Genomic DNA, 72,089 nt, shown 5'->3' on the forward strand with positions numbered 1-72,089 from the left:
TTCTGCAGCCTGCTTGAATTTCTCCTCAGAAAGTTGGATTTTCTTCTCTATTGCACTGTCAGGCTGTAATTTTTTTGAACTTTCATGCTCTGCTTCCCTTATAAAACTCACTGCATTTAACAGCACCCAAGTCACCTCTTGAATATTTTGCTGCTTAGAAATTTCTTCTGACAGATACCCTAAATCACCTCTCTCAAGTTCAAAGTTCTACAGTTCTCTAGGGCAGGGGCAAAATGCTGCCAGTCTTTTTACTAAAACATAATAAAAGTCACCTTAGCTCCAGTTCCCAACAAGCTCCTCATCTCCATGTGAGACCACCTCTATCTGGATTTCATTGTCCATATCGCTATCAGCCTTTTCAGCAAAGCCATTCAACAAGTCTCTGGAAGTTTCAAACTTTCCCACATTTTCCTGTCTTCTTCTGAGCCCTCCAAACCGTCCCAACCTCTGTCTGCTACCGAGTTCCAAAGTCGCTTCCACATTTTTGTGTATCTTTTCAGCAATGCCCCACTCTACTGGTACCAATTTACTGTATTAGCCCATTTCCACACTTTTGATAAAGACATACCTGAGACTGGGCAATTTACAGAAGAAAAAGGTTTAATTGGACTTACAGTTCCACGTGGCTGGGGAAACCTCACAATCATGGCAGAAGGCAAGGAGGAGTAAGTCACGTCTTACGTGAATGGCAGCACGCAAAGAGAGAATGAGAGCCAGGCGAAATGGGTTTCCCCTTATCAAACCATCAGATCTCGTGAGACTCATTCACTATCAGGAGAACAGCACAGAAAGACCTGCCCCATAATTCAATTACCTCCCACCAGGTCCCTCCCACAACACATGGGAATTCAAGATGAGATTTGGGTGGGGAAACAGCCAAACCATATCACATGTGTATTTTACCATTATGCTATTCAAAAGAAATATAATTTAAACATATTTGCAAAGGGGCAAAATAAAAGCTGTACCAAACAGCTACTAACCTAAAGAAAGTTGGGGTAGAAATAAAAATATTAGACAAAAACTTGATTAAGGAAATGACTAGTATAAATATTATTCTTTAATGATATAAGGGAAATTCATTGAAAAGTTATAAATATTGAGCTCATATGCACATAGCAACACAACTTTATAATATATAAAGCAAAAACTAACAATATTACATGGAATATTTGATAATTCTACAATTACTGGAAATTTTAATTCTCAGAAATCATGTGTCAAATAAATCAAAAAGAAAGGATATAGAATTTTTTTTGTTTTTAAGAGGGAGTCTTGCTCCATCACCAGGCTGGAATGCAGTGGTGCGATCTCAGCTCACCGCAACCTTCACTTCCCAGGTTCAAGCAATTCTCCTGCCTCTGCCTCCCGAGTACCTGGGATTACAGGCATGCACCACCACGCCCAGCTAATTTTTGTATTTTTAGTAGAGACGGAGTTTCACCGTGTTGGTCAGGCTGGTCTCGATCTCGTGACCTCGTGATCCGTCTGCCTCAGCCTCCCAAAGTGCTGGGATTACGGGCATGAGCCACCGCCCCTGACCAGGATATAGAATGTTTGAAGCACACAATTTAGAAGCTGTGTGAACGGGCATATTTTTTGTAGAAACTTAATGGTCTCAGAATACATGTTCTTTACTCACGAAACATTTATACAAATTGAACGTGAATAAAACACAAAGCAAATCTTAATAACTATAACTCCTATAGAATTAATTGCATACAGACCACCTTCTCTGACCATAATAAAATTGTCTATATAAATAACCAAAAGAAAATAATACTCCAATTCTTGAATAATAGAATAAATCATTGTGAGGATTATGAATGTCTTATCACCTAACAAAACATTTTATATAAAAACAAATAGAACACTATTTGAGTTATACTCAAACGGAATGTTATTGTGGCACCCAGAAGGAAATGTAGGGTTGGAAAACCATATATTAGAAAGTAAAAACATAAAAATAAGTAAGCTAAATGATTAACTCAGGCAATTAGAAAAACAGTAAAAATGCAAAGAAAGCAGAAGAAAGACAATAATAACAGTAAGACTAGAAATCAACAAAACATAAGACAAAGAAACAATTTAGAAGATTAACAAAACTAGAAGCTGCTGCTTCTGAAAAAATACAGCAATAGGTAAGCTCTTGGGAAGATTTATTTTACCATTATAATAAAGAAAATGATAAGACACAATTTAAAACATAATAAAGGAAACAATGCTATAAATAGGTAAAATATTTAAAGACCATAACATAATACTATGAACAACTTGAGGGCAATAAATTTGAAAGTTTAAGTCAAATGGCAAATTTTAAAGAAAAATATAAATTAAAATTTTGGCTCAAAAAGAAATAGAAAACTTGAATAGAATATAATCAGTAATGAAGTAGAATAATAAAGCAGTCATAACACCCCAAATGATAATAAAATATGATAAAACACAGCTGTGTTTTTTCAAATATTCAAGAAAACAATAATTCCTAATATTATACAAAATTTTTCTTAGATAGAGAAGGAATGCCTCCCAATTAGTTTTGTGAGGCAAGGATAATGTTTATAAGGAAACCAGACAAAGGAAGTATGAGAAGGAAAAATTAAAAATTAAAAGGCATTCTCATTCTGGAACATGAAAACATAAATCTAAGTCTAAGTATGTAAATCTAAATCTAAGTATGTAATGGTTAATATATGCCATATATAGTTTTTATACATAACCTTATATCCTCTGTTTATTCATATGAAACACACATACATTCCTGTAAATACACATAAAATCAGGACATATACAACAAACCAGATGTTAGCATTAACTGTGTATTTTATCATACCTCAAATGCAGATGCAATAAAAATTTTTACTATATACTCCTTAAACATACTTTTCAAGTCTTAGTCCTCTGTGGATCCCTTGAGAGTAGTTTCAGTTTACTTTTTTATTGTCACTTCACTTAACCAGAATTTGGAATGAGCATGCAATGGAAACTTTAAAGTATCTTTGCTCAAGTTCTTTACAGAGACAACTGTCGTGACATTTAATTCCCAGAGAGCAGAGACACTGAACCGGCATCTCTGTCTTCTTTTGTGCCTGCCACGTGTCAGTCTTCTGCCTGAACATTCCAAAGAGCAGCATGCAAAGGAGAAAGCAGCCGGATAGCTTGAAGATGTTTATCTTTTTCACCCATGCCAGAATTATTTGGCAGTAATAGATGAAAAGGTAAGAGTCTTTCTCTTCCCACTACCTGCTACCCAACCAAGAAACTATCAAACCCTTCAGAATATTTAATTGTGATTCAAAAATACATATAAAGATTTCCTTTGAAAGGGCATGTTATGACACCAAAAGCGCAGGCAACAAAATAAAAATAAACAACTGGGATTATATTGAACTGAAAAGCTGCTGCACAGCAAAGGAAATGATCAACAGAGTGAGAAGGCTATGGTTCTGTGGAACCCACGGGAGAAAATATTTGTAAATCATATATCTGGTAAACAGTTAATCTTCAAAACATATTTTAAAACTCCTATAACTCAGTAGGAAACAACTAATAACTAGGCAGTGGGAAGTGGGGGATATGAAGAGATTAGTCAACGGGTACAAAGTTACGGTTAGATAAGAGGGAAAAGTTCTGGTGTTCTGTTGCACAACAGGATGATATGATTAACAATGTTATATATTACAAAATAGCTAGAAGAGAGGATTTTGGATGTTCTTGCCAAAAATGATAAATGTTTGAGGTGATGAATATTCTAAATATCCTAATTTTATCATTACACAATGTATACATGTATCAAAATGTTGCACTACATCTCATAAATATGGCCAATTATTATGTGTCTATTAAAAATGACATTTTAAAAATGGGCTAAGGACATAAATAGACATTTCTCCAAAGAAGACATACAAATGGCCAACAAGTTTATGAAAAAAATGCTTAACATAGCTAATTATCAGGGAAATGCAAATTTCAACCACAATAAGATATCACCTCACACCTGATAGGAGGTCATTATTAAAAGAAAGAAAGAAAAAAAAGACAAATGTTGATGAGGATGGGGAGAAATTGAAACCCCTGAAAACTATTGGTAGGAATGCAAAATGGTGAAGCTACTGTGGAAAACAATATGGAAGTTTCCCCCAACTTAAGCTCTATATTAAAAATAGAGCTACCAAATGATCCAGGAATTCCACTTTTGGATATTTATTCAAAGAATTGAAATCAGGATATTGAAAAGATATTAGCATTCCCATGTTCATTGTAGCACTATTCACAGTAGCTGAGATATGGAAACAATCTAAACGTCCATTAACAGATGAATGGATAAACAAAATGTGGCAAATACATACATTGGACTACTATTCAACCTTAAAAAAGAAGTAAATTCTGCAATATGCAACAACATGCATGAAACTTGAGGATATTATGCTGAGTGAAATGATCCAGTTGCAGAAAGACAAACACTGCATTATTCCACTTATATGATGCATCTATCATAGTCAGATTCATAGAGTGAAAGTATGGAAGGCTGAGTGTGGTGGCTCACACCTGTAAATCACAGCATTTTGAGAGGCTGAGGTAGGTGGGTTGTTTGAGGTCAGGAGTTTGGGACCAGCCTGGGCAACATGGGGAAACTGCCTCTCTACAAAAAATTCAAAAATTAACTAGATGTGGTGGCACACACCTGTAGTCCTAACGACTTGGGAGGCTGAGGTGGGAGGATCACCTGAGCCTGGGGAGGTTAAGGCTGCAGTTAACTGTGATCGTACCACTGCACTCCAGCAGTTAAGTGACAGAGCAAGATTCTGTCTTACAAAGAAAAAGAAAAAGAAAAAGAATGGAATGGTGATTGTCAGAGGCTGAAGGAAGAAGACATAGGGAGTTACTAACCTATGGGCACAAAGTTTCAGTCAAGCAGATGAGTAAGCTCTAGAGATCTGTTATGCACATTGTACCTATAGTCAACAATACTGTATCATACACTTAAACTTTTTTATTAAGTAGACTTCATGTTAGGTGTTTTTACCACAACAAAATAAACTTTTTTAAAAAAGAAAATACTTGATTCCTTGCTTTGATTAGATCAAGTGGTTGGGGGGTAGAGGTTTGTGGGGAGATAGTAAAAGAGAAACCAGGTGATGACCTGCTTTTTAAAATTTATTATTTATTATTATTATTATTTTTGTTTCTGATCCCACTTCCCCAGGATGGATGACCTGCTTTTAACCCAATCTCTTTGTCACATGTACTCAGGAAAAATTTCTATACAGAATGTCATCTTTACTTTCCAAATATCAACTTGATTAGTGTGAGACAGAAACATTATTCAGTAAAATTGTAATATAAAAAACACTTAGTTGGGCTTTAAGAACATTTTATTTGAACTTACATTTAAATATATTTGTCTGATTCTTAGAATAATGTGTCCATGAACCCTTAAGCGATATCCCATATTGTCTGGGAGACACCCCCACAAAGACACTGATGAGTCTAAAGATGAAGACAAGTTCTAGAATATGTTACTTGTTGGGAGAGGAAGCTCATATGCAACAGTGAACATAGAAGAGGTAGGTGATGGTTCAGCATTAAATTTGAGGATGATTTAATATGTGTGTTCATAAGACACACACCTTCACAAATCATTGGAGAATGTCTGGGAAGAATTGATTTTTTTAAAGGTCAAGTTGGCAGGGAATGTAACTCAAAATATCAAATTCACTGAAAAAAGCAAAACTGTGTATTCAGTATAATTCCATATTTGATAAAAATGAAAGATAAATATTTTATGAACAGGAAACAAAAAGTATTGGAATGCAAGTAGAATTGTTAAAAATAGTTTTCTTTGGGGAAAATAATAAGGGCGAATGTTCAAGTTTCATGTCATGTGTTTCAATAATTTGTAGTTTATATATATCTGTAATATTACTTTAGCAATTAGAAAAAATATTTTCAAGTTGGAGGAGGACCCAGAGAATCAACACGGCCATCATTCCTCCCTAGCACTGTCCAGGATGGAGTCCAACCAAACAAGCCCTGATGACGCTACCTGAATCCTGTCATCAGCTGGCTCCTTTCCCATGCAGGACATGAAGTTCACTAGCTCTCAGCCTGGGACTCTGGAAGCGGCTGTGTGAACTCCTTCACTATGAAGTAGATGAGGAAAAATTTATATAGAAACAAAAGTGTAATAGCGCAAATCACAAGAATGTCAATAGTAAGTATCTCATGAGCCATCAAAACAAGTGCTTTGTAGAACGAACACAAGTCTAACAAATTTTAAAAGTAGATTTGTGCCAATGAGTTCCTTGAAAAGCAGTCAGAGGATCTTTCCCAAAGGCAGTAAATAAGTATCATCCCTTCCTGCACTGGCATTATCTAAAACCCTGAATTGGACACAGAACTGCACCCCATATTTGCTGCATGAAATTGGGGAAGTTACTTAACTTCTCTGACCCTCGGTTTATTCATCAGTAAAATGTGGAAAATAGTAATGTCTACTTCATAAGGTTGTTATGTGGGTTAAAGAGATGCCTCAGCTCGGTCTATAACTCTCATTTTAGGATGTGGCATCTAATGAAAGCCCAGTAAACATTTGCTGTTAAATAATGATACAGAAGTCAAACATGTGCAAAGGCAAAGCAGGAACAAAAACAAAGACAAGCATAGACAACTCTTGATATGCTAAAACACAAAAGCATTAAATAAAGGTTTATTAACATCATATTAAAGACACATTGTATCATATGTAAGCATTACATCAAACTCTATATTATAAGATGCAAAGAAATACCAAGCAAAGTTGTTATGGTAGTATGAGTCCCCATTAAAACGGGAAAGTTCTACACAATAACAGCAACTTAGCAATATTTTGTCAATTATTCATCTTCTGTCCCTAATGCTTGATTTGTACCTATGTCAGAGAAAACTTGTTTATAAATATGCAGGCCAAGCTTTAATACACTTTAACTTTCCCCAGTTTTAGTAAGGAACTCGTCATGTATTCTATTCTGGTGAGATTCACTAAGTAGCACTGGAACTCACAAGCATACAGGTGGATGTGGAAAAATGCATTCATTTGGTACCAGATGTATCTGCGTTTAAATTCCAGCTCCATCTTGTATTAACTTTGTGACCTTGAGCACATTATATAATTTCTTTGTTCTTTGGGTTTCTCCTCTGCTTAATGAGAATACAATAATGTTTTCATCTCAGGGTTGTTATAAGGATTAAATAACCGTATTTCAAATGCTTGGCACTCAGTGTATGCTTAAAGGTTGTTAGTTTCCCTGCTTCTCCAAAAAGGAATCTAGGAGATCATCACCCTTCTCATTTTACAAATGAGAAAGCTCAAGTCCACAGAAGTTTAAGAAAATGCCCAAAGTCCCACTTCTGCACTTTTTCCTCTGCTGTCCTCTTATTAGCTTGCTTAACTTCAATAGAGAAGAGAAAACTCAGTGGAATCAAAAAGAATTCTTTTCCTCTTTTTAATATAGGTAAGCCACCAAGAGACTTTTAAAGTAGGAGTGAGTTTTATGAAAGGTAATAAGTAGTCTAAGAACTGTTTTAAATCCTCAGAGATATTAAAAACAGAAGTTCCGTTCTTCCCAGATTTCCATAGCAGAAAGTCAGTATTCTGTATGCTTTGGCACCAAAAAACTCCAGAACTGAGTATTTATCTGCACATTTTAACTCGGGCCTCCTGGAATGCTTGCCCATGGAATTGGCAAAGGAACTGGCATTCAGTATTTAGAGCAGCCAAGTTTGCTCAGTCCACAGCTGTATTTGAAGCACAGCTCTCTGCCATTAGTCAATGGAACTTGCACAAAATTCAATTTAGATGTAAATGTTGTGATTCTTACCCTGCTTTCATATCTCTTTCATCTTTTTCCATACCTGAAGATCACCCCAGGACAACCCAACAGAACTTGGGATCCTGTGCATAATAGAAGGCAAAATTCTGCAATCTGTAACTTAGAGCTTGACCTCTTTATTTGAAGAATGACAAGCTTTATTCAGCAGGAATGAGATATTCAATATTACTCTTTTAAAATAGCCATAAAATAGAAATAGAGTCTGCTATTTCTTTAAAAAATGTTTTTGAAGTTATATTTTACCATAATAAAACTGGTTGAATTTTATTTGATTATTTAAAACATATATGTATGCTTGTTTGTCTCTCTCACTTAAAGTTCTTACCATATCCAGAAGAGCTGGAAACATCAAATGTTACTAAAACTCAACCATTGGAAATGGGCCATATTTGTGACTAGATCAGTTACTCTTACCAAATTGCTCATGTAGCAATCTATGTCTACGGTTATAACTATGACATTGGTTAAGCCACAATCTTGTTACGTCAGCCATATGGACCCACAGAGCACAAACCAGGTTGGACAAATGCAGATGCCTATGAGACATTTACCAGTGGTTCTTGAGTGTGACATGCTTCTTCCAAAAACTGTTTGTTGGTCTGGCAATGTGGAAATTATCAGGCCTGTATGATGAAATGAACTAATATATTAATCCTATTTAAATAGGTCTGAGTTCATTTTACAGGAAGTGATGAGAACGAACAGTCAGACTTCTATGCCTGTAATGTATTCATATACTTGGTTCTGTTTATTATAAACAATTTTTCTCAGAAACACACTACTGTCAGAGTTATATGGGCATTTTGGGGTTTTCAGTCTATCTTGAAATAACTATTGGTGTTATTCTGTTATATCTTATTTACACAAGTTGAAAGGATTATCCCAAAAGGTAATTATAGACAAGAAATGAATATTTGTTTATTTCCCAGTCATGGCATTCGATTGGGTATTAATCTTGGCAGGTGTTTACAAGAAAAGAGAGACACAAACAACATTTTGAAGTTGCACCTAAAAACTGACCAGTTTCAGACAGTAATACTACTAGACTCAAAAAAACAAAATAACACATCCATCATACCCCCTCGTTGGAAGAGTTACTTTTTTCAAGACTGTTCTGTCTGGATCTCATCACCCATAACCAGTACTAATCTGCTCTGACCTCTCTGTTTTACACCTCTGTTTCAATTCAAAACATTATGCCCAGTTCTGAAGAGGCTTGGGGCCTGGCTATTCCCTGAGAGGTTGCTTGATTGTGTTCCTGGCTCAACGTCTAGACGACATTTCTAACAAGTTCCAGGGAAACCTTACACTGTCTTGCAAGTTCTCCTCTGTAGCATAAAGGGATGATAAATTACATTCTGGTACTTCATTCTTATTTCTGTTTTTTAATGGATCTTTTACTAGGAATCAATGTCCTTCCCTGCTATACTGTGGGATAGCCAATCTCACCCTGTCCTTTTGGGGATCTAAATAATGACAGTGTAAGATGAAACTGTGCCTAAGACCTTGAGCTATTCAATCTTGAGCTAATGGTTTTTCCGTAATGAAGATCTACAGCCTTTTATTTCTATTACACTTAGAGTGAATATTTACAAATATCTTTGAAAGAGTTCTAAGGGTCCATCTGGAAAGACATTTTAAAAGACTTTATTTCTATACTTTGATGACTGTTTCTCAAAGGTCAGGAATGGGGAATGTAAAGAGAAATGAAGGAAATCTTGCTCAGATGCATGATCAGCCACCCCTGGGAAATGAAAATGTCCATCAGTGAGATGCAATTCTGACAGAGAGGATGGTGATCCAGGTACAATGCTCCAGCATAAGGTTACATGAAGGACAGAATGCAAACATTAATAAAATCAAATTACACTAGATCTCTTGCTTCTCTTGACTTCTTAGATCTCTTAGAGAAAGAAATGAGATAAAATTATACTTCTCTCCACACCCCACTTCTCTCCCTGTTCTCCTTTCTCCTACTTCCCACTTTCAAAACAACAAAGGCCCAAATCCCCAAAGACTCTCTATTTTTCTGGCTAAAACTCTCTGGGCAAACACAATTGTGAGTGCACCTTGGTGCTTCCCAGGTCATTTGGCTGACTACATATAAAGACCAGCTAAAGTCTGGCAGTGGTCACTCTACTTGGTCATAGGGAGAGGGCCAGAAGGCAGGTTCCCAGCCTATTGTATCTGGGGGAAGGAAGTGGCTGGAGATGCTCCAGATGACATTGTCCTCCAAGTTAGATGCTTGTTTTTGTGTTGTTTTGAAGCTAGCCAGTGAATAGAGACAAAGAAGTATACTCTGGGTGAGTTGTCCCATGCTTTCTATAGTGAAGAAGTGCTTAAGATGAAGTCCTGAGTGAACATTAAACTGGGAGTAAGACAGTCTGGATTCTAGTCTTCATTGGGCCTCAATTTCCTCATCTGTAAAATGAGATGGTATAACTAGATCATCTCTAGAAGGGATTGGTAAAATATTGGAAAGGATACTGGATTGGTTTCAGCTACAACGGATTCCTTGAATACATACAAAAGTATGGGTGTGTGCGTGCGTGTGCACATGTGTGGTTTCATTCAGAGTCAAACCGTTAAGAATTATTAAGCCTTTTTCAAACTCTGAAGTTCATCTTTGTCATTTTTTAAGTCTCTTCATCATATCAAAATCATAATTTTTCAAATGTGTTCTGAGTAATTATAATAAGTGCTTTTCAGCACTAATCCTTAAATGCATGTTTAAACATTTAATCTAGAACTTGATTATAAAGTAATTTAACAAAGAAAATAATCTGTTATAATTCTTATAGATTTTTTATTAGTTTTAGATTTTAAAAAACAGGGCTTATAATTAAAGCAATTGACTAATTATTTCAGAGCCTCAAGGTCGTATGTGCATGCAAACCTAGATTAGAAATACTTTGTGTCTCTAAAAATAACAAAATGACCATAAAATTTTTTTCTTACAAGTTTGAAATGGTCGATTATGGGTAACACATACATTCCTAAGGAGATCTGAAATGGTCTTGAAGAATAAGTTTCTTTGAAATGGTAAGTAACACAAAAAGTGTACTTCTTTTTTTTGGAAAATGATTCACAAATAACCCCTTTAAACCAAGAATTGGTGATTTATATTCTGGTCAGGATTTTGGAGTCTGGGCAATGCCATTACTCAGCTGTTTTGACTATGAGAACTTTTACAAATTTATTCTGACTTCTATGATCTTTAATCTCTTTTCTACACCTGAAAAATAATAAAGATTGTAAACTCAGTGTCCTCAAAGATTCTTCCCTCCCCAATGATACATGACTATACTTGGGACTCTAAATGTCCTGCTGTCAACAGAGCTATCCTGAAGCTTACTGAACACAAGGTGGTGCTTTCATATGAGCTTCTTTCTAGTTCTTTTGTTAATTAAGAACAAGTTTTTGTTTTTTGTCCCCAGTTTAGCCAAATGCTCCTGAAATAGAAATGCATTAGTAAATAAGAGAGCTTCATTTTTAATAGGTTTTCCCCTTTCTTTAGGAATGACAGAAGTTTCACAACGTGTATTTCGTTTTCCTAATAATTTCCAAAAGGCAAATTTCACTGGGGCCATGAAATAATTCTTGGATTTATCCAAACTATGTAGAAACCACCATCACAGCTGGCTAAAAAGCAAAAGCTTGGTTAAATTGACTTGGCCTGGTTCCCAGGGTTTCCCAGGCATTAAGCAATATCTGAAAGTTAAGTCTGTCACCTTCAGAAGCTGCAACAACTCTTTGATTCACTGTAGTCCCATTTAACGCATTTTTATGTAATAATATATATATGTCAGTAATATGAGAAAGCTGATTTTTCTTCAACGGCAGCACATTCATAACTTAGGATACAGCATCTCTGGGATGCTGTCAATTTTAAAGTCTCTCTTTCCAAGTTGGTTGGTTACATAACCATGGGGGTACTGTTCTTTATCTGTTAAAAATCAGGTGTCATTACTGTTGGGTACAGATGTGGTCACTTTTGTTTAGATATCTTAACACTGAGGAGTTGGATGATAACGTTTTTAGGAACTATCTTTTCCTAAGGCAAGCAGAGCACAGTTTATAAGGACCACCACGCACACTACCTTGGTCATAGTCATCTATACTCCACAGGAATGTTGCTGTTGAATGCCCACCATATGAACGGCAAGGTCAGCATGCAGGGGGCAGTAGAGGTAAAGGGATTATACCTGTCCACACTTGTAGTCACAGTACTTTAGAATCATAGAATTCCATCAAAGACACTTCTTACAATAGAAAGTATCTAACAGTGTCATCTCATCTAAATCTATCACCACCTAATGTTATAGATGGGAAAGGGAGATGATGGGAGGTAACAGATTTTCTTAAAGTCATATTGCTTTAGGTGATGATAAATTCCAGACTTTTCTGATTCCTGGACCAATGTTCTCGTAACCCCTCATGATTCATCTATAGAACCTGTGGAGAATGAAGTTACTTAAAAGTGCCCTTTGTGCACAGTCTCTGATAAAATATTTCTATTATGATTTGCCTAAATTGTCTCTTACACTCAAAATTACTTTTTAAAAATCCATGAAAAATCAAAGTTAAAAGTAGCAGACCATTAGTGTTATAAAACAACAGCTTTCCTAGTTTTCTTCTAATAAACGTCCTGATTGGTGTTTGTTAAGTTGCATCAGCTAGAGGTTAAAATAATTATTTAATTATTTTGCTAATATTCAAACATGGAAAATACTTGAAATATCTCAATTTTTTACTTAAAATAAATGCTTATAATGTGATATATTTTAGGTTACTAAGGACAATTTGTTGAATACTTATCGAGTCAGTGTTTGGTTTGTCCTATTCTTTTAAAACAAGTCTATTGTAGCTCTCTCAACTCTCCTAACAGCTGGCTGCTATTCGACGTCAAAAATACAAATTTTAATAACTATTTCTAATGACATAGTAACTTAGAGAGATGGGGCATCCCTTTTTAGTTACTAAAAAAGGGTCTGTTTTGGTGCCAAACTACAGAAGGTGCAGTTTTGAGGACACATTAGAAATTGAATACACCAAGGTAGCTGCTTGGGAAAATGAACAGTATATAATCTAATATCTTTAATTTTATGTACATGAATATAATGTATGTCAACTTTGTACATGAGATACATATAGTATTTAAACATTTTACTCAACAAACAAGAATTTACAATAGCAATATAACTGACTAGAGGGCTATCCACTTAATAATACTTAGATTAGATCTGTAATAGGAAAAGAATAGTTTATAATCATAGAAACACTGACATTTAAAACAAGAATTTATAAAATAATTTATATATATCCTAGCATCTATAGAGAGGAATGATTTGCATTTGTGAGTGTGTGCAATGAATGGCATATTTTAAATTTTTAGGTAATAAAATAATTTAGAAGCAGTTCATGCAGTGGTCAAAGCAAGGAATGGCAAGTTCCTTTAAGAAGTCCTCTATCTTTGACACCAACCGGTGTAAGACATACACTAGGTACCACGGGGCACGCTAGAACAAGTCTCCTTCAAGAGTTACTTATATAAACATCAATATACACACGTTGATATCCTTCCTTCCATAGTACAAGTACAGGTCACAACTTCTCTCAGCTGTGGGAGTAGTCAGTTTATACTTAAAGTGATTTAATGTCCCTCCTGGAGTTCTACATAATATATCTCTATAATAAGGTAACTAACAGAACTTTCTAGTTTTCACAACCTTACTCTGATACTTTACAGAGTGCCCCCCATGTCCTATGACATAAACATCCAGCAGGTAAGATTTGCCAGGCTGAAGACCTTTAATTGTTTCTGTGGTCACTGCTTTCTGCAGGTTTTGACTGTGGAAATATTTACAGAGGACCTTTTCTGACTTCTTCCTTATATCTGGTCCTAGGCATTGGTTTTGCTCTCTTCTCTTCTGGTCTTCATTGTAGTTATCATCCACTTCTTTTTTGTAGATGCAAAACTTGTTCCTTTCCTGAGTGCCTAGCCAAGCCACGGTGGCCGAGGAACAGGTACGCAGCTTGTCAAAGGCTTTGATTCTTGTGTCTTCAGGAAGAGAGGGAAATGACTGCTTAGTAGGCCTTGTGGTAGCTAGTATTTTCAACATAGATGCTCCTTTCTTGTTTCCTTTCAGTCGAATGAGGTATTTCGCTTTAGGTTTTCCTCTAAGCTGAAACTGCTGAATGCCTTCCACATTCTGAGACAGAAGAAGTTTCCCATCTCTTCTCACTTGGATTTGGACAGCATCCAGACAGGAGTGAATAAAGAAGGTGACTTTTTGGTGAGAAGAGACTGGAGCAAACCGTAGAAACTTTGCTCCCTTCCTTTTAACAAATACATCTGTTACCTTCCCATCTTTTAGCTCAACTGTCTTCTGTTTGGCTTCTTCCTTGGTCCTGGCAAAGGTACCTACGTAAGCAGTGCTCATGTTGCTGTTGACGTTGACCACAAATACATCAAAGTAGTACTGCGTGTCGGGTTTCAGATCAGAGACGGTGAAGATGTTCTTGTTTCCTATGCAGATTTTCTGAATGTCAACCTTGGGCCTGGAGTAGACATGACGCCCCAGTTTTGGAGAAGGCTTTGCTTGGAAACTGCGTTCTTTACCTGAATTATCTGAAGGAAATCCGAAGTGGGCAAAGTCAAAGGGGCTGAAGTCCAGACCAGGTTTCGGTGCCATCATAAAAGCATCATCTGCACTCAGTTTTGCTTCTACTGCACAGAGACTTTTGAAATTGTGCTCTTTGTTGATGACCACGCAGTACTGAATGGGTTGTTTCAGCAAAGAGGCAGTGGGGCTTGGTTTCCAGGCCAAAGTGACCGTGGTGCGCCCCAGTGAGGTCACATCTACTCTGGGGTCATAGGGTAACTCAGGGTACGGCTGATCAGATTCTGGAGTTGTGGTGGCATATACTTTGAAATGTGTATCTTTCTCTGTTGAAAGAAGATCCAACTGATATAAACCGGATGGGGAACTAGAAGATATAAAATACTCAACATCATTGCCTTTGTAGGAGAATAACTCAGTGCCGTCTTCATTAATGATCTGCTGCTTCTGCTGCTCAAGAGGTTCCAGATCACCTAGAAGACACATGAGAAGCACAGGCTACTGTCAGGCCATACACTGTGGCTTACCAGCCTTAAGTTATCCTTTTATCTTATTTCTTCTCCATTATGAAAATAGTACATGTTCATAAGTAAAAATATTTATAAATGTATTCAAGATAATATTTATTTTGACAATTATACATCATGCTCTTATATATGTGTAAGGCTTTTCTGAATTTCAATTATTTCTTCAGAGCAGAATCCAATTAGTAAAAATTTCAGGTCAGAGACTGTAAACTTTTGAGATATTATGAATCCTGACTGTCAATCTGCTTACCAAAAGAAATGTATCAGTTTGCATTTGGATGGCCAGTCATTTTGCTAATTTCACTACTGTTAGAAGGACTAGACAATCTGATTAAAATACAGAATATAAAGTACCAGTAAGAATGTTTGGCCGGGTGTCATGGCTCACGCCTGTTATCCTAGCACTTTGGGATGCTGAGGCTCTAAGATTACTTGAAGCTGAACCTGGACAACAAACAGAAACCCTGTCTCTACAAAAAATAAAGATAGAAAAATTAGCTGGGCATAGTGGCACATGCTTGTGGTCCCAGCTACCTGGGAGGCTGAGGCAGGAGGATTGCTTATGCCCTGGAGTTCAAGGCTGCCGTGAGCTATGACTGCACCACTATGCTCCAGCCTGGGCAACAGAGCAAGACCCTGTCTCAAAATAAAATAAAATAAGATGAAAATTTAAAAAAGAGTGTTTAGGGTTCAACGTATAGAACATGCACCCAGGAATAACATAGGAATAGTGTTAAAACTAAACTAATTTTTCCATATTTTGTTACTGTAAGTAGCAGATATCACACAGATACCAGTGTATAGATAAGTTTCCAGGGCTTGGTGAATGACTGGGTAGCTGCAGTGAGAAGAAACCTTTCCCAGTTTATCACTGCAGGTTGAAAGTGAGCTATACAGAATTTCATATTCCTAAACACAATCACCAAACGGATATATTAACATCAAGATTTGGCCAGGTGCAGTGGCTCACGCCAGTAATCAGCACTTTGGGAGGCTGAGGTGGGTGAATCGCTTGAGCTCAGGAGTTGAGACCGGCCTAGGTAACACAGTGAAACCTTGTCTTTACAAAAAAACAATTTAGCTGGACATAGTGGCATGCACCTCTGGTCCCAGCTACTTGGGAGGCTGAGGCAGGAGAATTGCTTAAGCCCAGGAGATGGAGGTTGCAATGAGCCGAGATTACACCACTGCACTCCTAAGCGGCAGAGCGAGACCCTGTCCCAGAAAAACAGGCCCATCAAGATTCGTTTTCTGTATCTTGGTCTCTTTACTCCCCAAACACACTTCCATAATTTTCCTAATTGTGATGTTTGCTCCTCTTTGTAACTACTATAGCTAGCCTTTGTAGCTATACATATACGTAGCTATATTTATGTATATGTACACATAGCTATATATATGTATATGTATAGCTATATATACAGCTATATATATGTATATATGTGTGTGTATATATAGAGAGAGATTATATATATGGTCTTCTGTAGGGCGCCATTGTCAAGCCTTCACCTTTAACCTATGATGCCCTTAAAGAGCTTTCAGGGTGCCATACAGACTCTTCTCATTTCCCTTTTATCTTATTATTTGCTCTCCATCATGTCTTCTTTAAATGCTTAGCCCACTCATCCTACTAACTTTGCTTTCATCTTGGCCTTTAACTACTACTAAATGCCTTTCTGCTTCTCTGTCGCCATCTCTTATTCCCTGGAGATCAGAGGTTCTTAACCTTGGCTGTATATTAGAATCACCTGGAGGGCGGTGCTAACAATCCCAAAGTTCGGACCTCACCCCGTGGCAATTAAATCAGCAGTTTTTAAAGCCTTATATGTGATTAGGATGTTTAGGCAAGATTGCAAACCACAGCCATAGAGGCTAGTCCAAACCTCTCCCTTTCTCCTCAAGCCATCAGTCCCCGTACCTGTCTCTCCTAACCTTTTGTCAGGATCAATGTCATCTGATGCTACCCTCCCACTTCCCTTATCTCTGTCTCATACCTTCAGCTTCACCTGTGCACCCACGCTGCTTTTTCTTACTAACACACAGAAGTTTGTATGTTTCACAAGCCTTAAAACCATCCATTCAAAGGTCCAGGGACAGATCTATCCACTGCTTACCTGAGCCTTCCCCACTTGTGTCCTCCGGAAGCTCCTGAAGGCTCAGCTTCCACTCCAAAGGTGCGTCACAGGGCGTCACTGTGACTGATAATGGAGTATTGTCTTCTTCAACCACAAAGAAATACCTGTGGGAAAGTGGACCAGTTTAGACCGTGGTAACTCTTTCTAACATTTACAATCAAGACTTACCAGAGAAATAATTTGGTTTTAATTTTGTTTTCATTTTACAAATTTTATAAAATTTTCATAAAATGTCATTGTATTTTCTCTTAACAGAAAATAAAATCGGCTATTTGACACAAATCATGACACGGCATTAACTGTGGAAGTCCACGTGCCTCAAGGATCTGCAACCAGATTTATCATCAACAAATACAGTGTGAAATAAAAGACATTGAACTCAAAGTATTTTGAGTTAAAAATCAACACTTACCTGTTGTCTGGTATTATTTAACACATGCCCTGCCATTGCAAAATGAATCACAACCAAGAAAATTTCCATGTTTGATGCCCTAAAGGTGCTGTGCTTTCCATACATTTGGTGATAAATTTGTACATTACCTTGAGGGCACTCTGACATAGTTACAACTATTTCAAAAGATCATTTTCACAGCAACCTAGTCCTAAAGTGTGTTTGTCTCTGGCACTATAACGCTGTATTCACATTTTTACATTAGTGACTTTTATTCACAGCTTTACTATTTCATCTCTTTTTATTTGTTTGTTTTGAGACAGGCTTGCACTGTCTCCCAGGAAGGAGTGCAGTGGCGTGGTCATAGCTCCCTGCAGCCTCAAACTCCTGGGCTCAAATGATTCTCCCACCTCAGTTTCCTGAGTAGCTGCGTCTACAGGCGTGTGCCACCATATCTGGCTGATTTTTAAGTTTTTTTGTACAGATGGGAGTCTCACTATGGTGCTCTGACTGGTTTCAAATTCTTGGCCTCCAGTGATCCTCCTGTCTCAGCCTCCCAAAGCACTGGAATTACAAGTGTGAGGCACCATGGCTGGCCCATTTCATCTTTTTGAATGGCATTATCTAATAACCATTTGAGAAATACTTTTAAAAAGTAAAGAACACTGTGTCAGTCAGTAGAAAGACACATTCCTCTATCACAGGTTTTCTGTTGAATTAAATAAGTTAATGATTTTAAAACAAAATTTAAAAAATCAAACGTTCTACTCTGTGCTTTCCCCTGAGCCTTTATTGTAATGCCTTAAAAAGAATAAAAATATTGCTTAACTATAGAAATACCATATATTCTTACTCCAAATGACTTAGACAGTTTCATTTAATTATCTTTCAAAACCTATAATCTTGCCAATGAGGAAACAGTGGTTTCGATTCTAGCAAGCCCAGAGTTGCTCACTGATTCCATGCAGAGAAAAAGAGGCTTTGCCTCCTGTGGATTGAACCTCCTGGATATCTCTTGCCTTCCTATTCTCTCCATAACCCTGACCAACACTGACCACCGAGCCTCCGACCACAGCCGTCTCCTCTGCTGGTTCCTTCTCACCTCCCTGAACTCTAATGTTGGTAGTGAACCACAGGACTGTGCTTGAACATCTCTTTTCTACCTATGCTCACTCCCTGTGTTACCTCATCCAGGCTCATACAGGACTCTAAGCTGGAAATCACACAGTACATTTGCTTTTTTAGGAGATTCCTCTTGCTGCAGTTTTTGATTTGGAGTTGGTGAAAGTGGATGTATGGGAAACTACTCATTAATTCATCCAACAAACATTCCTTGAGAAGTCTCTGAGACTAAAGAAAAAGCATCCCTGAAGAAATGACTTTAAATGTGAGTTGGGGCAAAGGAGTTCTTTTCAGGCAGAGAAAACCACATCCCATAGATGGTAGGGTGGGTAGGGTTCAGAAACTACAGAAGTCCTTTGAGGTTTGAGCACAGAGAGTTAAATGGGTAGTGACAGGACAAGAGACAGGTGAGGTAGGCAGAGGCCCTGTCACTACAGAGGTTTGTGACTCATACTCACATTTAAAGTTACTTCTTCAGGGATGCTTTTTCCAGCTCACTCTGGATCAGGTCCTCGTATGTACTCTCAGAATATCCTATACTTTTTACTTTGGGGCACTTATTGTTACTTGTGACTATATAATTGTATTATTATTTGATTAATGTCATTTTACTCACAAGGGCCCTGTTAGGGTTCATTTATCACACTTTTGTGTTCCTAGCAATTAGCATAGATTTTTGCATGTATGTACTTGGTCAACATTTTAAAATATCTGAATTACTAAATGTGTAAATAAAACCTAAGAATCCTAACACCACACTTCTTGTTCTAGCCTGGTTCATATACCTAGAGTCTGTTTCTACCTGAAGACATAGAATCTGAATTGAAATATAAGTACTTCCCCCCTCCACCACCACCATTCCAAGATGCTTCTGGAGATGGAGAATGGCCGGGAGGCAGTTGGCAGACAAATAAAGTGAAGATCCTATAAATGCAAAAGCAACTTATTCATAATACAGTAAAGTTAAACAATCATCTAGACAAAATAGATGATTGAATTGTTTACTGTATGGAAAGTTTAATGTACCATAAGCATTCCTGAACAGAGTGTCGGAAGGCTTAATTTTTAATGCAGTCTACTTTTTGTGAGTAGAATTTTGTCTCTTTGGCCAGATTGCATGACAGTCATTAACCACATAAACACAATTGAACCTATCTATATTACAAAGAAATAGATACAACAATATAAGTAGATTGGCATCATGTGAGTAAAAGAGTGTTCAAAACTTCTTGTTTGATTTTAGGTTTTATGTGAATAGCAGAGCTAACCAACGGCACAGAAAAAAACAATGTCCAAGTTTGTCTATTACCTTCTGTTCTCATTTCACACAAGGAAGTAGTTCATTTCCCAAACTGTGTCTTGGTAACTTAAACATAGGTCATAGGTGACCAATTACAAATAAAACAATGCTTGCATTCCACAAGATAATCATTATGCATATAAAGCAGCAGGGAGTCCCTCTTAAGTCAACATTTTTATACGGAAGCACTTAGATTAGGAATAAATGATAATTTGAATATACTTAACAATTTGATGGTTGCACAATTCTACAGTTGCACAAAGCAGCCATACAAGAGAGTGACAATCAGAGATGACAGGACGTAATCTACATGTTCGAGATATTTACTGGCAAGTGAGGGAAACAGAAACATAATAACTAAGGAAACACGGCCCCACATTATAGGGCCAAAGCTGAGGGATAATCACACCATGAGCCATTTAGCGTTTGGAATTTATGTACAAACACAAGAATAATTAATGAATTTGTTGTGTTTTTAAATTTACTGCTGTGAAACTTTATCTGGAATTTCTTTTTTAATTTGGAATATAAACAACATCTATGTGTGCTGATCACTGCATATTTCACACCCAGAAATGAAGTTTCTACGTGTGGCTATAATCCTTTATTAGTATAAGTCCGCTTTTACTAATGTATGTTAACTTTTTTTTTTCATATTGTGGATACCAAGGGCCTCAATAATTATTGGTGGAAAAAAGATAAAAATAAAGAATGAATAAAAGAAAGAAATAAAAATAGAAAATGTTTTATAATGTCTCATAATAAAAACATGGAGCTTTTCTTCAGAAGTGTAATCTCTAAAACAACTCTTAAAGGCAACTTATTTTTAAGAAACTGGAAGACTAAACAAGATGAACTATTTAATTAAGTGATTTGATTACATAATGTGGAATGCTGTATTTAAAGTATACTGCAAAGAAGGCAGTGCACAAGTACATTTGGGAAATGAAAGTAATTTCTACAGAAAATTTTTTTTTTTTTTTTTTTTTTTGAGACGAAGTCTCGCTCTGTCGCCCAGGCTGGAGTGCAGTGGCGCAATCTCGGCTCACTGCAAGCTCCGCCTCCCGGGTTCACGCCATTCTCCTACCTCAGCCTCCCGAGTAGCTGGGACTACAGGCGCCCGCCACTGCGCCCGGCTAATTTTTTTCTATTTTTTAGTGGAGACGGGGTTTCACCATGGTCTCGATCTCCTGACCTTGTGATCCGCCCGCCTCGGCCTCCCAAAGTGCTGGGATTACAGGCGTGAGCCACCGCGCCCGGCCTACAGAAAATTTTTGATTTGATTTCACTCACATGTAAATTTCAAAGGACAAAATAATATGAAAAGCCAAACGTGTTCGCAAGAACTCAGTTAATAGTTAAGAATAACTAGAAGTAGGCCGGGCGCGGTGGCTCAAGCCTGTAATCCCAGCACTTTGGGAGCCCGAGACGGGCGGATCACGAGGTCATGAGATCGAGACCATCCTGGCTAACACGGTGAAACCCCATCTCTACTAAAAAAATACAAAAAACTAGCCGGACGAGGTGGCGGGCGCCTGTAGTCCCAGCTACTCGGGAGGCTGAGGCAGGAGAATGGCATAAACCCAGGAGGCGGAGCTTGCAGTGAGCTGAGATGCGGCCATTGCACTCCAGCCTGGGCGACAGAGCAAGACTCTGTCTCAAAAAAAAAAAAAAAAAAAAAAAAAAAAAAATAACTAGAAGTATGAGGACTGCTTTGTATGCCTTTTACTGTTTTCACAGACTCAATTTTAGTCAGGACCAAGACAGTAAGTTCCTTCAATGTAACCATCATTTCCTTTTCTGCCTTTACTCTCATGAATGTCATTTAAAGATTCAAAATTATTTTATATGTTATTGACAAGTCAGTTACTAGTCTAGTGTGGTCATGCAAACAAATAATTTCACTCGAGCAGTGCCGAAATGATATCCAAACAATAGTTCACTCTAGTTAATGTATTTTGACTAACCAGATGGAGATATGACTGGGCCATTAAGTGGAAGGGGTTCAGGCCACCTCCTTCCATGATTACTGTTAATGAAAACTGAAAAGATGACTAATGATCTGATATACCTCAATCTCTAGAAAATGGGTTATTAATGTTCTGAGACAGTTTAATCCTTTGGCATGTCACTGTATCCCAGGTTAGAAGGAAACTGGTTTTGAAATATAATTATCCAAAGATTAACTGTGTGTTTTAAACTTATAAAGGGAGAAAAGAGTTTGAGCACTACAAAGTAGGTAATTTTAAATGTAATTAATTTATAACATATTATTTATATTATTTATATATATTTTTAAAGGTCAAAACATTTAGAAACTTTATGTGAGCCCAATTTGTTGATGTTGGAGTAAAGGTAAATAAACAGTGTCAGTTTTTATGACTGTTTAGTTTGATTCTCTCAGAATCTGATAATATTTGTTGAAGAAATATTATACTCCTAAAACATAATGCATTAAGTGTGGTATCTCACGACTGTAATCCCAACACTTTGGGATGCTGAGGCAGGAGGATCACTTGAGCTCAGGAGTTAGAGACCAGCTTGGGCAACATAGTGAGATCCCCATCTCTACTAAAAATTTTAAAAATTTGTTGGGCAAGGTGGCACACACCTACAGTCCCAGCTACTCATGAGGCTGAGGCGGGAGGATTTATTCATCCCGGGATGTTGAGGCTACAGTGACCCATGATCATGCTACTGCACTCTAACCTGGGCAACAGAGACCTTGTCTCAAAAACAAAAACAAAACTTAATGCAAATTCTTGAAGAATTATACATATTCATGAAAATTGATTTCATTTTAATCCTACAGAATCCTTCTTAGAAATATCCTACTGTACTGAAAAGAAGAAAATAATCATTCCAAAATATAAGAAGTGCAAGCATTGCCTCCTCCACCCAAAAGGAGATGACAATCAGCAAGAATCAAACAACCTTTATTTCATAATGAGAAGTTGCACTACCATTTTCCCCCTTACTTACAGAAAATCGGTAATACTCTTCATAGGGTGATATGTAAATTACCTAAACTAGGTCTAAAGGTTACTTTCTTTTTTGGAGGCATCCTTTGTGAGCTTTTTAATAAAGAAAATACTGCAGGGAGAGTACCTTTTAGGTGTATCTCTAAAGAGATAACTGCTAATTTCAGCTCCATCTGGAATTACTGACGAATCATGAAAAAATGCCTTGTCCCGGATCTGCATCTGAAAAAGTTCCTCATCCCGGGTGGGTAACTTCTGGGTCCTTGAGCTGAGTGGAAACAGAAGCCACAGCAGACACCAGTGGAGCAGCACCATCCTGAGGCAACAGAAATGACTGCTTTATTAGTTTTGCAGGCAGACACTCGGGCAAGTCACAGACTTTCTAAAGGGTTAACACTATTTTAGCTTTGCTGGAAATTTAGGGACGCATCACATATTTTGGATACATGCACATGATCTTGAAGGCAACTTTACTACATTTTTTCTTCAAACGACTTCATGATGTTGAGAATAAATTCACTAGAATTTCAGACATTAAAAAGATTTTGAAATGAAAAGACTCTTGCTGCATTAACTTCTCTGGGTATTGAGAGAGAAAATCCTCACTTCATTACAGCAGAAGCCTATATGGGCATTGTAGATAACACTGTATCAATGTCTCAAAGCTTGTATGAAAATAATTTCTTAAGGTCAGTTCTTCGAATTATTATAAAAGTTAAACCAATGGTCGGCTGGTATCACTGCTCAGCAGTCAAGTTGCTAATTGCTGATATGGTTGAACTATTACATTCAACATAAGTCAGAGACTCTTCGAGAACCAGAAAATTATCACTGCTCAATTATTTTTATTCTTCCCTAAAATCTGACTAGGGATTATACATATATAACTCTCTATATAGTATTATGCTTTTTCCAAGATCAAATTTTCTTAAGTCAGGGATTTATAAATCATAAAGTTCATCTCTCTCACAGATTAAGCAATTTATCCAGAATCACAAGATGAGTTATTTGTTGATGTCTAGTTGTTATCAGGTACCAGAATCTTCAACACAACGTTGACATATACACCTCTATCGTTTTAGAAAATGGGCTTGACCCCCTACTCACACATCAAGTCAGAAAGGTGTATATTTGGAACATTTGTCTTAACTTCCAGCCGAGTGCTTTCACTAAGTGACGTTTTGGCATTTGTCACTGACTTTCATCAAAGATCCACTAAGTAATGATGGATCATTCTCTACTGCATCGTTGTACGGGTGTTGTCAAAGACACTGTCTTCCACATGTCTTGATGTTCCCAACAGGAAGCCCCAGGTAGGCAAGTTCCTTGACATGACAGTCATGAAAAAACTTTGCTTCCTCTGACCATTTGGTACATTTTTTTTCTCACAGAAAGAAATAGGTAAATAATTGTTTTCCTTTACCTCTTGGACTTAACATGCGTCAGGGAATTAAAGCATTAGAGAAATATAGTGTTTTTACACTGAGGTACCTGAAATAGGAAATGTTTGTGATAATTCAAGATGAAGTGAATGCCAGTTTTATTTTTAAATAGACATTACTATAATCAATCTCTACTTAAAACATCATTTGATTTTCATTTTATCTTTCTTTGGATGCTATCAAAAATAGATTCAGATCGCAAAAATATATAGTTTGAAAGAAATAAACATTCTCCTTTTTACAAGGCGGACATGAGAGGTGGATTTTTCACAGCGAGCTTGTGCAAAAAGCATTTTACTTTTTTCCAAATATTCTTTTCTTCTCTGTGTTCTGCGGTTTTCCATACAAAATATCTGCAGTGATTTAGAGCTACTATGTGCAAAGCACTGTGCTAAGTTCACGAGCTGCATTACAACTTTTAGTCCTCACAATAAGCCTGTGAAATAGCTGCTATCCTATGCAAAAATAAACCTCCATTATGTAAGCAGAGAAAGGATATAAATACAGGTGGATCTGACTGCAGAGCCCAATGTTCATCCTCTGTAATAACTCTCCAGAAAGCCATAATAACTTATTACGAGGCTTTTCCTTCTCACTCTTATTTCTTAATTGTATTACAAGTGTAAGAAAATTCAACTGAGAGCTAAGAAACTTGATGTTTAGTTTCAGTTCCTGACTAGATGTGTGATCTTAGGCAATTCACCTAGCCACTCCGGACCTCAGTTTTTTGAAGATTTTGGATGGGTGATCTCTAATGAGCAATGCTTCTGCGACTGAAATAAACTTTTCTTCCTAACAAGCTGGCAGTTTAAGAGTAAGACCAGGCCTTCTTAAGTTGCATGAAGTAATCCAGATGATTGTCAAGGAGAAATCCAAAAGAACTTGGGGATGTCAGTGGGAGTTCATGAGAGTTGCTAACAGTAGGCAAGGGCTATGTCTGCAAAAGATGGCTGGATGGATCAAAATCAAGACTACGTTGATCTAATCTAACCAAGCAAGGACATGGGGGACTGACCTGAATGGGACCTCCCTCACCGCTCTCTGTCCCTCCCCTCTGCTCCTCTTTTGTTTGGAGCTAACAAAAACAGAAAATCCAAATGACATTTGCTATGCTGCCTCTGTTTAGAAATACCATAGACATGCCACATACAATTGTACCAGTTTATTTCTCTTTGTAGTACCATCCCCAAAACTTGCCTTGTGAGAACAGACGAGGCCAACTAAAGAAGAAAATCTCTTTAGAAATAGCTAGAATTTCGCTTTCTGTACTTGTTAGAAACTTATAGCAAACATGCTACCAGAGCACTTGAAAGTGAGATACACAGGTGTATTTGCCTCAGAGCCACTCAAGGCTTACCTCCTTAGGCCCCATGCTTGCCCACAAAACTGCCAACCGCAGTGCCACAGTATGACTTAGCAGGACCAGCTGCCTAAGGACTCAGGATATCTGGGATATTTAGGTCAGCCCCTGAGTTGAAGAAATAGTGTTGACTGATAGGAACTTTCCCTGCATCCTCAACTGCCCTAGGAAATAACTCTCTTTTTATTAAATCAGATACTTATAAAAAATGAATTCTGGCTGGGCGCAGTGGCTCACGCCTGTAATCCCAGCACTGTGGGAGGCCAAGGCGGGTAGATCACCAGGTCCGGAGTTTGAGAACAGCCTGGCCAACATGGCAAAACCCTGTCTCTACTAAAAATACAAAAATTAGCTGTGTGTGGTGGCAGGTGCCTGTAATCCCAGCTACTTGGGAGGCTGATGCAGGAGAACCGCTTGAACCCAGACAGTGGAGGTTGTAGTGAGCCAAGATCATGCCACTGCACTCCAGCAAGACTCCATCTCAAAAAAAGAAAAAAAAATTCTGAGATAAAAACAATATTAATAAATTTTGTCATGTACATGCCACATGCCAGGCATTCTTCTAAGTTCTTTAAATATATTATTTCATCTAATGCTAGCAACAACACTATAATGTAGGCACTACTCTTTTTTCTCATTTTAAAAATGATCAAAGTGAGACTTAGATCGTAAGGTCATAAAATAAATACTATCCGACATAAAAAACATGAACTATTTATTATAGGTGGCTTAAAATATGGTAAATCTGATTATTATATATTCTCCAATTCAGCTACTAAACAAATGAATATTAGTAAACAAATTCAAGTTATAGGATTATGCAGAGTAAGTGTTGGGAAGCAATTCTTCATGGGTCTCTGTGTTTGTTTTTGCAGAAGTACTTGGGAGCAGAAGTACTGACTGCTTTTGTACCACATTATCTTTTCAAGGATATTTGTATAGTGAACAGCCTTGGAAGATAAAGCCTCTGGAGCAAAGAGCAGGCATGGCTACCACCCATTATAAAAGATTTTAGGTCCCTAAATTCAGGGATCCTCTCCTGTAATAAAATCCAAACATGGCCTAGTGCCCTCTGGCCCTGTTTGCATCATCCTGTGGGAAGTGCGGGGTCAGGGAGCCAGTGGAAGAAAATAATGATATTCTGCCTGAGTAATACATCACTGTGAGTAATAAAATCCTTTGTTTCTGACCCAGGAGTATCGTGCCTTCTTCTAGCATCCATGAAACTATGACAGACTAATTTATTAGCTTGCAAGTGGGCTAAAATCGCAAATCTTTCATAGTTTTTGACACTAAGCTTCTATTTATTAAACTATTTTACTGGTTTGCCTACTTTATTGGTTCCGGTATATGTTTTTATTTAGATGATCACCAATAAATAGGTAAGAGACTGAACTTTATCTTTTGCTTTATCAAAAACATCATATTTCCCAAACTAAAATTCCATCACGCCACATTTTTTTTTCCTGAAACAGTTTTAACCATCTTAATTGCTATACCAATTATGAGCAAAACACACTTTTCGAAAGTGTTTTAAAAACTAGTATGGACCCCAAACACAGAAATTTATACTCTGTCAGATTCTGGTTCTACAAATATTATCTAATAACATGCAACTACTGTTGGGGAAAAATTTAAATATTAGGGAGCATTGATGGCTTGTTCGATTTGGTGAGGTTACAGGCAGAAGTTAAAATGTATTTAAAAGAAGCACTGAATATAGCTAATCAAAAAAATGACGGTGCAGATACATTGTATATATTTTTAGAACTTACATTTGCTGATAAAAATTATTCAAATGGTGGTTTTAAGATTTTACACATTTTCCCCTCCCAATAAAATGTTCTCTCTCAGATACACAGTTTAAAAACTAGTCATTTAGAATAAACAATGAAAATTCATTCTTCTTAAGCAAAAGCCTTAAATTGCTTTATAAGAACAGACTTTTTTCCTAAAATTACAAAAGTGCCCTCTAATGGCATAACTTTTCCTCTCATTTCTTTTTGTTACTTCTAGGTAGACAGAGCTTATCCAGATTTAAACTTCACATTAAATAACATCAATCAGAGTTTCACTTTAAGCACTATTTCTTTTTTCACGGCCATCTGGTGGATGATGTAGGAAATGTGTTTGCACAGCAACAAATCTTGCTATCTTTCTACAACTGAGGCTTTAGTTCAAACATAAGTTGAAAGTTGCTAGGATAATTCCAAATATTTTTATTTTGCTAGGCAGATCAACTTGGTTGCACAGTTATCCACAACCCAGAAGAACTTGGTGGTGTTATTCTGTAACTGAAAAAATTGACTTTGTTTCAATTGAAAAGTGCTAATGAATAAAAGATATAGATGCTAATATATAATTCTGCTATTTTTATGTTGTCAAAGGCCTTCTTCATATTTGGCACAAGTCCTCAGATACTGCTAAAACTGAGGTGAGAAAATAAAAATGATCTAATGATTTGATACACCTCAATCTTTAGAAAACAGATTATTGGTGATATGATATTTTTCTCTGGAATGCCAATATCCTATTGGTTAAAAGGGGAAATAAAACTGGCCAAAGATTAACCATATAGTCTATACTTACAAAGGTAGAGATGGGTTTGGATAATCCAAAGTAAATAATTAGTTTATATGGTGTATAAATATATACGTATACACACACATATTTTTAGATCAAAAATGTAGAAACATTATGAGTTTGATCAGTTGATATTGGAGTTAAGGCAAATGAGTAGTAGTCCCCAACGAGAAAACTTTTAAATATAAAAATGGAATATCTGCTGCCCACTTTCTGGTGAGCAGGTAAATACTGTACAACTCAAGAGATGTGGAGAAGGGATTCTTTCTAATATTTTAGGACTATGGTGATGGGTACTTGTTCTCCCCTTCATCACCTCCGGTTTTAAAGAAAATGTCAGTGAATAGATTTAAAGCATTTTTATTGCTCTTCAAGGAGTAGGGAGTGGAGCAAATGATGGATAACTGAGCATGTACAAACAATTCTAAGACTTTCTTTAGCATTAATTTGAACTTCATAGTCTATGGAACTTTTAGATAAATTAAACAGTCCAACTGACCTGGCATATCCTTTTCCCACAGACCTGTGGAAATGCTTGTGAATTATAAAATGGTCAGTGACAAGCAAAGTAAAACTTTAAGGGGAGTTTGAGTAATTTATTGTATCAATTAAATGCCCAGAATTACTTCTATCATCACAAAAAAGCACAACATACCTAAAAAAATTAAACTTGCCCCAGAATGTCTATAGCAGTTCCACTACTGTCATTTTGCAAAATTTATCTGCAATTACATAAGATCAACTAGTCAATTTATTCACCTTGGTTAAACCACTGGTTCAGTTAGCTAACATTTATTATTTGAAATTGTATGAACAGTGATAAGAAATAAATCTGGCTAATTTTTTTTCTTAAAATTCCACTAAATGGTTTTACCACATATAACAATTAAGACTCTTAAGAGCAGACTCTTATTTCAACCACTAGAGAAAGCTTGTCTTTAATATTTACAGACTGCTATTTGGTTATATTATCTGAGCAATTCAAACAATTGCAAATCTGGTAGATATAAAGTTCTTTTGGCCTTTCATGTAATGGTCCAAGGCTCTCAAAATAGAAGACGTGATATAAATTAAGGCACCATGACCTTTCTCAAACTGTAGCTTCCTCAGAACAGCAGTCAACAGCTTTACCTACCTGTGATAATATGATCAAAACAAATTCCTCCATCCCTTCAACACCAACAACAAGTTCTTTGCAGAAATGTATAAATGTAGCTGTCAAAAATGTCATCAAGCTCTTACACAAGTTACATATTATAAAATTTAATATCAGATTCATCAGTATAAATATAACATAAAGTATAAAATTTGAAAAAATATATAGTATCACTGAGATTCGCATAAAAATTACCTAATGTGCCTGATCATGTGCAGGCCACAAAGTTGAAATAAATTTACAATGACAAAAAAGGATGGGCATTCTGATTTACTTGAAGCGAATGTATTGAGAATAAATGGAATCTAATGTTTAATTAAAGAGAGTGGAAAGTGTATGATTATAATTTAGCGAGAATAATTTCAAGCAATGGTCTGCCACAGAGATTTCTGTTACTTTATTTTCCTAAGTGCAAATATTTAGTCTTTTAAATTTCCATTTTTAAACTCAAGGGCATTTGTTTTTGTTTGAATCATTCATGTCACATTTGATAATAAATCTGAAGCATTTGGTCAAGGTGTAAGAAAAACATATATAGCTTTGGTTGGGGGAAGAGCCTTGTGTCTGATGTTGACTTGCTGGGCAGCAAGCAAAGGGGACTGCACACTTTAATACTGAATGTCCACCATGTGTCAGCGTGAATGTACGGATTCCCTCAAGGCAAAAATGCAACAATCAAAAGTTGAATTCCCAAAAGCTGTTTTATTTTGTTTTCTTTTGCAAACAATGAAAATGTCTGAAGTTAGTTGTTCTTAAAAATCCAAATCTGTTAAAAATTTGAAGGAAATATAGCTTATTACAGACTGACATTTCCATATCTGAAAAGGGAGAAATAAAGCAGATGGAAGTAAAGGATTCCTGGTCTGCCCTGAGGAGTGGTCTCTGGCACATGCTAGGTGAGCTCTCACTCTGTGATAACATGCCAACTTCTACCCAGCTCAACAAAGTAGAACCGACATTATGTACAGAACTCATGCACTAAAGCTCTCTAAACGCAGGCTGTCAGTGCACAGTGGCATGATTATTAAGGGTTTTAGAGTTCATTATGTCAATAATCTATGGATTAGGGACTTGCACATGCATTTCAACTGCAATCATTCCAACCTCCCTTAGCACTTTTCTAAATGACTGCCAACTTTCCTTCTGGAAGGAAATTAAATTAATATAAAAAAGCAATGTGAAATTAAAACATGCCAAGGATTCGAATAAAGTTTCCATTCTGTCATGCACTCCCTCTGAGTCTCATGATGCAGAGTTCATAACAGGGATAACGTTAGGGCATTCTAATTTAAAAGATGGCCAAGCCTACACAATCCGAATTATTTCAAAGAGGATCAGATTTTAAAGTAAGTAGTCTTGTATTCCCATCAATATTAATGCCAATGAGAATAATAATGAACAATAGAATTGGCCGAAATAAATGTCCCATAGATAGTAGTCTGTAATTCAGGAAGCCAGACCCATTTTAATAAAGAAAGGAGTAAAACTCTTAAAATGTATCAGATGGGTGATTAGAAGATATGACAAAGTTCAAAAGCAGTGTATGGGAGAATGCAAAGAAAAACTCAAACAAAATACTAAATACCTTCTTCCTATCAAAATGTCCTCTACATGTGAAACTGAGATAGCTGGGATAACTTCCATTGTCTTAGTGTGATGCTAATGATTCTTAGAAAGCCCCAAAGGAAGGAATAATATGCTTGGTTGCTTTTCTTGCTTTTGTTTGGCAACTAAGCCTTATTTCCTGTTGATCTGCAACAAAATGAAAATGACTTCCTGTGCAACATTCCCCAAAGCAGTTTACAAACTGCATACGTCATTCTCTACTGAAATTTAGCTAAGATGGAGCATGGCAGTGCGCCAGTAGCATTTAGCAATAGCACATATCAGCCTGGAAGGTGAGGCATGAATTGTTGTGGTCAACAAAAAATATTGAGTCCCTGCGGTGTGTAGCACCATAAAAATTTGATTTTTTTATAGCCATTTTATCCAAGAAGTTAACTCTTCAGTAAGTCACTCCATGGATTTCTTAGTATACCAAAAGCTAAATATGTCCAAAAGAGCAAAGATGAAGAAAATAAGAGTTTGTCAAGTATTGATGTCATACTCCAAACTCAACCGGGTACTGTGAGGTCTCAAAAAATACATATATTTTAGGAACTTAGAATCTATTTATGGGGCAAAATGTACCTGCCCAGCCAACAGAGTCCAATGTCAGCATTTCCACTCATTTATTATTTTAATTCAATATCTATATAATAAGTTTTTGCTACATGCCAGGTACTCTTCTAGGAACAGTTGTGACCTCAGGAAGTGAGTGTTCTAGTGGTTGTGACAGGCAACACATAAACAGATACACAAGAAAACACCATTGCTGGTAGCTATGCTAAAAATTAAAATAGGCTTGTGTGAAAGTGTGGTGATGGGCTGTTTTAGATTGAGTATTTAGAGAAGTTTTCCTAGAGGAGATGACATTTATGCTGTCATCTGAATGACAATAGGAAGCCAATGAAGCAAATAAATATCAGGAGAAAAAGCATTCTGGGCAGATAAATAGCTGGTGTGAAGGCACTGAGGTTGCACTAAGCATGAGGTATTGACAAAAGGAAAGGACATCAGTGTGGAACACAGTGGGTGAGGGAAGAATGGAAGACCAAGTAAGTTATCTCGGCACCAAGTATGTGCCAATCACATAAAGATTTACACCCATATTAAGGGGTTTGGATTCTGTTCCAAGTGTGTTGGAAAGGCCCCCACTGCCAACTTTTTTGAGACAGGGTCTTGCTCTGTTGCCAAGGCTGGAGTGCAGTGGTGCAATCATGGCTCACTGCCACCTCTACCTCCTGAGCTCAAGAGATCCTTCTGCCTCAGCCTTCTGAGTAGCTGGGACTACAGGTATGTGCCACGTTACTCAGCTAGTTTTTAAATTTTTGTATAGAAAGGATCTTGCCATGTTGCCCAGGTTGGTCTCAAACTCCTGGGCTCAGGTGATCCTTCTATCTTGGCCTCCCAAAGTGCTGGAATTACAGGCATGAGTGGAAAGCTCTTTAAGCATGGAAAGGCCATGAAGTGATCCAAGCTTTTTCAGGAATAGCCCTGTCTACTGTGTAGAAAATGAATTTCAAAGAAGAGGTAGTGTTAAAAGCAGAAAACAACTTCATCTTTGTGAAAACAAAAAGATCAGATGAAGGCTACTGCAGTTGTCCGTGGTAGAGATGGTAGTTGTTTCAACTTTGGAGAGGAGATGAGGAATAATGGAAAAATTGGGGATATGTTTTGCAGTTGGATTGCCAGAATGTGCAGGTAAGTTGGAGGAAGGAAGTGAGGAAAAAAGAGGAATAAAAAATAACACATTGATTGTAGGAACATGCATATGATAAAATGACAAATAGAAAGTAATGCAAAGATGGAAGAAATGAGAGAAATAAATGAGTCAAACAGAATTTTCAGGTGGCATCTAATAGCCTGAATAGCTGTCTATCTTAGATGCAGTTTTAAAAACTAGTTATTATATTTAAGAAGGTATTAGAAGAGAGGGGAAAAAGAGGAAGGTATTCTCTTTAAATGATGAGAAACATAAACGAGGAAAGGCTACAGTGGAAATTAGTAGGAAGTGTGGTTAAAAAAATAAAAGACTGATTTCAATTATCATGGTGTGAAATGTGATCTGCCAGACACATGGATGGTTGAAGAGACATATTAGAGAAAGGCAATACATACGCACATGCACCGCCCCCCAAGAAGTTGCTTCTTTGAACTTAAATTTTAAGTGAAGGGATGCATATTATTTGAGGCCAACCCATTTGTTAAAAGTACCCAGAGGAGAAAGCAGTTCGAAGGCATATTTTCGTCCTGGAAAGTGGTTATGGTAAATGAGAAAGAAACAGAATTAAGAAAGACAGATACAGAAGGTACAAAGAAAATTTGACAAGAAAATATTATGGTTTGGTATATGTGACCAGATCTCTTCATATGCTGTATCCAAACAGATAGGCTAAATAAAACCTATGAACCTTCCTAGAAACTCACACCTGCCAAATACCATATAACTTATGCTACTAGGCACTTATTTGGAAAGAAGCACCATCCCTGGAGGAATTCTAAAGGCAATGGAGTAATCCGGAATGCAGTGAACTACACAGGTACCAGCAGGGAAGTGGCAGATGGTGAGCTCAGTGAAGAAAAGACTAGGAGGGAATTGACTGCAGTCACCGAGACAGTCGAGAAAACCAGGCTAGAGAGAGTAAGGAAGTGACTGGCAGCATCTTTAGGACGGACACCAAGCTTTGACGTATAATGCTCCATAGGGCAGCTCAGCAATCTTTTCATACATTTTGCAATACGCATGTTAAATGCTCACTACTGATGGATCAAATCGAACCATCACTATCTCTTCCAAACTGAGATAACTACTGATTTTGTTTGTTAGTAACAGCAAGGATAAAACTGAAAGACTAAAACAGAATAGTACAGCAAGAAAAAAAGATACTAAAAATCTATCAATCATTTCATTCAGTCACGACCTTGAATTTTTGTATATTTTCCATCTATCTCAGGCGATATGTACTATCTACTTAAAGGATCTTAAACATTCAAAAGGTTTTTCTAGTTCTACTCACCATATTAACAAGACAAGGTACTTAAAATGATTCAAGTTCATTATGACAAACCTGGTTTTAAAAACTGCCTTGGTGATTCTGCTGGCAATGTGTGTTAAACACATGGGTTGCATCCTCCCTAAAGTTTCCGTCAAAGAAATCTTTTATGACCCAGCTTCCAGTGATGTAACAAGAAGCAATACCCACTAATAAGGCAGTGACAACAGAAAAGAGCAAGCATGGTGGGATTACAGAGTTCAGTGGGTAATTCCACAAATATGTGTAGGGCATTTACTCTGTACTAGGCACTGCCTGACATGCTGGGAATGAGGCAGCGAACAAGAAGTGTGAAGATCTTGAGCTTGTAGAGTTTATACTCACTGGATAAGAGGGACGAAAAACAAGTAAAGAACAAAGTATAATTAGTATAATGATCCCAGGGGGCACTGAGCACTCTAAAGAAAATGATACAGGATAAGGGACTAGAGAGGACCTTTGGAAAGGTGAAGGCTGGGAAGAAGGGGCCCTTCTAAGCTAAGTAGTCAAGAAACCCTCTCTGAGGAAGGAACATTTCAGCAAGGGCTCGCATGAAGAGTAAGCCATACAGAGCCACGCAATTTTGGAACCAGAAGGGACTTTTAACAGATGAGAACACTGAGGAAGAGACAGCAGAAAGACAAACACTGGTCTCCCAGGCTTCGCACCTGGGAACCTGCCTCACCTGAGTTAACTGCAACCATCAGCCACGGAGAGGGACACGCTGCCAAGTCACGGGGACTGTAAGACAGGCACTGGCTCACCAGGCCCGGCTGTCAGATCAGGTGAGGAATAACTGGCCAGTGTTAAACCCAGGGAGGACGCCAGATGCTCTGACGTCCATTATCAGATGAGACGGATTAGAGGCTCTCCGGCTCGCCCAGCCAGTCCCCATGGTCAGCACGGTTTTAGAGGAAGGAGCTTGGAGCTCAGCAACATAAAGGCATATCTGACAAAGCCATTCCACTGAAGGAAGCAGTTTGAAAGGTAGGAAGTGTTCCTACAGAGGGAGGATGCTTCCTGACTTTCCGGAGTGAGATACCCAAAACAGGGCTATAAAATCTCCGGGGAAATTCTTAATAGGATTGCCACAGTGTGGTGTTTACTTAGATGGTTTGTTATCTGAGCTCTCCCTGTACACTGTCAATAAGTCAACCAGTGTTTATTAAGTGCCTACTCCAAGTCCCCTGGGAACTTCAGAGGCCAATAAAGTGGAATTACAGTCCTCTGGCGAAACCAAAGACTTTGTTTCTTATGTTACTTTCTCGTCTCACTTGAATTATAGTTATTTTTATATTTTTCTTGTCCCTATAAAAAAGCTCTTCATGGGGCTTATATAACACAAGTTTATGAAAAAAAACTACCTTTTACTCCCCTTTATATTCCCTTCATACCTGTTTTTAGTTTTCTTGTATAAAGTAGGCATTAGATAAATATTTGCCGAATTATACTGTTTTCAAGAAGCTAACAGTAGATAGCAAAGCAATCTGAAATATCTCCCATTAGAAAAATTCCTAAAATTTCTGTACTGTGCAAAGAAGTTAGGGGTGGCTGTTTACCAAACCCTCAAGGCTAATTCTTAGCTTCAAGACTCAAGAGTCAGACTTGAATTTGAATCTGAGTTCCACTCCTTCCTCTGCCAGAATGCCTCCATACCACTGTGACTGTGGGCAGATGATGCAACTGCTCCAAGCCTCGGTTTCCATGTTTGTGGACTGAAGTGTAACAGGAGGTCCTGACGAGGCAACTGAAGGGTAAACGAAGATGCTGCATGAAAATCAGGACATGCCAGTGCAGCAGCACCATCTTTCCAGTTATGAGACTAGGGACCTTCATGCTATCTGACTTTTCAATCCCCATGTCCTATTAATCCTCAAATCCTGCCAATCTACTTGCTGCATATTCTCCAAAATTTGTTCTCTCTTTTCTATCCAAATTGCCAATGCCTCAAATTATCCACTTATTGTGTCTCACCTAACTGCTCTCATACCCTTTTCCAACATCTCATTTTCTACGGTACTGACATTGGCATCTTTACAAACAAAAATCTGTTTCACTCTTCGAAAAACTTAAAAGTCAGATGGCTTCCCATTACCCGGAGGATGAAGTCTACGGCCCACGAGGTCCTTCACTCTCAAGCCCTGCACTTCCTACAAGCTCCTCACCCTCTGCTTCATATTCCCAGTAAGTGTCTCTAGCCTGGGCATAGGCCACTGTTTTTGCTAGGATGCCTTTACTGCCTCTCTGGGTGGCAAACTTCTACTCATTCTTTAAGACTCAATCCTCAACAATGACAGAGAAATTTGGTTGTGCACTTATCTATGCTCATATTTCTATTGAAGACCATCTTAAATTGTTTGTACACATTCTGGAGTTTTCTAAGGGTAGAAAAGGAATCCTACGTATATCTACAAGTTATAGTACTGACCACAGAGCCCATTATCAAGCAGATACTCATGACCTTTTGTGGGTGCATAACAAATAAATGAAAAAGAACATTCAAGTTGACTACCGTTGCTGATGTACAGAATTTATTTCGAGAGAATATAGGCTAAATAGCAAATAACATATGAATGTTTTGACAATTTTATGGGTGCTAAACTTATATATAATAGGTTATTGCATGAAACCTAAATAGTCTGGAAGCATATCTCTAATCTGTTGAGGGGGACATCATGGACATCCACTGGCATGGCTGCCATATGGTGATGACATGTGCTGGATGATCCAGGAGCCTGGTGTAAGGATGTATTTTTCTGTCTTTAAGAACACAAAAATGTCCTGGTAAGAACAAAAATAGCATATTACTCAGGAGGGCCTCCTTCCTCTGAAATCATGTACATTTTGGTTTGCTTAGGATCTATTCTGATCTGAGCACAGGAATGGCGTGTATGAGTGCTGCTCAAACCTTTGTGGGCACAGGAATCACTGTTTTCCCATTAAAATGCAGATTCTGGTTCAACAGGTCTGGGGTTAAGTCCTGAGAATGATCCTTTCTAACGGGCTCCCAAGAGATGTTGATGTTGACAGTTCATGGACTGCGCCTGAATAGCCAGGTGATGGATGGGTCTGTCTCTTCCAATCTCGCAATTCTCATGTATTTTTAGGTGATGGATGGGTCTGTCTCTTCCAATCTCGCGATTCTCATGTATTTTTATTTTGAAAATTCCAAAATATGAAGACCTATAATCTGGTAGTAGCAGCAGTAGGATTTTCATCTCTAGGATTTTGATCGTTAGAACTTTCTGATCTTTAATTTTCATTGACTACCAAGTTTTAATATTTTAAACCTCTATTTAGGGAGAGGTATGAATGGGAGAGACATTGCCTGTATCCTTTCTTTTTCTAAGAAATATTATTATATCCATACTATTTCAGTTTTCTCTTTTCTCTACCTTCTTTCTTTAGTTTTATTTTTTTAGTTTTGAGACAGAGTCTTGCTGTGTCACCCAGGCTGGAGTGCAGTAGTTCAATTACAGCTCACTGCAGCCTTGACCTCCCAGGCTCCAGCAATCCTCCCACCTCAGCCACCTAAGTAGCTGTGACTACAGGCACATGTCACCATGTCTAGCTAATTTTTTTAGTTTTTGTAGAGACGAGGTTCAAAACCAGGCTGGTTTTGAACTCCTAGCCTCAAGTGATCCTCCTGCCTTGGCCTTCCAGAGTGTTGGGATTACAGATAATGAGCCACCGTGCCCAGCCTACCTCTTTTACATTAAAAAAAAAAAGTTTATTGCCTCGAGCAGTTTGTGTTTATCACAAAGCCCAATAATGGACCAATGGACTATTTAGGAGATGGTGACAAGATTCAAAATTACACAAAAGTTTCTGGTTTGTTCATATACTTAAATAGAGTTTGCAAAAATACTACTAATAAATAAAATGAGATCAAGAAGAAACCATTTATTACTACTATGGAATAATAAACTGCATAGAGTAAAAAAGTGATGCTTCATTCTGTCGGCCTAATCCCACATTTACCAAAATATCTGATGGTCTGGAAGCTTCAACTCTCCCTCATCTTTACCCCCAACGTTCCCAGCAGTTCTTTTGATGGGTCAGCACTAAAGCCTAAGTATTTACTATTAAAGGATGTGTGGTGGCCTCCAGTGCCAAAGCACAAGACATAACCAAAAGAGTAATTTTAAAAAACTATAATAAAGCTAACTAACATAATCCATAGATAGATGAATGAGTAGATGTACCAGTGACCTTAAAGAGTTAAAAAAAGTTAAACCCTTTCCATGCCCTGGAAATATTACTTCCAGAAAAAAGGTGAGGGCACAGAAGTATGAAGTTAACTTCTTTTTGTAAAAGAAAGTAACTTAAAAGGAACCATTTTCAAATATGTATTTATTCTATCAGCCCTCTTATAAAATCCAAGGCCCCCAAAACATACAAAAACACCTCTGGAAAGATTAGAAAATATTCTCCAAAGACATTGGTTCCTGATAATTTAGTAATCTGAGAGCTTGTTTGGAGGTTCTGGCAGGGAAGCGCAGCTACTCATACACCCTTGACCAAAGACCGGTCCCCCGCCATCCAGACGGTCATCCTCTCTGGCCGAGTACGCAGCTTCAGGAGGGACGCACATGGAGCAGGGAGGGAGGAAAGGACACCTGCCTAGCCAGCCAGATCAGCCTAATCAACCCTGGCCATCAAAGGGGTGACAAATGTCGCAGCCAGATCACCCTCACAGCCACAATCTCGCAATTTGGAGAAAGAATAGGTAACATATCATTTCCTTTTCTTTCTCTCTCTTTTCTGCTAGCTCAAAGTTCAGTGTCTCAGGTGACCTCTTCCCATGTCTGAGTTCCTCATCAATTCAGGATTGAGTTTTCTTGCAAACACCTGAATTTATTTTTCAGTCTGTTCTTTACTTCCCCCTCTCCCCCTACCAACTATTATGTAATTTGTATTATTTATTCGTGTATTTATTCATTTATTCATGCATTTATTCATTTAGTCATGTATTTATTCATTTAGTCAAGTTTTGAAACAGTTTAAAGGCTGCCAAAGCAAAATAGAAAAAGATCACTCAACTTAAGAGCAAGATCTAAGTCAAAGATCTAAGTTGAAGAAGTCCTTGATTAAACCATGATCGGCTTTGGTACTTTGACTGAGTCTCTTAATCCCCTTCAATCTGAATTACCTCATCTACAAAACAGAGACAATTATTCCCAGGATTGCTATGAGATTAAATGAAATAATTGATATGAATGTTCTTTTAAAATTAAAAAGGTTCTATTGATCTTCAAGTAGTGTAAGCCAGTTTCTCAAAACTAGTTGCAATGTTTCATTCGGCAGCAAAAAACACGTCTTGACTTACTCTTAAAACAGAGATATGTGAAGGAGTTTCAGCATCAGATTATTCTATCTTTATTTACCTCAACTATCAGGTAAAAGATTAGGACCCTATTCAATTAGATACTCATTAGAAGCACAGAGTAAAGGTCAAGATGTTGGATTTTAAAAAATAATCACAAAAATAATTGTAAACTCTTAATATGCTTTCTGATATCCTTCATACACCATATCTGAGGACATCAACATTGATTAATAAACAAAACTGGATCAACACTGGTTCAAAGGTGAGTGTGCTTAGGCTCTTTAGGCACTATATCTAGCAAAGGATTTAAGATGCACGTGTCGAGATCAGAGCACTGAGGATCAGGATCAGTTCCTGGGATGTTCTGCATTATTATTTCTGGATTAAGAGATGATTAAAGTACACTTTCAAAAGGCAAACAACACAGAGAGATCCCACAGTCGTTTTCAATAGTTTATAGCAAATTGTGATGAAATAATACAAGCATGTAAACTTCCAACAATTAGAGAGATGACAAACCACAAGTACTGACACAATATGGGAATTCAGACTCACAATTATGTAATCCTTTCCCCCCGAAGGAAGTAAGATATACAGTGAGGTGTGGTTTTTCTTCTCCTTTTTTTTTTTTTTTTAAGGGAAGCACTAAGGAAAAAGCTGCAGCTAGTGAGTGTTGCGGTCAACAATGTTCAGTGATCATTACACAAGATAGAGCCTGCCAAGAGAAAAAGAAGTCTTGAAACTACCTGGTTGTTGTCACTGCTTTGTAAGTGTGAATAAACTTTAACTGTGGACATTTTAAAAAAATTATAGACTGAGTTTGGTGGCTGAAGTGCTGAGTGTATAAATACTTTCACTATCTGAACTTATTTTTCTTAGTAAATTTTAAAGGGTTTTAAACTTTTGGAATTTTTGGCATATCTTTTTTATATATGTTTACAGGTGCTCTCGTTTTGCTGAAATGTACAATTTCATCCAATTTTTAAAAAATAATTTTAAAAACCTTAGAACTGATCTAACCTCAACTCGTGCCTCTCAAGAATGCCACATAATTATCATTATAATGGAATAACTTGATAGGTAAATTTACTACTAACTGCTTCCGATTTCAAAAGGCGTTCTGCAAGCTTATTGATTTTTCAGTGATTGCAGCTACCATACATAATTGGAATATGTTTCAATATCATGGGTTATGTGTCTCTAATAAACTTATGAGTTATTTTTCGAATCCCAAATTTTCTTATTGGGCTCTATTTACTGAAGAAAATATATTTTATTATTTCCTTTTTCCGATAACTTGTCTCCAAAGTATGTGAAAGGCTTTGTCTGTCACATATATGTGCACATACAGATACACACACACACACACAGAGAGAGAGAGAGAGAGAGGAGAAATCAAACTCAACAAATAGCATATCCTAGAACATTGCAATACCCGGATTTGAATGACTGGGTTAGTAGGACTAATTAAAAAGAGGGCTGAAGAGAGAAAATTTGATTTCAAGAGATGATTTCAGGCTCTAAGTAGACTTAATAAAGCAAACTGACAACCTGGTTTACCTTTTATGATTGGAGGAGAATCTATTCAAATGGTGACTGGGGGTGTGGGGGCCAGGGGAGATTTACATCAGAACCTATGCATGTTCAGAGATTACTTCACTTTCAGTGATTTCCCCTATTAAAAAAGACTTTAACCTTCTGGAAGGAGAGACAGGGGGATTGCGTATCACTGTTAGCCCTTTGTGCCATTTGTAACTAGTGTTTTTTACTCTCAAAGGTAACTTTTGTTTCTGTTTTACCTGAAATAATGATTTGCAAGTAAAAAAGTTTAATCAGTTTCCCCTTAAAAAATTCCCTAAGAAGTTAACTATTACCAAAAACAAACAGTGAGTGCATAGACAGTCTACAATTATGGTCTTGTGGATTTAGGCTAAATAAGTGGTATTCCGAATAATTAAATTGTAAAAAACTTCTAAGCAAATTGTCCAGACAAATTAATTTGGCAACTAATCTCAGCCTACGTTTTTAAACATTTTTGCTTCTAAAACCAAAGAGTTACCACTTTATTTAAAAAGTTTCTGTGAGTTTAGGCCAGTCAGATTTATCAGGAATAGGAGGATAGAGTATCTTCCTGACTGGGTTGCTGTGAGGGTTAAGGAAAGTGGTGGATGTAGAAGTGCCTTGTAAACAATCAAGGGTTATATAAAGATATAACATTATTAATAAAGAGAATCATTTCCTCTTCCATTGTGAAATTCAAAGCATGGAAACAACTTTAACATTAGTTAATAACTGACAGCATTACTGAGAAAAAATATAATTTCAAAGAAAAACTTCAAAATGTAACACAATACACATGAAATATGATGGACTGAACATTTTAAACTCTCAGATTACTGAAATTTTCAAAACATAATGGAGCACAATATGTATTTATTCATAAAAGAGGAATTATGAAATACCTCTACAAATAACAGAATAATATTGAAAATAGTGACTAGTTTGAGAGCTTTTTCGGCTTCTTGCTCACTTTCAACGCCTCTCACTCAGTAATGTGTTGTCTACACTGAGGTCTCCAAACCTCTTAGAATTGTGATTTTAAGAAAATGTGTATGCATGTGTGTGGGTTTGTGTGTTTGAGTCTGTATACAAACATACGTACTCATAATACATTAAAAAATACTTAAAAGCACTCTATACTGGGATGAGTATCATAGATAATTATAGTAGATATAATTGTACATTTTAAATCTTTTTCTAGTTAATTTCAGAGGTGTTTTATAAAGAGGGTTGATTATAATATTATTATTATCATCATATTTTTAGAGATGGGGTCTCAGTATGTTTCCCAGGCTGGACTGCAGTGGTTATTCACAAGGGAGATCATTGTGTACTACAGCCTCAAACTCCTGGGCTCAAGTGGTCCTCCAGCCTCAGCCTCCTTAGCAGCTGGGACTATAGCTGTGCCACTGCACCTAGCAGAATGTCATTATTTTTATCTTGCATTATTTTTGCTTCACACATGCTGTCACCTCTGCTGTTCTTTGTTGTTTCATGGCCATCTGATATCCTGAGTAAGAGTGCTTTTGTTAATTTATACAGTATTAACCAATATTCACAAAACTTGACTTCATTCTTTACAGATAAAAGTGACTATAAATAGATCTTCTGGTATTTCCTTCTTACACCATAATGAGGCAATCTCTGCCCCACGATGAGGCAAAGAGGGCACCCCCTTTTAGAGACCTCCGCTTTATGAGGCTGACACTAACAGAAGCTGAATATCTGTTCAGTACGATTTGAGAGGCAATGGGCAACCTCCACTTTGATTGTTTAAAAGAGTATCTTGCATCCTCCACTTTACTGTAATTAAAAGACAAGCTTTTAAATGCAAATATTCACTGGGCCTAACCTTGCAAAGATAATTTCAAATGTCCTTTTCTAATTCCTGGACAGCTTCTGATAGTGTCAACCTTGGAAAGCAGAGGTCTCTAAAAGGGGGTGTCCTCTTTGCTTCATTGCGGGGCACAAATTGCCCATTATGGTGTAAGAAGGAAATACCAAAAGACCTATTTATATTCACTTTTACGTGTAAAGAATGAAATACACACACACACATATATTATACACATACATATTTTATACATATATATGTATAAAATAACCTCTTTCTAAAATGTTGTCTTAAGTGACCTGGCTTTATCTAGTTATTAAAATACCTTTGTAAAACGTTAGCTGATATCAGTTTACCCATTTCCTATTGCAGAAATATTTTCATATTTATAGAGGACACTGAAAAATAAAATTACTTTAAAAGTTAAAAAAAGCATATTTTTTGAGGTAGTGTTTTGGTACCTGAGAGGCCTTGGGAGCAGGGTACCTCTAAGGCCATCTCTCATGTAACCCACCTGTTAGTTCTACTAGTATGGTGAATCCTGCTATTGTTATCACTAAAGTGTTAAATGTTTACCTCACATTTAACAGGCAGTTTTCTTTTACCATAAAAAGTAACGTATTTTCATAGCACCCAAAGAACTGACAATATCAGAGTCTCAGGAAGGCACAGCAATAAAAGACTGATGTTTTTCCCCAGTTAACTACGTGTCTTAGCTAGCGCTGGTGTTTCTGATCTCTGTCCCACTGTTGGCAACAAATCTCTCTTGAATTACAGGATGCAGCGACTTATGAATCAATCCAAATTTGAAGCTTTTGATAATATCAGTAAATTTTGTGAATGTTGGAATTTAATGTAAAATGACAACATTTATTGACGGCCACCAACATATACATAATATTTAGACCTATATCATATCTACACACACACTCTAGTGTATTATTATGGGTAAAATGTGTTTATTATGTGCTTCTAAATGTATTTTTTTTTAAAGTAGATAACTCAAATGAATCAAGTACTTTTACGTTTGCATGGAGGTTTTTTTGTATAGCTCTGATAATTTAATTGGAAATGCATTTTATTACTGGAACAAAATGCATAGTGTTCCACATGGCAAGTCCCACAGACTTAGTATCCCTATGACTTGCACGCAAAAGAGTCATCAAAGCCATCTCTGAGGTGTATACGGATTACTATGGTTTACTTTTCACTACAGCATAATATAAATTATAACCATCTACGCTCCAGAAGTCACCATACACTTGTAGCAGCTAAATTGGAGAAAGTAATCCTAAATAAATCAATCAGGCCCTTTTATACTAGCTTTTCTCTCTTAAACACAGTATTTTCAAGTAAGTACCACAACACTACCCCCAACTGTCTGACAACAGTTTGTTTGCCAACTGCCAGGATAGGGCATTGTCTGTCTTGTATATACCAATTTGTTCATAGTCCCTACATTATAAATTTTAAAAATAGTCATGGTGATTTCAAAAACAAGATATCATATTTTACAGGTCTAATTATGAGTTCAGATTTTACTGCTTATTTTAGAAAATGTTAAATTTCAGTCTCCCATTTTATCTACATCTGTGTATACAAGGGCATTTCCTCAGAAGACAAGATATGGTGATTTTCAGTTGTTGATAAAACACATATTTGAATATAGTCCATATTTCTGGCTGTGTTTTTAGATTGTGGAATATATGTTCTCAGAGCACACAGCTGGACGAAGAGGGTGTTTACCTTGATTTCCTCTTAGAGAGAAGAAACACTGACAGAAACTTGTACAGTCTCCATTTACTTCAGCTGGTCACCACTATTTGTGATATTAGCTGAAATCATTCCAATTAGAAAGCAAACGTGCATGCATGTTGTGAACTGTTTTTATAATTTGGTTTTTATATTTAAGTCTCCACACTACGGAGGCAGTGTCTAAGAGTCCTACTCAAATGAGTTGATTCCCAATCATGTGTAATCATATTTTTATTGAGTACCCTCTAAACTTTATACAATCTTACCATTATTCCTAAAAATGTTTTTCTTTTAACTATAAAAAAGACAGAAAATTATTTTAAAAGAAGAATTGAAAGAGACATTTGATAAATTATATTTATGCTACTACCTCTAGCCATATTTTTTTAAAGAAAAGATTCATTTCAGAGATTTCATAAGTGAAGCTAAAAATAAATACTTCAGAGAAATATATAAAATATTAATTGTGTCATGTTCAAATTTGCTACAGAAAAAAATAACAATTGAAATCCAAGACCTATTAACTAACTTACTAAAATCAGTTTCCAAAAGATACGGAAATTATTGAAAGAATAATGACATATAATATTGGAAGTTTCTATACCTTTCTCATAAACTTGAGGTTTGTAGACTTTAAAGTGAAGTTTAAATCAAAGTTAACTCAATGAGTTCCTTGAAAAAAATTGGCATTGTAATAGGGCCCAATACCCAGTTGTTCTGTGGCCAAATTTGTCTCTTTATCCCAAAGTGAAGAATCTACAGACACATTTTGCTAGCTTGCTTTTATACCACACTGATCAAATTTGTTATCCTTAATTTTTAAAATCAAAACAAGCCACAACTTTTTTTTTTATTGGGGGAATTAACATTATACATTACATGTTTTCCAAATATTTCAAAAGACTAAAATTCATGTGTTTGTTGGTTTGCAGTTTTTAGTAAAGTACCAGAAGGAATGGGAAAGATGTAGATATTGCATCTTTGGGTTGTGTGTTTAGGAAGGAAGTAGCCAAGGATACACCTGCTTTTGGCACTGGCTTAGGCACTGGAACAGCAAATGCCATGTGTCATCTCAGAAGAGGCAAGAAATATGTGAAACACACACAGCCAAGCAAACAAACTTACACTGAAATGGTGTGATTTTCAACAAAAATATAACTGAGTTTATGGTCAACATCCCACCAGGTGATTCAATAAAATATTAGCATTCTTGTTTTTCTGTCGCATACTACATGATTATTTTTTAACAACAGCAGCAAAATATTTACTTTTTTTCTAGGAGGAAATTAACATGGAAGCATGACTGCATGCATGCTAAGTGTCATGTAATATTACATTTGTTATACAGTGGAAAAATACAGCAGAATTTATCCTAACTTCAGGGAATAAAATGCAAAGTATTTTAAAATAGAGTATTTACATACTGGAGGATTTGATTTTAAAATCAGCTTTCAAAGCAAAGATTTCGTATGGTTTACTATTTACTATTAACCACGCTGTGGCTTCTATTAAATGATTATGAGCCCACAGGGGAAGAATAAATTATGTTCTTTAGAATAATCATTCTAAAATAAACATTTAGAGGTTCTAGATATTATTTCAGGGTCAAATGAATTAGTTGAACTATTTTGTTGGTTATATTGGGTATCCCTGCCTTTGACCCAATACAGATGACTATGAGACATACTTTCTTCCAAGTGATTAGCTGATGGCGACTGACTCTGGCAAGGTTCAGCTGCTACTATAGGTGTATGGCTCCCCAAAGCAAGACCTGACAGGAAGGCAGGGAGCAAAAAAATGAGAGAGAGAGAGCACTGCTTGGTCACTATTGACCACCTTATCATGGAGAAACTAAGGAAAAGAGATTAAAATAATTTTAATTAGCACATATGATGTGGAATTCACACTCTGTTTCTATGCTCTTGGTTGATTCTGTCATCATTATTCCATTTCCAATATCTACTCATCCATCATACCAAAATGATATGTCCTAACGACGACAATAAAAACACAATCAGTTTTAAAATAAAAATTCTGACCTCTAGATAGGCTGAAGAGAACTGCTATAGAAATAAGTATTTTATTTCTACCTTTCTCCCCTTCATGTCAAATAATTTAAGAGTTTTAAAATACATTTTTTTCCGGTCGATAAATCCAAGTGAGAAAACTAAAATCTGAAACAGCAAGGTTCATGCAGCCAACTGGAAGTGTCTCTAGATTAAGTTGACAACTGATCCACTGTGGTTATTTTCAAGGTAGCATTCCATCGGCCTGATATTGGCAATGTTGTGACAATAGTCTTTACTCTTTAACATTCATACTTTACTATGTGAATGTTAAACAGACCCAGGACAAATAAACTGAGGGTGGGGGCTTCTTTTATCCTTAGAAGGATATTTTTCAATTACATATTTTGTTATATCTTAAGAGATAAAAGCTGTATCTGCAAGTGATTAAAAGATGTTTTATATTCATGGTTTCATTTCTGATGAAATAAATGCGTAATTTAAGCCACACATAATTCATAGCAATTTAGGCCTATTACAGAGTTCTAGCTTCTTTTTTATGATAGTTACTAATTAAAACAGAGTGTTACTGCCACACTAAGCAGTCTTTGACGTACAGGTTTAATGAATAAAATGTCCCGACACAAAAATGAAAGCAATAATGGAGACGAGCCTGCAAGCTGTTATGTTTCAAGTGTGTGGTAAAGATTAAGAGCATTCACTGAAGTGATGAACTGTGCAGAGAAGGACCTTGTAATTTCTTTCTTTAAAGGAAGAAGTAAAGGAATTTTTAGAGAAATCTGAAATAGTACTAATTTCTCTAACTCCTAGGCCCCTCATTCCCAGTTGTCCCTCTCTCCCCTCCAAGAATTTAAACTCATAAGAGTCACTTTTGAGGAATAAATGATGGGGTATTTTAATATAATCCTGAATATAGGTTTAGATTGAAAATGGGAATTGGGACCATAATTAATTATGTTGCCAAGTTTTTTAAACTTTAAGAAGACAGATGGAGGCAAATGACATTTTATGACAGTGCAACCTTCTAAAAGTTCATAGATTAAAACTTTGGTAAAACGACAGTATCTTTTTTGACATTTGATTAATCCCATATGCAGAATGACTGAAGAATTAATACCGTTTTGATGTTTTCACTTTCTGAAACCACTGTAATAAGAGACTGACATAAACTCAAACCCAAGTATATAAACACAGTCTGAGCGAGGGTTGCGGCCTTATTATCACTCTTAACAAACAATAATGAATAATCATACCGATCGCCCTCACCACACTCTGCTTTATAGACATATTCCCTCTCGGATCCATCCATCACTTCTTTCAAGATAATGAAACAATTCAATCCCATCAAATCCCCCGCAACCGCTCCCTCGGGGAGGGATGTTTTATCTCTACTTCTGCGAGCCCAGGGAGGATTTTACTTGTTTGAAGGGGGCGGAGAATGGAGCGGGGTCCTATTTATTTCCATTGATGACTCCCCTGGTTCTCACAGGCGCTCAGGGACCGGGTGGGAGGAGGAGAGGAGGAGGTGCGGAGATTCCCTCCGTCAGAAAAGAAAAAGGGTTCAGGAAGCGAGGCAGGAGGAGGAGGGGTGGAGGGGGGAAAGAGAGGGTAGTGTGTTTGGAGAGAGCAGCAACTAAATGAAAAAATAAACTCTTCTTTGTGATTTAGCGGGATCGACAGATAAGAAGCAAATTTATCAACCCAACAAAGTTGCTAAAAAGAACTCTGTAAATAAATTTAAAGAAAAGAAGGAAAAAATATAACAACAACAAAACCCAGGCATATACTCAGGTTCATTTCCCGCTCAAGGTCTTGGTTTTAGGGAGCCACCCGTACCCAAGAACAAGAAAGGGAGGGGAACCACGACTTGGCCGGAGGGACAGCTCAGAGACAGCGTAGAGGTGCCCGCGGCAAACTCCGAGAAGCTGGTGCGGGGCGGGTCCGGGGAACTGCGGGGAGCTCCCACGCCTGGGCCTGGCATAGGGTGCGGGAAGAAAGGGGAACCGAGAGCGCACAATGCAAGAAACCGCACTCCAAATTGAGCACTTTGCAAAGTGCCTCCAAGAAAATAGCTGGGACCTGGAATCACTCGTTCAGACTCCTAGGTTGTCGGAGCCGCGGCGACTCCGCTCAGGAAGAAAGGTAGCGCGGGTGAGAGCGAACCCCAACTCACGCACAGACGGGACGAGGGCACGAAGTCGAGTCTCCGGGCTGGGGGCGGAGCGGGCGTCACCTCGGTGGCCGCTCTGCTCCCCGGAAGAAAGTATGAGCCGGTCCCAGGCCACCTCGCTCAGCTCAAGGAAGTTTCTATAACGATGCTCGCCTACCACGCAGAGGACAAATGAGGAGCCAGAGCGGCTGGGGGTCGGGCCAACTGAACTCCCGGCCCCGGCTGCGCGGCTCCCAGACGCCCACCAGGAACTTGCGCGCTGCCTGGACCTCTAGCTTTTCGCCCACAGGCAGACGCCCTCTGCAAAACCACAGTCCCGCAGACTTTCCCTAGCGGCGGGCGGAGGGCATGAACCTGAAGAGGGAGGCAACAGCCCTCTTGGCAGGCGGGCAAAGTAAGTGTCCAGGATAAGTCCGGGATAAAGGCTCCGCGGCTCCCCGGACCCCACCGCACCCCGAGCTCCCCGGTCCCACGTCTTCCCGGCCCTTGCGCTGTCTGTCCCCCTCCTCACATCTCTCCGGGCCGCCCAGCTTCGACAGCAGCTAAATTACAAACAAACAACAAAAACAAAACAAAAAAACAAAAACGAGAGAAACCTGCTCCTGTCCCTCATGCCCTCAGTTCCTACTGATAGGGCGCCCTTGAGAAGCTTATTGGGCCCTGACGATTTGAGGGCGCGCTCCTCGAGCCCCCATCTCGGATGACCCTTCGGGCGTGAACGCTCCTTGTGCTAGGTCTAGGGGTGGCGGGCTAAGGCGTCGGGGCTTTGGGACATTGCTTTCCTCTCCCCACTTACCTTAAAAAGATCTGTTTGTTTTTCATAGGGAAAAGAGGAAAAATCCCTCACCGAGGTGTGGTGTGCGAAATAGTCCACGTCCCCGGACCCTGCCAAGATGCTAAGCACCAATATTCAGGAACAAGAAGCCTGGAAGGCGGGGACGGAGGCAGATAAAAGAGAAAAATTCAATCCGCTGAAGTATCCCAACTTTGCAGTCTGCACAGCAAACTTCAAAGGCGGGCGAGGGCGGGCGGCGGTCGGCCGCCGAAGTTGCTGCGAAGTGGAGTAGGGAGCCGCGCGGGGCTGGGGAATCCCGGGGCAGAGCCTTGAAGCTGCGGGAGGTCCTTTTAAACGGCCGGGAACGTTCGGGGGCTGGGCGGCGGGAGGATGCCGCAGCGACCCGCGGGGCTGGCGCGGGCTTCGCGGGCGGACGCGAGTCGCACAGGCGCCTTGCTAGAGCCCCGCGCGGGGTGCGGGGAGAACCGGGCGCACGGGGCGGCAGCGGCGGTGGCGGGTGCGCAGCTCAGTTAGCTCCGCTCTCTCGCGGCTGGAAGCGCGGAGTGTGTGTTCGCTCCCGAGTGTCACCGCTGAAGCCCGGAGTCTCTTCCCCTCCCAGCCCTAACCCCTCCCGCCTCACCGCTGCCCGCCCGCCCCCTCCCTCCTCTGCCCGTTGCCTCCCCCTCTGTCCCTCCTTCTCTCCCTCCCGCTGCGCGCCAGCGCGCGCGCACGCACACACACACACACACACTCATACACACACTCACACACAGACACCCTCTCCCTCCTTTTCTCTCTCCCTGTAGCCCTCCCTCCCTCTCTTTCTCTCACACACACACCACCCTGCTCAGCGACCCAGCGCTCCCCAAACAGGACCCTCGCGGGCGGCATCGCAAGGGACATACTGCTGTCCTAACCTCAATGCCACTCGGGGAGAATGAAGGAGGCCCACCGAGTCCCCGACAAAGCTGCAAAATCCAGAAGACGCACACGCGGGACCATCACACTGTCAAGGAGACTGGGGTGCACAATAGAGGGAAACTCTGGGGTTGATTTGGGGGCAGGGAGGGGGACGTGTTAAATCCAGAAGGTTGGTCGTTGGAGGCGGAAAGCAGAGTGTGCGAACTGTGCATTCATGTCCCACTTTTCACCCGAACGCCTGCCTATCACAGCCTTCACTCTGGGAGCGCTTCCCCCTCGGCGCAGACCGAGCCTCCTCCGATTTGAAACTCAGCAGCTGTTTTAACAATTGCAAAGCGGCCCTACAGGACCAGTGAAACTGAGCAGTGTGTGTGAAGCCATTAAGGCTGACTAGGTAATTATGATAAGAAGTTACCTAATTAGCAACCTGGCCTGGGCTTAGGAAAACCAAGAAAAAAAAAAAAGTACCGATTGATTTAGTGATCTCATTTTTGCAACTGAGAACCTGATTTCCAGCAAACCTGATTTTATATGAGTTCTAATAATATATAATTATTTATTAAGATATAGTGTCAGTATTGAAAACACTAGTTCTGTTATTGCCACAATGAAATTAAGGTAGATAAGATGAAAATCAGCCTTACCCCGGTCATATTAAGAAAGAACTATGATCTTTTTTGTTAAATAGCTGGTCACAGAGGGTGGACCAATGCAGCTCCTAAAGTTTTGTGGCTCCTACATGAAAACACTGCAGGAAATGGATTTATAAAACCGTTTATATGTCACAGATAGTTTCATAAAATTTTTAAACACTAAAAAGGACATTTCCGATCTCTGTGCAAGCATATTTTTCGCAGATGAGACATGGAGGTGGGAAAAGTCCTGCACTTCTAGAGCAGACCGCTGGGTCATTCATTAACAAACACTTATGAAGCCCCTGCTGTGTACCACATATGTCTTAGGTGCTGAGATTTAGAGGTGATGGTGCTGCCTTTAAGGAACTCACCGCCTGATAGGGAGACAGAGGCATAAATGAAAATGTGATTAGCACTATAATAAATGCAGGATCCTGGTCGTATGGGAGCATGGAAAAGGAAACAGCTAACTCCTCTTCAGAAGCTTCTCTTGGTAGAGATTTCAGTGTAGAGTTCTGAAGGACAAGGAAGCACAAGCATGTGGTGGGAGGGGGGAGGGCATTCCAGAAACAGAAGCAAGTGAAGAGGTTAGGAAAGTGTCAAAGTACACGGTGTGTCCTGGAAACTAGGAGACTAGGTGCAGCTGGACTGCAGGTGAAATAAGCAAGGCCAAGCCACACAAGGCTCTCTGGGTGTAAGGAGCCAGAACTTGCCTGGAGGTGGTGAGTAATTGGGAAACTGTTAAAGGTTTTAAGTTAGGAAAGATTTTAAGGTTTGTAAGTATTATCAGATGATGTGTTTTAGAAGGTTTCCTCTGGTTTCACTGTGCAAGACAAATAGAAGAGAGATCACAGTGAGGTTATTTCCAGTGGAAAAATTAGGTCTGAACTAAGGCAACAGAAATGCTATTTGGGAGGTTGAGACAGCTCTAGAGATATTTAGGAAATACACTAGACAGGGCTTGGTGATTGACTGGACATAGAGGGTAATGCAGAGAAGAGAGTTTAGACTGACTCCGTTTTCTGGCTGGTGCACTAAGGCAGGGATGGTGCCACTAGCCAAGAGAAACACACAGAGGAGCAGTTTTAGGAGGAATGTAATGAGTTCTGTCTTAACTTACTGAGTTGAGGGTGCCTCTGTAACATCTGGGTGTCCTGCCATGTAGGCAGTCAAAAGAGGAATTCCTAGGAGAGTAGATAGGAGCTGGAAGGGTACATTCAGGTGTCTGGCAAGCATGGAGGAGGAGTAAGGCAGCCAGGAAGAGAAGACTTAGGATGGGACATGGCAGAACACCAATGTCTTAGGTATGGACGAAGGAAGAGGACCCTGCAAAACAAAGGGATGAACACCAGAGAGGAAGGGTAACAGAGTAAGACCGATGAAGCCAAGGGAGGACAGGGCTAGTGACCAGGGTAGAATGAGGCATACGTATGAAGACAACCAGACTGAAAAGCTGCTGCTCCACTACAAAACATCTTGGTATTCTTGAACAATGCAGTTGTAGCTTATGCGTTTTGTGTATGAGAATCACTTCTCTCTTTGGTACATTGAGGCAACACTATCTACCCCCATGCATTTCACAGGGTTGATTGGAAATTCAAATGAACCAGTGACTGGGATATTGATTTAAAATTGCCATTAAGAAGAAACTGAGTGCTAATGATGTTACAGAGACAACATTAATTCAGGCAATTAATGACAGACCTGACTGACTGTGTAGGAAAGTTCTGTAAGGACTCTGTGAATTTCATAAAATTCATCAAAATATCTGTGTTTTGCATATATCAATATACTCTATCTTCTCAAAAACTATGCCACCAATAAAACCAGTGGCATTGTATCTATTTATATGTACATACATATGTAAGTATCTTCAGTGTTTTGAGAGATTTGGGTAGTGTGCTATATTAGATAGAACATACATTATTTAGCCAAACAGGCTTATATTTAATTCTAGACTCTGCAAATTATTTGCTGTAGGACAAAACCTCTTTGAGCATCAGTGGCTTTTTTCAAATATAAAAATGGAATAAATTATAGTTGACTTACAGATGTTTCGTGAGGATTGGATAGTATAACATATTCAAGTGTTTGCAAGATATTTACATATTTATATCTGCATTTACTTTTAAGTCAGGAAATTCATAAATATGCAATTGGAGGAAAAAGCCGAAAACTACTATAAAACCAAGAGTGAATTTAAGTCTGTTTAGGAGAACTACTAGTTGAAACCTATGTCTTAAGGCAGCAGTCCTCAAACTGTGGTTCGTAGACCCGTGGGGGTTTCTGAGATACTTTCAGGGGAGATTTGCAAGGACAAAGCTAGTTTCATATTGATTCTAAGACATAATTTGCCTTCTTTGACTGTGTTGACATTTGCACTGATAATACAAAAGCAATGGTGGGTAAAACTGCTAGCACCTTAGCATGTTCAAAGCAGTGGCACCCAACTATCCTAGTAGTTATTGTATTTTTTACTGCTCCAAATGTCAGTTTCACTCAAGAATGTCTTTGATGAAGCAGTAAAAAATACTTATTTTATTAAATTTTAACTCTTGACTATGTCTTTTTAATATTCTGTATGGCAAACTGGGGGACACAAATAAAGCTCTTCTGCAGCATTTGAAGTACAGTTGTTTATCCCGAATGAAAACATTTATGTAATGGATTTGTGAGCTAAACTACCTGCTTTTTTATATGACATATTTTTACTTGAAAGAACAACTGACAGACAAACTATGGTTATTCAGACTTGGATACTTGGCACACACTTTTTTTTTCTTTTAACGAATGAAGTCAGCCTGTCATTTCAAGGCAAACAAACAGCAATCTTTATTTCCAATGAAAAATTTGAGCTTTTAAGTAAATAATTCGAATTTTGAAAACTTGTTTCTGTCACCATAAGCTTGACAGTTTCCCAGTACTTGAAGTCTTTCCTAGTAAGATCGTGATCATTTAAATGAATGTGGTTTTAGATATCGTACAATGAAATGTATCAACATTTGGAAGAGCTGCACGACTCAGTGAACAAGTGTTTCCAAATGACTAATAATGCATGATGATCTAAAATCATGCATAAGGATCCATTCAAAGTGCAAAATATACCAATGGGTTTTAATGTAGCATATTGAAAAGTTAACTGATATGGTTTCATATTCCATACTGCAATTACAAGGTTTAAGAAACTACCATTTGTTGAGTTATGGTGTCACATTAAAGAAGAATATCCAGAATTGTTTGAAAAGATTATTGAAGTGTTTCTTCATTTTCCAACTACATATCTGTGAAAAATTGGATTTTCCTGATATACTTCAAACAAGACAACAAATTGCAACAGATTGAAAACAGACATATGAGAATTCAACTGTCTTTTATTAAGCCAGACATTAAAGAGATTAACAAAATTGTAAAACATTTCTTTGGAAAATAATGTTATTTTAATGTGCTGTAGGTTTACTCTAGTTATTTAAATGAATTAATAAATAATCTAAAGATTTATGTTATAATTCATATGTTAACTATTGAAAGAAATAACCTATATAACAAAAACTGCTTGGCGTCCACAATAATTTTCAGACTGTCAAGTGGCCCTAAGAACGACTGTCATATGGACTAGGCTCAGTCAGGAAAGAAGGTTGAAAGATCATCAGAAGCTTATAATAATATTCTGCCCGTGGATTGGCCATCACCTCAGTTGCATTGTACAATACAGTTCTCATTTTACACAAATGTAGATAGATCCTTCTGTACATAAACTTCTAGAGTGTTATAGTCGACATCTCTACAATGGGACTGGGACAACAGAACCGATAGAAACCTTCCTGCAAGTCCTGAAGCTTGGATAAAACAGTGTCATATCCCAGATCACACTAGCACCACATAGTCTTTTGTCTGTTGGTTCAGTTGCAGTCTCTTCCTTAAACAATTCAAGAAGTAGTTCTCTAAAGTCTCTTAAAAATTAATGATCATCTGTAATTTGATACCTCTTACACACTTAGCCAATGTAAAGTTGAAACATCAAGTCTGGGTCACCTTTTATTCTTCCTGAGGGTGTTTATTCCCTTAATAAACATTTGCTGAGCACCTGTTATATGCCAGCCCTCTGCTCGCTGCTGGAAACAAGGAATAAATGAGGCCCTTGCTCTGAGGAACCTGCAGTGTAGTGAAGAATTAAGCAATTAGCAGGTGATATATTAAGGGAATGGGGCATTGCATAAGTCAGTGACCAAGGTGAGAGTGTGGCCTCAGGATAGTATTCTTGGAGAAAGTAACATCTAAATAGAGATCTGAAGGATAGATCAGTCATCCTAAGCTAACCGATGGGGGTGTGGGGTAAACGAGGGTTTGAAGGAAGAAGGAACATCATAGACTACAACATATTCAGGAAGTGTTATGAAATTTACTATTACTTTAAAAATTACCCTAATTTTAAATATGTACATAAGATCAACTGATTTTCCTTGTTTTAGTTCATTCAGGAAGTAGAATGGGATGTTTTAAGATCGTTATGGTACATTTAACAACATCTTAAATCAGAATTGCCACTATCTTACAAAAAACCACTGGATTAAAATAAAAGATTAAAAATTATATTTAAGCCCTCAAATGCAATTTGCTTGAATTTCCAATGATTAATTTAGGACATTGAAAAAATAATGTAATTCTCACTTTGTTCAAGGCACGGAGCACAGTGCTAAAAGAGATACAAAACAATCTAAAACATAGTATTTGCCCAGAAAAAGTCTGTAAGATGAGTTTAGATATATTTTCTTTGTTTCCTTTAGACACTCAATAAATATTTATTAAATACCTGTTATATTTCAGATGTTGAAGATACAGTATTAAAAAGACAGATATTATTCGTGCCCTCAGAGAGCACACAGTATGATAGTGACTAGTTACTTGGCTTTTAAATATTACTTGTAGCATCAGATGTCAAATGACAACAGCCAAAGGAGTGCTAAGAATTATAGGATGTAACTGACTCACCACTAGGAAAGGTTTGATTTGGTAGAGAAGAGGATGAGAGCATCAAAACCACAGAAATGGCATCCAGGAAAGGTTCACAGAAAGGAAATACCAAAGTACATTTCAGAGGCAGTGAATAGAGTCATTTGGTGAGATAGATTTTGCTAATGAAGTTAACAGAAGAAGAAACTGGATACCTAGGTTGGGCAAATTGGAGCGATCATGTAGTAGAGGTTCAGGCTTCATCCTCTTGGCAGTGAGTAAAACCTAAAGGAGAAAAAGCAATAAGGCAAATGCCACTTGCCACACTTAAGAAGGACTCTGGTGGTTTGTAAAAGAGACATTCTCTTGATTGCAATTAATGAGTTCCTCTGATATAAAAATCCCTGATTTGTTTTCACTTCAGAGTATATATCCACCCATCATCCCATTTCTTATGAAAGTTTTTACTAATTGGTTTATTACACTATATCATTTACATGATGGAAAAATTAAGGTTTTTTAACATTTCCTAACCGCCTCCTGTGTTCTAGAAGAAGGAATCCATTGATAACGTTGAGTCTCAGCCTGTGACCCCACAACTATTCTCTGGTCCAGGTTAGTTAACCAAAGCAGCATGGATGGCTGTTTCCAGGAGCCTGCGCTGTTTTCAATCTTGTAGCAATGACAGTCAATGCAAGCCTAAGCTAGCAGCAGTGTTGTGAGGGTACTAAAGCTACACGTGAAAATAAAGAGATGACAAAATACTGGGCCAGCCTAGAGTATGGAAAGGGCTGAAAGAAATGGGTGGAGATAGATCCTTAAATGTAACAGACAGTTTGAGATTGTGTGATTAATACATTCCTATAATTTGAGTTCATTTAATAATTGCTTTATTTTCTACACCCCATGGCTTGTTTAGGCACAGCTAAAGAAGAAAACTCTTTCATGTGAGCAGTTTGGCCCAAGTTCCTGATAGCTATGTGCCAGTGATATCATACTGCCTTAAGGCCACGCAGACATAAAGCCTGGTTATTTTTTTAAATGTTTTGAAGCTGAATGGCATCAGATGTAGTGGAAAGAACACAGACATCCAAGCCAGAGGTCTTGGGTACAGTTTCCTGCACTGACATTTAATAACTTTGTGACTGTGTGAACTTGGAAAGTCACTTAATCTTTCTGAAGTTCAGTTTCCTCATCTGTAAAACGGGGATAATGAAACTTCTCTAATAAGGTTATTGTCAGGGTTAAACTATTTTGAATATGTAAAGCGTCTGATACATAATAGGCGCTAAACAATTGCCCATATAATAATCACCAATTCTTACTCCCAGGATTCAATTTTCCTTCAAATAAACAAAACATTGCCTCTCCCTAATCAGAAAACCGTACTTTGTAAGTGAAAAAATAAAACAAAAGGAATCACTTAGACCCTGCTTGTTAGGATGGCCAAAATGATTAATTTCAGGTAACAAATCAAAAACTCCTCCCTTTACAAATTTATTCCTAAAACATCCAGTGAAAAAGACATTATTTGCATTTCACAGATGAGAAAACTGAGGTTTATGGCCATCAGTGGCTGAGCAGGGGTCTGAGCCTCATTCTGTCAAACTGCAAAGCCTGTGTTCTGAACCAACTCAAGCTGCCCCAGGATATTACTTGGAGCCTCTATCAACTAATTTCACAGATTTTTTTTTCCTTTTTGGTGCTGTCATGTTAATGGGCATTATTTAAAAAGGGATCTTACCACAGAATTTGATTTGGCATCTCCTTGTTGGCACCATATAAGAGCAAATCTAACCACATGTAGCGTTTTCACAAAAGTGTACCTATCCATCAGTTCTAGCCACAAACCTCTGAGGTCAGAAGTCACAAAGATTAAGCCAGAGGGAGGTGGAATAGTCCAAACTGATTTAGCTGTTTGAGTCTTCTCTTTTATTTGAAAATCATTTAAACTCTGTCATTGACACAGACAGTATGAGTTCTTTCCTAAAGACATTTAAAAAAACTAACTTCTCTATGAAAAGCAGTGAATAGGAGGGCTAACAATTTTTAAAAATCTCACCATGTCAGCTCATAAAAAGTAGGCATATGATTGTATATACTTTTGATTCAACCAGTTTCTATTTCAAGTAACCTGTTAACCCTAGAGCTGAGTTATTTTTTTTAAAGGAGGGGGATCTCCACCTTAACCTTTTGGCCATTTAATCACTTATTTATTGAGTGGTTTCTAAGTGCCTGCTATTGTCACTCACTGCTCACTAGTCCTCACGAGAGCAATTTTCAATAGGAATTATTACAATTCCTCTTTTGGACATGATGCTACTGAGGCTATCAGAACTTGTCATATTTCTAGCCAAGAAATTTGAACCCAGGCAGTGCTTTTAGCTATTATACTCGCTCCTCCCCTTTTGAAATGGATTCGAGGTAGTCACTCACAAATGTGGAGAACAAACTGAAGAAAGAAAGAATAAGCCAAGTCCAGTCATCTTAACAATCATTTTTAACTGTTTTCTAGTAGTTTGGCGTAGAAAAGAAATTTCCCTAGAGAAAATAAAACCTTAGTAGAATAGCATTATTTTAAAATTATGTTAATCTTTTCAATGTGTGTTATCAGACTCAAATGTATTAAATTCCTTATTGGATTAGACCAGTTAACACTGGATTTTGTCACATTTCTACTTTTAAATACCACATCTAGGAAAGAAATGTGTTAATATTTACTTCATTATGCCAAATCAGATTCTATTGTAAAACTAGATCAAAAATGAATCACTACTCTATAAAATGCAAAAATCTGTATGGGACTGTAATGAGAAACAGGGACTGTTCTCATTTTCTGAGTGCAACTTCTCAACTCTCATTATGCTCTGTTGAAGAAAAAATGCATTATTTCAGGTCATTTAAAAGAAGTAGGGCCATTTTTTTCTAGATAATAAATGGTAATTGAATCACTGATGATTTTGGGAAAACAGTTTCCATACCAATAGTGTCTAATGTAACTCTGAAAACTCTTGGTGTTATAAAGGAAAAATTTGAATTTTTCTAATGTAAGCTTAAATGTACCCAGTCGAAATCCTCTCCATTCCTTCAATGTAATCCTTTAGTGTTTTCTCATCCAAAAAGTATAACCAAACATAGAGCCTTGAATATTTCTCTTTTGTCTCCATAGCCTTTTATCCATTGCTCTCTATATTTCTAAGACCATAATTTCTATTAATGTGATAATCATAGTGGTATTCTATCACTTTCAATCGCCTAGCTGAAACTACTCAGTGAAACTCTGAGGGAATTCCTATTTTGGAGAAACTGCAAATTTAGAGGGTGGACTTTTTTTTTTCTTTTGCAATTAGAAGAAGAGAATAACATAATGAAAATTCAAATAGGCTTGAAACTCAGAGGTCATTTGAAACACTAAACTCAAAAGAACTCATTTGTACATCTGTCAAAACATGGGAAAATCACTGTGATTTTGAAAGGACTTTTCAAAGACCTTATCTATGTGGGAAATTGCACACTGACCTGTAAGGAATATGTAATTTGTGTTAAACAGGGTCTCATTCAAAGACTAAAGATAATCTTATATCCAATCAATTTTAGACCAGAATTTTTGTAACTTATTTTGAGTAACAGTGTTCTTAAGGGAATCAGTCATACAAATCAAGCGGGACTCAAATGCCAAAAGAACTTCAAAAGCACTAGAAGTGTCTGGCTCCCTTTATCTTTACATCAGCAAACACATTTACAAACCTCCTATTTGGTTCTCCTCTGGATTTCAAGGTAAGTGCAGCAGGGCACAATGTAGAAGAAACACAATAAAATGAAGGATAAAGGCACTGAGTAAGAGGAGAAAAAGAGGAGAGAAAAGAGTGAAGAGAAGAGGAGATAGAAGAAGAGGTTAGGGCTTAAAATAGTGGTGGGGTAATAATGACAGGTAAAATCATGAAGGTTAAGGATAATTAGTAAAGAGCGTGGAGGCAGAGGATATAACAGATGAAGACGGCAGGAAAATAATGAGAAGCAGTGTAAATGCACTAGAAGAGTCGAGAAATCTAAGGGAAAAAAGGGACAATGTGTTACTCAGCACCAAAACTAGAAGTAGTGCCAGAAAAGTGGGCTACATAACGTAGGAATTACAGAATAATGGGAAAGGCTGAAGATGAAAGAGAGGTTTCCAGAGCAGTGAGATGAAAATGTTTTGCAATTTTCTACCACAATACATATTTAACATCAAAAAGCCAAAATTTATATGATGAGAAAATATGAATAGAATGGAGAAGCACAATAATATTGATGGAGGGTAAGGGTAGCATATTTCCAAAATTACCATCTTGCTACTAGTTAGTTAGGAAAGCTTTAAAAAGCTGCTTGATTTTTTCACTGGCAACAGAAAGCTGAAGCAGGGAGGATCTTAAAGTTAGAGGGGTCCTTTTGGTAAAAGGAAAGAAAGTAAATTAGATAGTGTATTTGTTCCAAGTGAGATTTGAGCCAATTTGCCTTAAAGCAGGATTTCCCAAAAGTTTTCTATATTTGAACACAGCCTCTACTATTACTCAGTGCAAGCTGTGGATCTTCTTTTTACTAAATAGCTTATTTAAAATTAACAACTTAAATAGTAATACCTGTTTTATATGTGGGTTACTTTTTTTTTATCTCATACATATTAAACAAAATATTTGCTATAGAACCACCTAAAATAATATCTAATTCTCTTCTTGCTTTGCATGCATGGGAAGTGTGATATTCCTAGGCTAATATGAAAGGCAGGAGGGATCTTGTCTTATCCTTCACAGTAGTGGGAAGCCCTGAAACATTCTAAGGAGGAAAGAAATACAGTAGAGGAACGGGCAGTGAATCCCAAGGCCTGTAATGGGGTAGGGCTGGAGAAGGGGGAGAAGAGACGAGGAAATGGTCTCTTGAGGCCTGGTACGGAGGCTGAGCACTGCCACTTCTGTCTCATTTTATTGGTCTCACAAAGCAATTCAAAAGCCTGGTCCAGATTCAAGAGGTGAGGAATCAGTCTCCACCCCTGATGAAAGGAACTGCAAAGAATTTGTGGCCATTTTTAACCCACCACAACTTCTATAATTACATGTTCAAAAGCTCAACAGAGAGTCATTGACATAATTCAAAAGAGGTGATGTTAATTTGGAATGCCCCCAATTTCATGTACTTTTGAAGATATAATATGTGTAGAACTGAGCTTTACAGAATTAGGTCAGATAGAAAAGAAAGATATCTACAGTTTTATTTTAATTCTTACTTTCATTTCTCTTAGATCCGGACGTAGGTATTCACGCTCACAGAAACACAAACAGCTCCTGGGCTAGTGTGGGTTTCTTGTACTATCTTTGTTCATGTGAACTAGACCATTTTTATAATATGAATGGGAAGAACCAAATTAAAGGCCATCTTAATTTATTTTAACCTAAAGAAAACACACAGTTTCTTGGTTTTGTATGGCATCTCTCAATGGGTGAAACGACTAATTCAAGCATCTGAACAGAAAAAAGAAATCATTTAGGATAGCGGAATAGTTCCATTTTAGAGTGGAGATGGAGAAATGATTTATATTCCACTTAATTAATCCTTCATAAAAGTAATATGACAGTGTTTTGTTTAACTCTTCTAGTATATTGTTGTTCCCTCAAAAGTATGCAAGACAATAATGTCAACATTCCATTAATCAATGTTTTAAGAAACAAGGGGAAGTTCACAGGTCTTTCCAAAACAATGTAGAACTTTTCATTTTTTTGGCTCATTGCTAGGGTTTGGGTTTTCTTTTTTTTTTCTGTTTTTTCACCTGTTTTTTCAAAATCTGAACACATATGAAGTTCCCTTTTGAATTTTATATAACATTTTTTGACCCAGGTTAAGTTATTTTCACTTCATTTTTAATGCACTTCTCCCTACCCTGCTTTGTGGTGGTGGAGATAAACTCTACAAAACACATTTCTGCTTTGCCAGCTGCTCCTGTTAGACTCTGCCCATCAGTGATTATGGAGGGAGAATGCAAGGGTGGTGGAGAGAGAAATAACGCATTTCTTCCTCAGTGCTTCCTAGTTTATTCCTACTTCTGTTTTTGCATCTTCTTCCTGTCTCCCTCAATGTAGCTATAGTTATTTACTTGGCAGTGGCAGTATTTTGTAGAAGCGGCTGTTGACTCCAGTTCACAGTTTTCCCAAGCTTTAGAACCAGCTTCATCACAGTCCCTCAGAGATGTCAGTGCCAATTTACCAGTGCCCTGTCCTTGAGGTCGAAGTCTGTTTCGCAGCTCGAAGGCAGTAACACTAGCCTACTCAGAGCCTCTTACTCAGAGATCAGTTTCAGCTCCACAGAGCCCCTCCATGGTTCTAACTCAAAGTTTCTAGGTTTTGACAATTCCACCTCTTCCCTTTGTGCTCCAGGACAGGGGTTGTAACTGCTGTCTCAGTTGCTACCTCTGTTCTTTTTTGCTTTTAGTTCTTTGATACTTAGTTATATAAAATTCTCTGTTTAGATAACAGATATGATTTCTCTCTTCTTTTATACAGGAAACAAAATACATATTGTTTCCTATATAAAAGAAATTCAAATTTTTAGATTGGCTTTATTCTTATTGGTGAAATTTCATTCATAAAATGACTAAAGACTCTACCAAACATTTAAAGAAGGATTAATGCCAATCCTTCTCAAAGTCTTCCAAAAAATTGAACAGGAGGTAACATTTCCAAATTCATTTTATGAGGCCAGCATTACTCTGATACCAAAGCCAGACAAAGATATTGCCAAAAAAGTATAGGCTGATATTTTTGATGAACACAGATGTAAAAGTCCTCAATAAAATCCAAGCAAAGCAAATTCAACAGCACAGGAAAAAGATTATAAACCATGATCGAATGGGAGTTATCCCTGGAATGCAAGGATAGCTCAACATATACAAGGCAATAAATGTGATACAACACATTAACAGAATTAAAAAACCATATGGTCATCTCAATAGATGTAGCAAAAGCATTTGATGAAATCCAACATCTTGTCATGATAAAGTGCTCAACAAATTAGATATTAGGAATGCCCCTCAACATAATAAAGGCCATTTATGACAAACCTACAGCTAACATCATACTCAATGCTGAAAAACTGAAAATGTTTTGTCTAAGATAAGAAACAAGATAAGGATGCCCAGTTGAACCCTTTTATTTAACCTAGTACTGGAAATTCTAGACACGGCCATTAGACAAGAAAAATAAATAAGTGGCATCTGAATTGGAAACGAAAAAGTTAAATTGTCCCTGTTTGCAGATGGCTTGATCTCATATATAGAAAACCCTAAACACTCCACCAAAAAACGCTTGGAGCTAGTAAATTCAGTAAAGTTGCAGAATATAAAATCAACACACAACAACTGGTAGTGTTTCTATATTCTAACAATAAACTGTCCATAAAAGACATCATGATAGCAATTCCATTTACAATAGCTACATTTAAAAAATATTTAGGAAAAAATTTAACCAAGAAGGTGAAACATCTGCATACTGAATATTATAAAACATTGATTAAAAAATTGGAAAAGACACAAATTAATGGAAAGATATTCCATGTTCATGAACTGGAAAAACTAATATTATTAAAGTGGCCATAGAACCCAAAGTGATTTACAAATTCAATGCAATCCTTATCAAAATTCCAATTACATTTTTCACAGAAACTGAAAAAAACAATTGTAAAATTAATATAGAACCACAAAAGACCCTGAACAGTCAAAATAATTTTAGGCAAAAAGAACAAAGCTAGAGGCATCATACTACCTGATTTCCAAGTATACCACAAAGTTATAGTAATCAAAACAGCATAGTATGGCTTTAAAACATACACACAGACCACTGCAACAGAATAGACAGCTCAGAAATGAATCCATGAATTTATAGTCAATTGATCATCTACAAAGTTTCCAAGACAATACAATGGGGAAAGAAGAGTTTCTTCAATAAATGATGTTGGGAAAACAGAATGTCCATAGGCAAAAGAATGACATGGAACTTTATCTCACATCACATACAAAAGCCAACTTGAAATGGATTCAAAACTTAAATGTAAGACTTGACACCACAAGAATACTATAAGAAAACAGGGAAAAATCTTCTTGACATTGCTCTGGGCAATGATTTTTTGGATATGACCCCAAAAGTATAGGCAATAAAAGCAAAACTAGAAAAATCAATTGAATCAAACTAAAAAGTTTTGGTGCAGCAAAAAAAGCAGCCAACAGAATGAAAAGACAGCCTATGGAATGAAAGAAAATGTTTGCAAATTATATATCTGATAAGGAGTTAATATTCAACATATATAAGGAGTTTAAATAACTCAATAGCAAGAAAACAAATAACATTAAAAATGGGCAAAGGGTTGTTTATTCATGTCTTTAGCCCACTTTTTGATGGGATTGCTTTTTTTTTTTTTCTTATTGATTTGTTTGAGTTCGTTGTAGATTCTGGATATTTGTCCTTTGTCTGATGTATAGATTGTGAAGATTTTCTCCCACTCTGTGGGTTGTCTGTTTACTCTGCTGACTGTTCCTTTTGCCATGCCAAAGCTCTTTAGTTTAATTAAGTCTCAGCTATTTATCTTTGTTTTTATTGCATTTGCTTTTTGGTGCTTGGTCATGAAATACTTGCCTAACCTAATGTCTAGAAGGCTTTTTCCAGTGTTGTCTTCTAGAATTTTTATGCAAACAGCCAACAAACATATGAAAAAAATGTTCAACCTCACTAAAGATCAGTGAAATGCAAATCAAAACCACAATGCAATACCATCTTACTCCTGCAAGAATGGCCATAATCAAAAAATCAAAAAGCAGTAGATGTTGGCATGGATGCAGTAATCAGGGAACACTTCTACACTGCTGGTGGTAAGGTAAACTAGTACAGCCACTATGGAAAACAGCATGGAGATTCCTTAACAAATTGAAAGTAGAACTACCGTTTGATCCAGCAATTCCGCTACTGGGTATGTACCCAGAGGAAAAGAAATCATTACGCGAAAAAGATTCTTGCACAGGCATGTTTATAGCAGCAGAATTCTCAATTGCAAAATCGTGGAACTAACCCAAACATCCATCCATCAACGAGTGACTAAAGAAACTATGGAATACTACTCAGCCATAAAAGAAGAATGAATTGACAGCATTTGCAGTGACCTGGATGAGATCAGAGACTATTATTCTAAGTAAAGCAACTCAGGAATGGAAAACCAAACACCATATGTTCTGATATGTAGGAACTAAGCTATGAGGACACAAAGCCATAGAAATGATACAATGGACTTTGGGGACTTGGGGGGAAATATGGGAGGGGGTTGAGGTATAAAAGACTACAATAGGGTTCAGTGTATACTGCTCGGCTGATGGGTGAACCAAAATATCACATATCACCACTAAAGAACTTACTCATGTAACCAAATACCACGTGTACCCCCAATAACCTATGAAAAATATAAAAATTAAAAATGAGCAAAGGAACTGAAGACATTTATCAAAGGAAAACATACAAATGGTCAACAGATATAGGAAAAAAAAAGTTTATCATCATTAATTAACAGGGAAATGCAAATCAAATTCACATGAGATCTCACCTCACACCAATCAGAATGACTATTATTTTTTTAAAAAAGCAAATGATAACAAGTGTTGGCAAGTATGTGGAGCAAAGGTAACCCTTGTACCTTGTTGATGAGAATGTAAGTCAGTACAGCCATTATGGAAAACAGTACGGAGGTTCCCCAAAGGAAATGAAATCAGTATGTTGAAGAGATATAACTCGCCCATATTTATTGCAGCAGTATTTACAATAGTCAAGATATGGAAGCAACCTAAATGTCCATTGGTGGGTAAATTGATAAAGGAAATATGAAATACACTTGCATGTGTGTGTAAGATAATGTGTGTAAAATAATGGATGATGGAATACTATCTAGACTTAGAAAAAATCCCATCCCATCATTTGCAACAACATGGATGAGCCTGGAGTACATTATGCTAGGTGAAATAAATCAGGCACAAAAAGACAAATACTATATGATCTCACTTAAACTTGGAATCTGAAAAAATTGAACTCATAGAAACAGATAGTAGAATGGTCTTTGCCAGGGGTTGGGGGTAGGGTGAGGAATAAGGAGATGTTGTTCAAAGAGTCTTAAGTTTCAGTTAGACAGGATGAATAAATTCTGGAGATCAACAGTGCACATGGTGACTACAGTTAACAATAATGTGTTGTATACGTGAAAATTGCTAAGAGATTAGATCTTAAATGTTCTTGCCACAAAAAATGATAAATATGTAAGGTAATTAATATGTTAATCAGCTTGATTTAGTAATTTCACAACACATACATACATCAAAGCATCATGTTGTGCAATATAAACATACACAACTTTTATTTGTCAATTATACCTTAATAAAGCAGTTGGAAAATGTGATGAAAGAGAAACATGGATGATAAAATAGCAACATAAAGTTAATCATGATCAATTGAAGTGTGGTCTTAAAAGTTCAGACTGTATCTACCCAAAGGGTCTAAAGAATATAATCTTTAGGAAATTTCAGGATTTACAAAACTCACTTGAAGTGGTTTAAAATTAGACAGACTTTTTAATATTGAAATCACATACTTAGGGGATGGGGTTACCGAAAGAAAAAAATACCATGCAATTAACATCAGTGTAGACTTTTCACCTAACAATTTGAATGAACTTTGTAATATTGACACTTCTGGCTAATTTGTACAATATTCTCATGAATATAATAGGATGCAAATATCACACATATGAAACAGCCAAAAATTAAGATTGTTTCAAGTATACGAGATTCAAGCAGAAAATCCAAATAAAACATTTTATATGCAACTAAGTTAAGCAAATGTATGTAGAAGAAAAAAGTAAACAACTTATTTTCAATGGATTGCAGCTTCAGCTGGAATGTGTGAGAATAGGGACCATTTAGTTATTAGGGTTCTGAGCAGAAGATGTAGCAACTTTGGGCCTCATCATGCCCTGTGTTCCCCAAGGGGATTGTGTGCTGAGAAAGATGGCTTTTTCAGACTTATGACAGAATCTTTCTCAGTGACTGAGTGACTCTTAATTGTAAATACAGTTAACAGTGCAAGTAGGCCAACTGTAGGTGTTAGCCCTGGGTGTTGCTGGCTTCAAAGGTGCTAAGTGGAGCCTTAGGCTGGAGGAAAGTGTGGGGGCAGTTGGAAAGATTTATAAAAAGTTACATAATGACTTGCATATAAGTAGAAAATCTATGGAAGGATAAACAAAAGTAATAGCATCTATTGTCCCTATGGGGGTGATCTGAGTGGCTGGGGGACAGGATGGAGAGACTTGCCTTTCACTATATACCCATTTGTACTTTTTGAATTTTGTACAAAGTTTATATGTTACCTATTCAAAATACAAATAAAATAACCAAATGTTTAATTCATATTTGTATTGTCCTTTACAGTTTCCAAACAGCTTTCACTTCCCTAATTCCCTCTGGTACTTGCAAAAAGCCTGTGAGGCAAACATGGCAGGTATTCTCATTTTATATGTGAATTAACTGAGGATACAGGTGTCTGACTTCCTCCATATCATACAATCAGTTAAAGCTTAGGTTTAACACAAGGTTTTCTGCCTCCAAATCCAGCGTTTGTCCCATCATAACTTGCTTTCTTGGGTATGCCAAGGACCACAAAACAAATTGGGTAGAAAAAAAAATCTGCCTGTACAAGACAGAATTGATGGGCCAAGCTCTGGGCTATGCAGCCTTCTAGGCCTTGTGGAAAGACTATTACTGCAGCCACAGCAATCTGCAAACCAAAGAGTGGACCCAAAGTTCCATGCCAGTGAATCAGAATAAATATGTATTGAATAATGATTGTCCAGGCATTATTTACAATCTTTACCAAGAATTTTACCTACCTCTCCAAGACAGGTATTATCCCCATTTTGCAGATGGGAAAATTGAGATACAAAAAGATTACATAACCAATATGTTAAGCTAAAAAAATGATAAGACAAAAATATATCTTCAATTCATCTTTTCTAAAGTCCAGTGTTTTTCCAGGTACTGGGCTGGTTGCTCTTTTGGATACATAGATAAAGACAGCAGCTGCCTCAAGAATAGAGGTGTGTGTTGTGAGGTAAGGAGAGAAGAGAATGGTTGCGCAGAGAGAAGGAAGGTCCTGTGAAGACTAATTCTGATGAATCTAGGTATTACAAAAGAAGTCTGAGCAAAACGCTATAACAATTTAAAGGAGGAAGCAATCTTGGCCTCCTTTAGATGAGTTAGACATGGCTTCACAAAAGAGCTAGGGTAAGAAATAGACTGAAGATTTACTAGGAGCTTGAAATATGGAGTAGGCCTGTGCGAATAACTTAATGACTGACGTTGTCTAGAACATAAACCATATTTTAAAAATTGTCTGTTTTATCCTCCATATCAGATCTTTACGTTACAGGAGCACTTTGGACGCTACCAAGATACTGGTGACTAAAGCTCCTTAGGGGAAACAGTGCAAAAACCAAAAACATGATCTGTTAAAATGAATGTATGTAAGGTGTAAAAGAAGCAAAGAAAGCATGGGAGGACTGCTTCTACTGCCCAATTTTGTATCAATCTGTCTTGGCTGAGCTCTGCTTTATACTACTATCTCATTGTGGTAATTATTTAGTGCACTGTTAAGAGACACAGGAATGCCAAAGTAGGCTGGATGCAGTGGCCCACGCCTATAATCCCAGCACTTTGGGAGGCCGAGGCAGGCGATCACAAGGTGAGATCGAGACCATCCTGGCTAACACGGAGAAACCTCATCTCTACTCAAAACACAAAAAATTAGCCAGGCATGGTGGTGGGTGCCTGCAGCCCCAGCTACTCAGAAGGCTGAGGCAGGAGAATGGCGTGAACCTGGGAGGCAAAGTTTGCAGTGAGCCGAGATTGCGCCACTGTACTCCAGCCTGAATGACAGAATGAGAGTCTATCTCAAAAAAAAAAAAAAAAAAAAAAAAACTAAAGTAACCTTTGCTGTATCTGCCAGCTCTGTCCAAGTCCAAGTCCAAGTGGAGCATTAGGTTGGTTGAGTGGGTGAATTCACAGCTCCTGCTACCAAATATGCTCTTCCCTCAGTCTCAAGTAGTTTTCAATCTGAGCTCCCCAGATATTTTGGACCTTTGAAAGAGCATCAGGGGTTTTTACAATGAAAATTTTAATTGCCTAACAAAATGATTCCTTGATTCTACCTGTTGCATGTATTGTAGTTCCAGATAAGGTTTTATTAATTTTAAAAAGTACAGCATAAGCTGGAAAACATATATCATTGAAATACATTCTCAGTGTTGCAAGATTTGGAAACTCTGAGTCAAGTCAAGGGTTTCTCATGCAAGCTACAAATGAGAAGCAAGGTGGTGAGCGATAACACTGTGTAATGGAAATAGCACTGGGTAGGAGGGTATGACAAATGGGTTCTTCTGTGATCCTATTAACAGGATGGGAGGTTTGCCACTATGTGGTGGGATGACCTTAAAATAATACCTTACCTCTCAAGACACCTTTTCTCCCAATCTAGAAGATGCAAGAATTGAAAAGGTGACCCTCATTTGTCCAGTTCTTGCCAGTAAGATGTTGAAAACTTTCTAGGATTAAAGAACACTGCTATTTATTTATTTATGGTAGGTTGTTAGCCATTTTGGACAGTGAAAAAATGTTTCATTTGATGTGAATCTGTAAACTGAGCTGAAAAATTCACTTCAATTTGTTAATAACTGACATTATCCAGAGCCAAGTGATTTCTCTAGGAGTTCAGTATAATCCATGATAAATTACTTCTTCAATATAAATGTTGCAATATGCCATTATATACAAAGACTGAATATATGGACTTTCCCCAGACCATTCCATTTGTTCTGACTTCGTTAAAGATCAACATTGATGGTAATGTTGGTCTTGTTGGTAATGATGGTCATACCACAGGATGACTCGAATATTGTGCATAATATAGACACTGAATGCCAGTTCATGAGCCTGCAGCTGTGTAAAAAGCAAAAGCAATCAAACATCATCTGTAAGATGAAGGATGCTACTAGAGGTACATGGGATACATGCTAGACCCAGGTGCAGTAAGTTAGCAGAGATTTTCTGGAGGGAGACATGTAAGCTGAGAGGCTGGGTAGATGAGAAGGAGTTAGCCTTGCAAAGGGGTTGAGACGTGGAAGTAAGAGCATCTAGGCATAGGAAACAGCATGTGTAAAGGGCCAGAAGTGAGAGTGACCAGAGCATGTTGAGGGAACTCAAAGAGGTTAAAAGAGTGAGACTAGTGGGTTTGAAGGGGGTATGACCACACGAGGCCAGAGTAGTGAGTGGTGGTCAAGTTATGCATACCATTATAAACTATCTTAGGGCAGTGTGACATTATCCTATAAGTCATTAGAGTAATTGATGTGTTCAATTGGGGGAATAATCCGATTTGTATTTGTCAAGTTTACTCAACCTTCAGTGTGGAAAATGGATGGCCAGAAAGCAAGACTGGAGGCAGAGTGACAATTTACAAGGCCATGACAGAAATCCAGGTGGGAAATTATGATAGTCTTAACCAGGGCATTTGGACAGACGTTGGAGCAGAGGGAGCACATTCAAAAGTTTTGTGGATGGTAGAACTGGCAGGGTTCCGTATTTGATTAAAATATGTAGTATAAGGGAGAGAGACAATCCAGGGAAGATACTCTGGTTTCTAGCTTGGGAAACTTGATGAATAGTACTGTCTTTCAATGTGATAAGGAACAAAAAATAAGAAATGAATTTAGGTTAAAAGAGGAAACATGATGAGTTTGGTTTGGGACACATTGTACTTGGGTGCCTATGGGCCATCCAGAAAGAAATGTAGGAATACGCACCAAGCCCGGCAAGGTACTGTAATCCCAGCACTCTGGGAGACTTAGGCGGACAGATCACTTGAGGCCAGGAGTTCCAGACCACCCTGGCCAATATGGAGAAACCCCATCTCCACTAAAAATACAAAAACTACCCAGGCGTGGTGGTGCATTCCTCTAATCCCAGCTATTTGGGAGGCTGGGGCAGGATAACCTCTTGAACCTGGGAGGCGGAGGCTGCAGTGAACTGAGATTGCAGCACTGCACTCCAGTCTGGGTGACAGAGTGAGACTCTTTCTAAAAAACAAACAAACAAAAAAATGTAGGAGTAAAGCTCAGAGGAAAAAATTGAATTGGAGATAAAACAGAGATACAGAAGTCACCAGCCTAACGGCATTTGAAGCTGTGGATTAGATGACCATTCAGGAAAAGTCAACAGAGTTAGAACAGAACAAGGCCAAGAAAAGAGCACTGCCCAAGGTCACATTTTAAGAGATGAATTGGGACATAAGAGGATGTCCAGGAACACACACACAAAATCATAGAAGTTCAAGGGAAGAGAGTGACTTAAAGAGGAAAGAATGATCAATAGTGTTAGGTGATGTAGAGAGCCCAAATAAGGAAAGATTTAAGAAGTGGGCCAGGTGTGTTGCCTCACCACTGTAATCCCAGCACTTTGAGAGGCTGAGGTGGGCAGGTAGCTTGCGCCCAGGAGTAGTTGTAGTGGGTAGTTGTTGCCCAGCCTGGGCAACATGGTGAAACCTCCTCTCTACTAAAAAGATGAAAAATTGGCCAGGTGTGGTGGTGTGAGCCTGTAATCCCAGCTACTTGGGAGGCTGAGGTGGGAGGATCACCTGAGCACAGGAAGTTGAGGCTACAGTGAGCTGTGATCACACCACTGCACTCCAGCCTGGGTGACAGAATGAGACCTTGTGTCAAAAACAAGAAAACCCCAAAACGGTCATTGGATTTAGCAAGCAGAAGGTCATTGGTGTCCTTTGTGGGAACAGTTTCACCTGGGTCATGGAGATAAAAGCCAGATTACATAGGGATGAGAAGTTAGTGAAAGCTGTGGCTGAGGTGACAGCATGTGTAGAAAACACTTTCAAGAGGTTAGCTATTAAAGAG

At 37.8% G+C, this 72,089-nt stretch overlaps 1 protein-coding gene across 4 annotated transcripts; it reads right to left on the reverse strand.

Moving 5' to 3' along the window:
- Positions 1-12,727: 12,727 nt before the first annotated feature.
- NDNF (neuron derived neurotrophic factor) lies at positions 12,728-50,807 on the reverse strand. Of its 4 annotated transcripts, none has more exons than XM_073017603.1 (4): positions 50,493-50,807; positions 23,078-23,266; positions 17,136-17,260; positions 12,728-14,967 (listed from the first exon to the last, which is right to left on the reverse strand). In XM_073017603.1, exons 2-4 carry the CDS (start codon positions 23,263-23,265, stop codon positions 13,574-13,576), a joined length of 1,707 nt encoding a protein of 568 aa, XP_072873704.1. In that variant the 5' UTR covers position 23,266; positions 50,493-50,807; the 3' UTR covers positions 12,728-13,573. The 4 variants fall into 4 exon arrangements, with proteins under 4 accessions (XP_072873704.1, XP_007997869.3, XP_072873703.1 ...); XM_007999678.3 differs by lacking the exon at positions 50,493-50,807 and adding an exon at positions 49,597-50,172; XM_073017602.1 differs by lacking the exon at positions 50,493-50,807 and adding an exon at positions 48,808-49,112.
- Between the last annotated feature and the right edge of the window lie 21,282 nt (positions 50,808-72,089).

This window comes from Chlorocebus sabaeus, chromosome 7 (assembly GCF_047675955.1).
Source record: "Chlorocebus sabaeus isolate Y175 chromosome 7, mChlSab1.0.hap1, whole genome shotgun sequence".
In the NCBI taxonomy this organism is placed as follows: Eukaryota; Metazoa; Chordata; class Mammalia; order Primates; family Cercopithecidae; genus Chlorocebus; species Chlorocebus sabaeus.

What these genes read in the sequence shown, in the direction of transcription:
- NDNF (XM_007999678.3), bottom strand. Translation starts at nt 49,622, where the DNA reads ATGAAAAACAAACAGATCTTTTTAAG. An exon ending in TTTAGAGATACACCTAAAAG is followed by an intron (nt 17,261 to 23,077) that starts GTACTCTCCCTG and finishes ACTTTCCCACAG; the next exon opens with GTATTTCTTTGTGGTTGAAG. An exon ending in CACAAGTGGGGAAGGCTCAG is followed by an intron (nt 14,968 to 17,135) that starts GTAAGCAGTGGA and finishes TGTGTCTTCTAG; the next exon opens with GTGATCTGGAACCTCTTGAG.